At 47.2% G+C, this 72089-nt stretch overlaps 1 protein-coding gene across 1 annotated transcript; it reads right to left on the reverse strand.

The window, feature by feature from the left end:
- Nucleotides 1-12301: 12301 nt before the first annotated feature.
- On the reverse strand, nucleotides 12302-38896 carry NTPCR (nucleoside-triphosphatase, cancer-related). Its single transcript, XM_075596858.1, has 5 exons — nucleotides 38793-38896; nucleotides 22302-22464; nucleotides 17550-17646; nucleotides 16026-16235; nucleotides 12302-14826 (listed from the first exon to the last, which is right to left on the reverse strand). Exons 1-5 carry the CDS (start codon nucleotides 38824-38826, stop codon nucleotides 14758-14760), a joined length of 573 nt encoding a protein of 190 aa, XP_075452973.1. The 5' UTR covers nucleotides 38827-38896; the 3' UTR covers nucleotides 12302-14757.
- Between the last annotated feature and the right edge of the window lie 33193 nt (nucleotides 38897-72089).

The following is a 72089-nucleotide window of genomic DNA, read 5'->3' on the forward strand; positions in this document are numbered from 1 at the left end:
CGGCTGCTGCTGCTGGCGCGCAGGAAGTAAGCTCTGGGGGCGGGGCGCAAGGCTATCAGGCGGCTGCAGCCAATGGGGAGCGCAAATTCCAAGCGCCAAACCAACAGCGGCAAATTCAAAGATGCTCTGTATTGAATAGACGCGAGCCGGCTTCAAAGATTTTGACTCAAGAATTCTTCTAAGTCCCACTTCTGAAGAACGTAGCGGTCGCGGCTGGCATTGCATGCCGAAATCCGTTCCAGGACTTTTGTGAGTATCTCCCGGTCATTGGATAGGGCTCCTACAGAGGTCTTTTTTGAGAATTTCATTTAAAGGACAAGTTTATTTGTTAACCCTGTTCCCAGTATGTGTGTTAACCCTGTAAATTGTGTTACATTGTGTGTATGTCTTTTCCTGAAATAAATTACAATTTATTTTACCTCCTTGCTTTGCTCAATGAATGATCCCGGTCTAAAAAGGTGTTTATAAACCTGGTCTCCCGTGACAAGTGCTGATTACCTGTTTGGCACAGGAGAGCTGAGGTACCCGTGATGGTTTGGGGAAAGACAGGCAGACTTTTAGGGATTCCTCTGGTTCTTCTTCTTGGTGACAGCGCTTCCAGACATACTGTAGGGGGCTTCAACTTAGCTGAAAGCGGTCCTCGCTATGACAGTCCTTACTCACAATACTCCCTCCACACAGACTGCCGCAGAGACAGAAGTATACAGTAATTGAGGATGATCTTTATTACAGCAGCCACTGTGATGTTGCTACAGCGAATACTTTAGTTGGTAAGGTAGACCATGAAGGACTGAGCATGTCTTTCTCTCCGAGCCGGGAGGAGAGTTCAGGGTTCCTACCCAATGAGAGATAGTTGGAACCCCAATCACAGACTGAAGGATTCACCCCTAAGGGGCTGAACTTCAAACTATAATTTAGGCACTTCCTTCCTGTAGCTCAAAGAGGGAGGGCCCAGCACATGCACCATCACTCATGTCACTCAGGAAGTCAGCATGAGGAGGGGGAAAACCCCATAGGACAGATTGTCACAGCCTGTGTCTTACTAGAACTTACATGACAGGGTAGGTAGATAGCTGGACCAGCCACCACTATACTCTCCCCTAGGTGAAACATCCAACGACCTCTCTTGGATCCAATGTGGGTACCATCCATCCACCTGGTTTCTGCAAACAAATACAGGTTATAGCAGATGTACAAATAACCTCATACTGTACAGTTTACTAACCCTTTATCATCCACTGATGACAGCAATGATACTTAGATAACTTGTTCTCCCAACGGGAAGATACAAGAAAAACCCTCACTTATAATATTTTGGGTCCGGCTTCTTGACCACCCTCCGATCGAATAACTTGGTCAAGATATAATATACCTTAGGAGGACTAGCGCACTGTCTAAACTCTACTCTATCTTTAAAAATACATGTGACCTCTCACGGCACACCAGGTTTATTAAAAGCTCTATCCTGGATCTCATCCTACCTCTCCCATCGTACTTTTAGTGTCTCTTCTGCTAACACCTCCTCCTCCTCTATTGATCTCTCTGTGGGGGTACCCCAGGGCTCTGTCCTGGGACCTCTTCTCTTTTCTCTGTACACACTCTCTCTAGGTGACCTAATAACATCTTTTGGGTTTAATTATCACCTCTATGCCGACGACACACAAATATACTTTTCAACACCTGACCTTACACCTGCTGTACAAACCAAAGTTTCTGAATGTCTCTCTGCTATATCATCCTGGATGGCCCTCCGACGCCTTAAACTCAACATGGCTAAAACAGAGCTCCTCATACTTCCTCCCAAACCTGGCCCTACTACCTCCTTCCACATTACTGTTGGAACTACAATCATTCACCCAGTAGCCCAAGCACGCTGCCTAGGGGTCACATTCGACTCCTCTCTCACATTCGCCCCTCACATTCAAAACATTTCTAAAACTTGTCGCTTTTTCCTCCGCAATATAACTAAGATACGCCCTTTCCTCTGTTGTTCGACTGCTAAAACTCTGACTCAGGCCCTCATTCTCTCCCGTCTTGATTACTGTAACCTCCTGCTGTCCGGCCTTCCTGCCTCTCACCTGTCTCCCCTACAATCTATCCTAAATGCTGCTGCCAGAATCACTCTACTCTTTCCTAGATCTGTCTCAGCATCTCCCCTCATGAAATCCCTCTCCTGGCTTCCGATCAAATCCCGCATCTCACACTCCATTCTTCTCCTCACTTTTAATGCTTTACATTCTTCTGCCCCTCCTTACATCTCATCCCTAATTTCTCGGTATGCACCATCCAGACTCTTGCGTTCTTCTCAAGGATGTCTTCTTTCTACCCCCTTTGTATCTAAAGCCCTCTCCCGCCTTAAACCTTTTTCACTGACTGCCCCACACCTCTGGAATGCCCTTCCCCTCAGTACCCGACTAGCACCCTCTCTATCCACCTTTAAGACCCACCTTAAGACACACTTGCTTAAAGAAGCATATGAATAGCACTGTGGATATTCTAAACACGATACATAATGCTTGGCCCCCTGCAGACGCACTTACCAGAACTCCCTCCTACTGTCTCTGTACGTTCTCCCTACCTACCAATTAGACTGTAAGCTCCTCGGGGCAGGGACTCCTCTTCCGAAATGTTACTTTTATGTCTAAAGCACTTATTCCCATGATCTGTTATTTATATTATCTGTTATTTATTTGATTACCAAATGTATTACTACTGTGAAGCGCTATGTACACTAATGGCGCTATATAAATAAAGACATACAATACAATACAATACAACACCTTTTATACCAGGATCATTTGATTGAGCAAGACAAGTGGGTACAATAAATTGTAATTTATTAAACGAAAAGACATACACAATGTAACACAATTTTCACTGAACGACGAAAAAAGACGGTGTGAAACAGCGCTAAAAAATGCTAATATAAATGTGTTCTTAAGTAGAAAAATAAAAAACTGGCAGCTTGGCAAATACTGACAGTACAGTCAAACAATGAAACATAGAGAAAAAGAATTACCGGCGCCTAAAAGGTCCATTAATTAAATGTCAATCAGATAAAATCCAAACCATTCAGTGAAGAGTCCCAAGTGTCCTTAAGTGAACAGGCAGTGCAGGGGTGAACAAATGATTCTCACCATACAGCAGTGCAATATGTGAAAAAAGAAAGAAACAAATTATGGTGCAGTACGCCAAAAAATGTTGACATAAAAACATGAAGGACTAACAATACACAACAAACATGACACACAAATACAACAATACTAGCAAGGCTATAAACTTTGACACAAAGCTATTTATTGACAACAACTAATGCTGGGTTCCGGAGGGTACAGTGATTAGCACCGAAGTCCAGAGGGGTAAAAGTGAAACCCTACTTACAGGACAATAGATGTATACAGGCAGTAGGGATGGAAATAACACCGATGCTCCTTGGAGATGGTGACTGGAGCTCCTTTCCAAGCGTTCCCTCGTGTGGGGGCTGGATGGTGAGTCGCACGAAATGCGGAACTTCCGGGCGGATGTGACGTCACACATCACGGGTGTTCCAGGACCTGGTGCTCTAGCAGCACTATATCGATGATGTGGTTTTTGTTTGGTCAGGCAGTCAAACCTCACTGGATGACTTTTGCCCTTATTTAAATAGTCAATAAATAGCTTTGTGTCAAAGTTTATAGCCTTGCTAGTATTGTTGTATTTGTGTGTCATGTTTGTTGTGTATTGTTAGTCCTTCATGTTTTTATGTCAACATTTTTTGGCGTACTGCACCATAATTTGTTTCTTTCTTTTTTCACATATTGCACTGCTGTATGGTGAGAATCGTTTGTTCACCCCTGCACTGCTTGTTCACTTAAGGCCACTTGGGACTCTTCACTGAATGGTTTGGATTTTATCTGATTGACATTTAATTAATGGACCTTTTAGGCGCTGGTAATTCTTTTTCTCTATGTCACAATTTTCACTGAAAATACACTTACTGGGATCAGGGCTAACGAAATAAACTTTCTTGGACTGAAATGTTGACAACTGATGTCTGTAGGAGTCCTTTCCAATGACCGGATATAATATAACTTTGTCATAAGTGAAACATATATTTTTGATAAAGTGCCTTTCTGTTGCAGGTTTAGATGTACAGGCAGGATGCTATTTTTTCTGCCTGCCTTTGTAATGCATGACAAATGTTTTACATACATGAGCTGGGGGGTAATTTCTTCTGCACCTTCAGAGACCCCCTGTTGAGGCAAGGCCTATGGGTCTCGTGAAGTGTTGCAGATGAAGGCCCCCAGCGTCTTAAAGTGTGACTTAATCAGGATGTTTCTGAGTAGCAGATCCTGTTACTCATACTGGATTTTCCCACCTTGGGACCAAACTCCTGACGTTGCGTCCCCAGAAATGAGTGGTCCCTTTTTACTCAGCTGTGCTACCTAGCTGCTCACTGAGCATGCTCAGAGTTACCTGGGCTGGCTGTAGGATTTTCCCACGTTACATGGCAGGCTCTGATAGGAGGAAGATAATTCCTTGCCAATGGGATGAGGCTAATGAAAAACTCCAAGGGCCCCTGTCCTTATAGAAGCCTGTAAGCTTAATTCCTGTGGTTGTTACTTGATTTCTTCAAGCGGATAAGATCTAAGTACAGCGGCTGCGATTCCAGAACACAAGGGGTTAAAAACATCGCAACAAGGAAACTAGCCCTGCTTCAGGATTTTGTTAGCCCTGGGATTCCAGAACGAACCCCAAAGAACCAGAAAGAACTTTGCACTACTAACAGAAGGATTGGGCTGGCAATTTGCGCCTTTGCAAAAAGACTGCAATTTAAAGGACAATATTCTGGTGCTTTGCATTTTTCTGGACATTCTATCCCGTTTTCCTATTCAGTAAGTGTTTTTATTAAGTGTATTCTAAGGTTGTTGTGTATTTGTCTATCAAGGAAACAAATGACAATTTATTTTGCTCAACTTGTATGCTCAATCTAAACCCAAAATATAAATGTGTTGATAATAGTTGTGTCCATCGTGACAGGCCCCTGAAAAGCGGGACTTAGAAAATTTCTTGAGGTGAAAATCTCTGAAGCCAGCTATTGTCTATTTCTCACAGGGTATCTTTTTCGTATCTTGAATTTGCCGCTTTTGGTTTGGTGCTTGGAATCTGAGGTCCTGATTGGCTTATAGGTTTTGGAGTCCCATTCAGAAACTACTACAACCAATCAGCGCGTGGGAATTTCCCTGCCAGTCAATCACCGATTTGCCGGTATACTGAGGCCGGATGGGTACCGATTTTGATTCTGCTAAGGGGCATGCGTCAACCTGGCACCTCTGCCTCTTAGCATATCGAGCCCACCCGCTGTCCAGGCTAGGCAGAGTCTGGGGCTGGACAAATGATCACCGGATAGCCTTTTGTTAGACCAGGACGGGGGTTTTCTGAGATAACTACAGTACTCCTCCTGTTCTAACACCTTGGCATCCCTGAGACTTTCAACTCCGGGTCCTGAGCAGACTCAGTGGCGCCAAGCTTGGTAGCCATCTGGTCTCTCGGAACCACGGACTTGAAAATCCCACAGTCACCTATACAAGCATATACATATAAGAATATGTTCCCTACTCTTACCAGCCTTATCCCTGGCACACTGCAAAACCTTGACTTTTACAAATACACAAATAAAAATCCTTGCATGCAGCTCTATTACTTAGCTGGAGCACCCCCTGAACCCCTATACAGGTTCAGGGTGACTTGGGCTTGAACGGGGCATCCAGCCTTATGGTAGGAACCCCGGGACCGTTCTGGGGATACCTTGATCCCTGATGTCCTTTTTACCTTTCCTGTTTGTGCTGAAGCAGGGTACTCTGGCGGTGAGTCGCAAGAACGTTCCCAGGTAGGATTTGCCAGAGCACTGTGCTTCAATGTTCCCGAGAATCTTACCTGATTCCTGGGTACATCTTTGGGGTATCCATAACTTGGGAACCCCGCTACATTGCCACAATATGAAAGAAGTTTCTCTGCAAAACCCACCTTAAAACTCACAGCCTAGCAAGCTCCGCTGGCTAGCACTCCTGGAAAGGTAAAAACACAAAAATACTGTATTGTCGCATAATTTACAGTCACAGTGATGCATATGACGGTCAGGTCCAAGAGCTGACACTCTAGGACCTTCAAACACGGATCAGGGGTAACCGAGTGGGCTTAACCTTTATTATTGAGTCTGGTTATCCCCTCACCGTTACACATCCCCCGTCAAGATGAAGGCTTTGTTACAACTGCCTCGTCCGGCAGTTTATCTGGCCTGACAACTCTTGAGGCTACTGGATCACTGGGACTGTCCTGGCATGAAAGTCCATCCGCATTGCCATGCTCGCTGCCTTTATTATGTTGGATGGTGAAGTGATGAAACTCTTGCAGGGCAAGACTCCAACGAAGCAGCTTGGCATTTTCCCCGGACACCCGTTGTAGCCAACTCAGAGGATTTTGATCAGTGATCACCGTAAATGTCCGCCCATACAAATAGGGCTGAAGTTTCCCCAAATCCCACACAATAGCCAAACACTCTTTTTTTTAATGGTGGCATAAGCCACTTCCCTGGGCAGCAGTTTCCTGCTCAGGTACACCACAGGATGCTCTCCTCCCTCCTCCCCCACTTAGCTGAGTACAGCAAAGATACCAGAGTCCTAGGCATCGGTCTGTACCAAAAACTTTTTTGAATAGTCTGGAGCAGCCAGGTAGGAGCGCTGGCCAGCGCTGTCTTTAGTGCCTGAAACACTGTTTCACAGGCAGGAGGCCAGGCTACCAGATCTGGGAGTCGCTTCTGTGTCAAGTCCGACAGGGGTTTAGCCACGGCGCTGTACTGTGGAACAAATTTCCTATAATAGCCAGCGGTGCCTAAAAAAGCCATAACCTGCTTCTTGGAATTGGGAACTGGCCACTGCACTATAGCCTCAACCTTAGCTGGTTCAGGCTTAAGATGCCCTCCACCCACCCGGTGCCCTAGGTACAATATCTCCACCATACCTACTAAACACTTGGTGGGCTCCAATGTAAGCCCTGCTTCCCTAATTCTACTCAGCACCGGTGCTACATGAACTAGTTGACTGTCCCACGACCCAATAAACACCGCAATGTCATCCATGTATGCCCTTGAAAAACTTTGGATCCCTTCCAGTAATCAACCAGGCGTTGGAAGGTAGAGGTCACTTGGAGTAATGAATGCTGACTTCTCCTTAGCCTCCTGCGTCAGCGGGATCTGCCAGTACCCTTTGCACAGATCCATTGTGAAAACAGGAACAAGTCCCTAATAACAGTGCTCAAAGTCCATAAGACCTATAATATATACATAACTTGATGAGTATTCAACTTGCTTGAAGACAGACTTCATAAGCCTCTGTATGTATCCCTTACTGGGTGTGCATATGAGCTCATGTGTGAGCACATAAAACAGCAAGTACCTAAGATCTGTATATTGGACCAGAAGTCTGTAAGCAAATGACCCTCTTTACCTACTCAGGAATAGGGTCACCCTAGAGCAGCACCCAAATAAACAAACAGTCCACTAACCAATCAGATTCAATCATGCCGATTTTGCGCCAAATTCAGCGTCGCGTCACCACAGATGGGGGCGGAGCTTACACATTATTAATCACTGATTGAGGTAACGTAAACATACTCTTTGACAAAGCACTATGCGCGAAACGCGTTAGTTTTTTCTACCTGCACTCACGTTGCTCACCAGGTAATTTTATTTAACTTTTTTGGTGTTTAGCCCCAGTTTATTTTGCAGCTGTGCTCCGTGTTTTTTTCTTTTGGAATTCCTTCTACAGATCCATTGGGGTCAGATTCTTTGCTCCCGCGAGCTCATCTAGCAGCTCGTCAATGCGGGGCATGGGATAAGCATCTGAAACCATTCCCGCATTAAGCTGCTGGCAGTTCACACAGAACCGGGTGGTCCTGTCCTTTTTAGGCACTAAGACTACCAGACAAGCCCAAGGGCTCTGGGATGGTACAATTACACTTAGGGCCAGCATCTCCTCTACTTCCCTCTCTATGCTACCCTTTACCTCTGCTGATACCCGGTACGCATGCTTATGCAGAGGTCTCAGATTACCGGTAAGCACTGGGTGATCTGTGATATGTGTTCTGTCTGGCTTGTCCGTGAACAGAACCCTATGCTTCTCTAACATAGCCCTCACTTGTACTTTCTGCTGTACACTGAGCTGGGACCCTCTCTCAACCTGCTATACTGTGTCCTCCTGCCTAGACTCCCCTAGGAGGTCAGGCAGAGCACTGCTCGCCAGGTCCCCCATCGGTGGGCTACAAATAACCAGCACTGATGACTCACTGTTTAAAATATTTCTTAAGCATATTGATATGATGTCCTATTTCTACCTGTCTCTCAATCTAACTGTACAACATAGCTGCACTCGTTCATCTTCCTGAAAACCGTGTACGGTCCAGACCAGGCAGCCATTAATTTGTTCTGACGAGTGGGCTTCAGAACAAGTACTTGCTGTCCTGGGATGAATGATCTGCTATGGGCATTTTGGTCATACCAAGTCTTCTGCTTGGTCTGAGCCTCCCTGAGATTAGCCTGTGCTAACCCTATAAGCATTTTCTAGCTAGTCTCTGAGATCCACCACTTACTGAAGCACAGAGGCATCAGTATTTGTAGTCTCCCCTTCCCATCCCTCATGGAATAGGTCAAGAGGTCTGTCACTGGAGACCAGGTTTATCAACACCTTTTTATACTGGGATCATTGATTGAGCAAAGCAAGAAGGTAAAATAAATTGTAATTTATTTCAGGAAAAGACATACACACAATGTAACACAATTTACAGGGTTAACACATGTACTGGGAATGGGGCTAACAAACTTGTCCTTTAAACGATTTTCACAAAAATGACCTCTGTAGGGCCCTTTCCAATGACCGGGAGGTACTCACAAAAGTCCTGGAACTGATTTCGGCATGCAATGCCAGAAGCGACCGCTACGTTCTTCAGAAGTGGGACTTAGAAGAATTCTTGAGTCAAAATCTTTGAAGCCTGCTCGAGTCTATTCAGCACAGAGCATCTTTGAATTTGCCGCTGTTGGCTAGGCGCTTGGAATCTGCGCTTCTGATTGGTTGCAAGGCTCCTCTACAGTCTATCAGAGTGTGGGAATTTCCCTGCCAACCAATCACCGATTTGCCGGTATTGTAAAATCGGGTGGGTACCTTTTCTCATTCTGCAAAGGGGCATGCGCTAACCTGGCACTTCTGCCTCCTGGCATACTGAGCCAACTCGCTGTCCAGGCTCCACAGAGTCTGGGCTCTGGCAAATGGTGGCCGGATAGCCCTGTGTTAGCCCAGGATGTGGGTACTCAAGCAGAACTGCAGTACCCCTCCTGTTCTAACACCTTGGCATGTCTGAGGCTTTCAAGTCAGGACTCCGCACACACCCATGAGCATCAAGCTTGGTAGCCATCTGGTCTCTGAATCCATGACTTGGAAATCCAACAGTTCATTCACAGGTTATCAGTACATATGCCTATAAAATATAACTCTTTAATAAAATATAATGTGTCATGTGTGTGGTAAAAATATATAAGTCCCGGTTCTGGTGTCAGGGACGGAGTGAGAGTATATGTTGCCTACACTCACTAGCCTCATATTTGGCACACTTTAGAAATAACTTTTAAACTTGTTCACACAAGAAATCACTCAGTTTTATCACTTAGCTGGAGCCCCCCTGAACCCCTATACCAGGTTCAGGGTACCTGGGCATGTATCTGGTCACCCCTCCTTATACTAGGGACCCCTCTTTATACTAGGAACCCCATGTATGATTGCAGGTATACATTAACCCCTTCATGCTCGTTTAACTTGCCTGGAAGATGCTGCAGAATCCTGGCGGTGAGTCGTAATAATGTTTTCAGAGTCAGAGCTTGCCCGGAGCAATGTGCTTGGCTGCATCCGAGAATCTCACTCGATTCCCGGATCAAACTCCTGGGGTATCCCACAACTCCGAAACCCCAATACATGGACACATACTGTAAAGACTTTCTCTGGCAAACCCACCCTGAAACTTACAGCCTAGAAATCTCCCGGTCGCAGCACCCCAGGAAAAGCAAAATACAAATAAATCTTTAATGTCGCATCATTTGCACACAGTCAGTAATGCATTTGAGACATCTGGGTCCAAGAGCTGACCCTCTAGGACCTGAATAAACGGATCAGTGGTAACCAAGTGGGCTGAACCTTTATTAGTGAGCCTGGTTAACCCCATTCACCGTCACAGTCGGCGAGAGGGACAGAGGTGGGGGAGAGGGACACAGGTGGGCGAGAGACACAGGTGAGTGGGAGGTGAGTTAGAGAGGGAGGTTGGTGGATGCGAGAGGAAAGTGGGAGAGAGAGGGAGAGGGAGAGAGAGAGGAAAGTGGGTGAGAGAGAGAGAGGAAAGTGGGTGAGAGAGAGAGAGGAAAGTGGGTGAGAGAGAGAGAGGAAAGTGGGTGAGAGAGAGAGGAAAGTGGGTGAGAGAGAGAGGAAAGTGGGTGAGAGAGAGAGGAAAGTGGGTGAGAGAGAGAGGAAAGTGGGTGAGAGAGAGAGGAAAGTGGGTGAGAGAGGAGATGGTGGGAGAGAGAGGAGATTGTGGGAGAGAGAGGAGATGGTGGAGAGAGAGGAGATGGTGGAGAGAGAGGAGATGGTGGAGAGAGAGGAGATGGTGGAGAGAGAGGAGATGGTGGAGAGAGAGGAGATGGTGGAGAGAGAGGAGATGGTGGAGAGAGAGGAGATGGTGGAGAGAGAGGAGATGGTGGAGAGAGAGGAGATGGTGGAGAGAGAGGAGATGGTGGAGAGAGAGGAGATGGTGGAGAGAGAGGAGATGGTGGAGAGAGAGGAGATGGTGGAGAGAGAGGAGATGGTGGAGAGAGAGGAGATGGTGGAGAGAGAGGAGATGGTGGAGAGAGAGGAGATGGTGGAGAGAGGATGGTGGAGAGAGAGGATGGTGGAGAGAGAGGATGGTGGAGAGAGAGGATGGTGGAGAGAGAGGAAGGTGGGAGAGAGAGGAAGGTGGGAGAGAGAGGAAGGTGGGAGAGAGAGGAAGGTGGGAGAGAGAGGGAAGTGGGTGGGTGAGGGAGGTGGGTGGGTGAGGGAGGTGGGTGGGTGAGGGAGGTGGGTGGGTGAGGGAGGTGGGTGTAAGAGGGAAGTGGGTGGATGAGAGAGGGAGGTGAGAGGCAGCTGGACAAATGAGAGAAGGAGGTGGGTGAGAGATGGAGATGGGTGGGTGTGAGAGTGAGTGGATGAGAGAGTGAGGTGGTGAGAAAGGGGGAGCTGGGTTAGAGGGAGAGAGGGAGGTGGTGAGAGAGGAAGGTGGGTGGATGAGAGAGGAAGGTGGGTGAGCGAGAGAGGGAGGTGGGTGGATGAGAGAGGAAGGTGGGTGAGCGAGAGAGGGAGGTTGGGTGAGCGAGAGAGGGAGGTTGGGTGAGCGAGAGAGGAAAGTGGGTGGATGTGAGAGTAAAGTGGGTGGATGTGAGAGGAAAGTGGGTAGATGTGACAGGAAAGTGGGCGAGAGAGGAAAGTGGGCGAGAGAGAGGAAAGTGGGCGAGAGAGAGGAAAGTGGGCGAGAGAGAGGAAAGTGGGCGAGAGAGAGGAAAGTGGGCGAGAGAGAGGAAAGTTGGCGAGAGATAGGAAAGTTGGCGAGAGAAAGGAAAGTTGGCGAGAGAAAGGAAAGTTGGCGAGAGAGTAAAGTTGGGAGAGAGAGAAGAAGGTGGATGAGAGAGGGAAGTGGGTGGGTGAGGGAGGTGGGTGGGTGTAAGAGGGAAGTGGGTGTATCAGAGAGGGAGGTGAGAGAGGCAGCTGAATGAACGAGAGAAGGAGGTGGGTGAGAGATGGAGATGGGTGGGTGAGAGAGGGAGGTGGGTGTGAGTGAGGTGAGTGGATGAGAGAGGGAGGTGGGTGAGAGGGAGGTTGGGTGAGAGAGAGAGGGAGGTTGGGTGAGCGAGAGAGGGAGGTGGGTGGATGAGAGAGGGAGGTGGGTGGATGAGAGAGGGAGGTGGGTGGATGAGAGAGGGAGGTGGGTGGATGAGAGCGGGAGGTGGGTGGATGAGAGCGGGAGGTGGGTGGATGAGAGCGGGAGGTGGGTGGATGACAGAGGGAGGTGGGTGAGAGGTGAGTGGGTGAAAGGTGGCTGGTTGAGTGGGTGAGTGGAGGTGGGTGAGACGGATGTGGTGAGGAAGAGAGAGGGAGGTGGGTGAGAGAGGGAGTTGGGTGAGACAGTGAGGTGAGTGGATGAGAGAGGTGGGTGGGTGAGAGAGAGGGAGGTGGGTGAGAGAGAGGGAGGTGGGTGAGAGAGGGATGTGGGTGAGCAAGGGAGGTGGGTGAGCGAGGATGGTGGGTGAGCGAGGTGGGAGAGAGATAGAGGGCTGGGTGAGGGAGGTGGGTAAGAGGGAGGTTGACCAGAGAGGCAGGTGGGTGGGTGAGAGGGAGGTGGGGGGGCGAGGGAAGTGGGTGGGTGAGAGGGAGGTGGGTGATAGAGGGGTATTACAGTTAATAGTATACTACTGCAAGATTTTAGGATAGATTGTAGGGAAGACAGGTGAGAGGCAGGACGTCCGGACAGTAGAAGGTTACAATAGTAAACATGGGAGAGAATAAGCACCTGCATTAGTTTTAGCAGGCGTGGGACAGCGGAAAGGGCGTCTCTTTGCAATGTTACAGAAGTAAAAATGACAGGTTTTAGCTACATTGAGAATGTGAGGGAAGAGTAAAGTGTGACAACCTAGGCAGCGTGCTTGTGATACTGGGTGTATGATAGTATTGCCAACAGTAATGTAGAAGGGGAAGTAGGGACGGGCTTGGGAGGAAGTATGAAGAGCTTAGTCTTGGACATGTGAAGTTTGAGTCTGTTTAGGGCCATCCAGTTTGATATAGCAGAAAGACATTCAGAGATTTCTGGTCTGTACAGCAGGTGTAAGGTCAGGGGTAGAAAGGTAAATGTGTGTCATCACCATAGAGGTGATTTGTCTTTTGTGGCATCAAGGTCATTAGTTATTTTGGTGAGTGCTGTTTCAGTGAAGTGAGCAGTGCGGAAGCCAGATTGTAGAAGGTCTAGGAGAGAGTAGGTGGTAAGAAAATGGAGCAAGCAAGAGAACACAAAGCATTCAAGGAGTTTAGAGGCAAAATATGTGTAAGTGTAGGGTTTAGAGTAGGAGCAAGATATTTGAGGAGACGGGAGGGAATGGGGTCAAGAGTGCATGTGGTAAAGGGAGAAGAGGAGATCAGTAGCGACACATCATCCTTTGTGACAGAGGAAAAGGAGTTGAGAAAAGCAGGAAGAGAGTTGGAAACAGGTGTAGCACACTAGCACCGCCTCATTACTGCTGAGAATTGCGCCAATGCTGAAACTCAATTTTTTCCGATCATGGTGCACTCAAGAGTTAGTTCTAATGACCCCGCAAAACGTAAATAATTTCCAGGCATTTAGATGTAGCTTCTCACACCCGCGCCGGCAGTAAAGCTTACTACATCTGTATATCCTATGTTCTACTTCTTCCTGTCTCTGATTGTGTGTGTTGATTTAATTCAAGTTTGTCTGCATTTTATTACAGCTGTCATTGCTTAAATTAGTTGGCCAGCTATTTAGACTTCTTTGTCCTTTTTAGAGATTGTTTGTGGCCGTGTCTTTTTGTTTTGCCTTTTTAGTACTTTTTATTGGGTTACTCTTCTTCGTAAGTATCTTGTCATGGAACTAGCAATCGTTAACTTATACAAGTATTTTTTTTTTTTTACATTAGACACAGGTTTGGTTCTTGCAGTTTACAGCAAGCAGAGTAAGAGCCAGATAATGACTGCATATACAAGTGCTAGGGGGCACAGAAGTTTAGTGTCATTTTATGTGTAGCTGTCACAGTTAGTACTGAAAACATACTTGAAAAAGAGATGTAACGCTCAATGCATTTTTTCTGGTAAAATATTTTATAAATAAGTACTGTACTTATTTTTAGTGCTATGCATATGATGAATGCTAAGAGAGCTTGGTTAAAATGTTATAGGTCCACATACCAAAAGTTCCTCATTACAATTTCTAATATCCCATTGAAGTACTCCGACAAAATAATGGTAGAGCTTTACCAACAAACAGTATATGTTCTTTGCAAGCAATGTTTTATATTGTTTGTTTCTCCTGAAGTAGATTATCACTAATATACTATTTATACCTCTTTTCCCCCTCTCCATACGATGTGCCTTGACTTAATAAAATGAAATTGCCATTTTTTGTGTAAGAGATCACAATGTGCTCTCATTTATTACAATATATATTTTTTAACTTGAACATATATTTACTGTAATGCATACTCTACACACAAGATACTATTTATTGTGTTAGTAATGGCTCCAAATTATGACAGCTTTAAACCCAGTCCCTCACATACGGTACACAAATAGTAAATTAACTGCACAATGGAAGTGACTCAAATACACCTTTAATTACTGTTACCATCTTAACAGCAGTATGGGTTAATTAATTTATTGAGGGCAAAGCCTTTCCAAGCAAGTGTCTGCAGCACTGAATGGATCGAATATATATATATATATATATATATATATTTTTATATATAAAATAAAATTAAGTACTATATCAAATAAGTGAATTTGTGTCAATATTCCCTTTTATCAATAACCCATATCCTGCAGACTGACCAAATGATAAACATAACTTAGAGATAACTCTTCAAGAAACTGAATACTATTTTATATACTGTATCAATGCAATCAAATTTCTTCGGTCCTCAAATCCACTCTATTTACTGCAGTTCTGAATGGTAGTCACAATTTCTTGCAGTATGTCATCTCTATTTTCTCTTGTTACCTAAAACACACAAAATTGCACTTTAGTTTATAATTTTAATTGATATTTTCTCATGTATTGTATGGTTGCAATTATAAGCGATATAAATGCAGCAAATAGATTTAAGCTAGTTTTCAGGTATCATGTAGTAAGAGAATAACAAGGCCAATATGAAAAAAAGCAGTGATAGTATATTATTATTATTATTATTAACCAATTGAATGTCCCACACTATGGGAGATCGCGTCCAGCATGGAATGTGATTTGAATGGGAGATGAAACCTCTTCAACTAGTGTCACCAGTAATGCCATGACCATGTGATCGGTCGGAGAAATGATCACGTTTGCAGCATGCCGGAAGGGGCTGTGGTAATCTGGTACCATGGCCCCCAGCACTAAAAGGGTTAACTAATTGCGCTATCATTCTTTCATTTATTGCAGTGTCTAAACAAGTCCCTCTATTTGTGACATAGCAGAAAAACATATCCTCCACCTTAATAAAGTGCTTTCTAATTATCCATTTGAGATTAGTCAGCTGGTACACACAAAATGTTGCTCAATTTTTAGAGGAGAATGAATCACAGAAATAATTACAGTGGATTGGTAGTGGATTCTAGTGAATATACAGAAGGGTCTATCAAAATCTCTCAGTTGCAAAACCAAGCAATAGACACAGATAAATGAAGTCCAGAGTCTGAAGAAATTCAAAAGTGGACAAGACAGGAAGTATTCACAGATAATGAAATAATTCAACAATTATTTGATTTTAATAGCCTGACAATATTGTTTAAAGGGATGGTTCAATTTAGCAGCATATTTAAGAGCTGCAAAAAAGTAAAAACACCCTGGCAGGTAGCATCTACCATTTCTAGAATCAATGTTAATCATTCCAGTTTATGTCAAAAAGTGGAACACAATTATATACGACAAAATATGCAATTAAAATGGCTATCGTTCAAGACTGTAAACTGTAAACTATTGGGTAATTTCACCATAAGCTACTGTATGTGATAATGATTTTGAAAAAGGAAGAGTACATGTAATTTATAAAAGATGACTGCACATTTGTACCATTTTCTGTTGGAGGAACCACCTGTACACTAATGAATTACTCAAGAGAATGTACAGTACTACAGTTTAAATGGCACTGGGACAGTTACCCATAACAATGCATGAGTAGTGATTGATTAATTCAATTGAAACAATTTAAAATCACTTACATGAAACACTTTAACATCCCGTCTACTTCTTATTTCTTCCACAAGTGGCAGTGGCTTTCTTGTGAGCATCGGAATAGTTCCAAATATCAGAGCACCAGAGCAATCCAGAGTTTTACGCACAGCATGAATAAAGGACTGACTAAAGAGCTCCATTTTACCAATCTCATCTATCACATACACAGTTTTTTGTATGGCATTTCCATGGTCAGCCTGTTGATATAGGGCAGATTATCGTAAAGCATAAAAGGGCCATGATCAAAGACAAAAATAACTCCTTAAACCTTTCTCACTGACTGCCCCACACCTCTGGAATACCCTTCCCCTCAATATCTGAATAGCACCCTCTCTATCCATCTTTAAAACCCACCTTAAAACAAACCTGCTAAACGATGCATATGAGTAGCTCCGTGGCAGATACTTTACACCTCATACTGTACATAAACCTTTGCACCTTGCAGACACACTTACCTACTGTCTCTATACGTTCTTCTTACCTACCAATTAGATTGTAAGCTCTTCAGGGCAGGGACTCCATTTCCTAAATGTTACTTTTATGTCTGAAGCACTTTTTCCCATTATGTGTTGTGTATTATTTGTTATTTACACAATTGTCACAGGTATTACTGCTGTGAAGCGCTATGTGCATTACTGGCGTTATATAAATAAAGACATACATACATATACTCCGTATTGTCCAGTACTACCAATAGTTAAAACCAGTAACCACCGTTGATGGCGTCAGAGATACTGGATTACAAAGGATTGTGAGTAACAGTAACTACAGTACTGATTTTTTGCTGTGTATTAAGTTCTAAAACATAAAAACATTGCTTAATGCTGTTAAAGACTCACTGTCAACATACTACATCATGGCATAAATAACATAATACAGTATGCACTTTTTAAATGTAGCAACATCCAACAGGGACAGCTACAAGAATGTACACCTTACGGGTTACCACTTAAGGAGGATGGTGGGGGGGGGGGGGGGGGGAGAAGGGGGCTAGTATTCTCTGCATATTAACAAACTACATTGACTGGTCCAATAGTGGAGTTTAAATACCTGCAGCATAGAAATCTAAAAATTACCCATATTTTATACCAATCTAGATGAACACACATTTTATCAGTTCTGTACTGTTTTTAGTAGTACAATCAAATACTGTAGTGAGAGGTTACCGGATAGCCCGCCTTTAGTTTAGCTGATCCACCTTAAACACAAAGCACATTGTAAATGCTGCAATGTAACATCTTGCCGATACTAGATGTATTACTTATCTGTTTGGCAAGACCATACACGAGGGAGTCACACTCTAATATATAAAAGTGTTAAGGAATATAAATCAAAAAAAGTCTGAGATTTCTGTATTTCTATACAAACTGCGCTAGTGTAACCTACATGTAAAAACAACCAAAATCAATATTACCAAGCTCAAGTACCAGCAGTGAAATCATGTGTGCTAAATAATCATAAGTCATATGTTGTACACATGCTTACGGTTTAAACATTGTTTGATTACTTACAATGTTAAGTACAGGAAGAGCCAGTTGTTCAAATGAAACGAGGTCTACAACATACTGTCCAACTCTGTATTCGCACCTCTCTGTGGGTAAATCAGAACTGTAATACAAAAATATTTTTACTGGTGTTTAAATAAACAATAAAACATTAAAAAAAAAGTTGCTTAACTGGAAAGTAAAACTCATATATTACTAATAACCAAAGACAGTATTAGATAAGACAGCATGGAAAAGGAACCATACCATGATGTGATGGGAGGGATATGTAGTTACAGTAGTTGTGATGTTCAGATGAATTAGCTCTCTTTTCTTTTTGTTCCATATACATTCACTTTGTAATTTGAAGGCAGCAATGCATTTACTTTGTGTCTTGACTTGAGTAGTGAAAACCATTATCACCTGATATTTGAGCAAAGAAGGGTGGGTAGCATATTGACAAATTGGCTTGGGTAAAGGTGACTTGCCTGTCCACATTTCTCATGTAACAGTTGAACTTGAAGCAAATCCATGCTTACACCTCATCTCCTGCAGTGTCATTGTATGTGTATGTGTGTATGTATGTATGTATGTATGTATGTGTGACGGTGAGGGGGTCACTAATAAAGGTCAAGCCCACTTGGTTACCCCCGATCCGTGCGTAAAGGTCCTACAGTGTCAGCTCTTGAACCAAGCTGTCATGTATGTATCACTGACACTGTGTAGTAATTATTCTACAATTCAATATTTTCTGTGCTTTGCCTTTCCAGGGGTGCTGGGCAGCGGAGCTCGTGAGGCTGTGAGTTTATGGGTGGGTTTTGCGGAGAATCTTTAATCAGATTGTTGATATGTAGCGGGGTTCCAGAGTTATGGGACACCCCAGAGATGTACCCGGGAATCAGGTAAGATTCTGGAGCATATTGAAGCACAGTGCTCGACAAAATCCTAGCCTGGAAACGTTCTTGCGACTCACCGCCAGGGTTCCCTGCTTCAGCACAAACAGGAAAGGTAAAAAGGGCATTGGGGATAAAGGTATCCCCAGAACAGTCCCGGGATCCCTAGAATAAGGTGGGATGCCCAAGTCACCCTGAACCTGGTATAGGGGTATATATTAATTTATTAAGGGCAAAGCCTTTCCAAGCAACTGCCTGCAGCACTGAATGGATCGATTATATACAGCACTCAAGGTAAATGAAAAAAAGACCTGTAATCAGATGTAATACAGCACAAACATGACCAACATTTCAGTCCTCGTGGGACCTTCCTCAGGGTGGTGCTAGAGACCACCTCCAGCTATGTCATAAAGCTGCAAGGTTTTTATTGTGTGAATAAAGTTAAAGTCAGAGTTTTGCAGTGTGCCAGGGATAAGGCTGGTAAGAGTAGGGAATATATATTCTTATTCTATCCCTGACACCAGACCAGAAGACTTAGACCCATTAAAACACAAGACACATAAGCAAAGAGTGTATTTAACAAATGTTATGCTTGTACCAATGTATAGGTGACTGTGGGATTTCCAAGTCCGTGGTTCCGAAAGACCAGATGGCTACCAAGCTTGGCGCCACTGAGTCTGCTCGGGACCCGGAGTTGAAAGCCTCAGGGATGCCAAGGTAGTTATACTTGAGTACCTCCGACCTCCGTCCTGGGCTAAAGGGCTATCCGGTAACCATTTGCAATTCCCCAGACTCTGCGGAGCCTGGAAAGCGGGTGGGCTCGATATGCTAAGAGCCAGAGGTGCCAGGTTGGCGCATGCCCCTTAGCCGAATCCAAATTGGTACCCACCCGGCTTCAGTATACCGGCAAATCAGTGAATGGCTGGCAGGAGAATTCCCACGCGCTGAATGGTTGTAGTAGTTTCTGAATGGGACTATAAAACCTAAGCAAAGTCTTTAGGTTGACTGGGACTGCCGAAATGTCCTGGAACTCAAATTGGCATGAAGTTCCTGACGCCACCGCTCTCTTTCATCTGGAGATGCTGAAATCCCTTGACCGGGAGACAGTACCAACTGTCCTGGTACTCTTTTTAGCTTGCAATCCCAGCTGCGACCGCTACGTTCTAGTCTCAGAACTTGGCCCCGAAAAGTGGGACTTCGAAAATATTCCGCCTTTAAATTTCTGGAGCCGGCTCGCTGCTTTTTCTCCAAGGGCATCTTTTGGTCGTTTCAAATTTACTGTTCCTCGCGCCCGAGGACTTCCATTCATCCCAGGACGTGAGTACTTGAGCCTAACTCCGGTACCCAAATGGCTTTCACACCTTGGCAACCTCTGAGGGTTTCATGTTCGGGACCCAAGCCTACTTGATGGCACCAAGCTTGCTAGCCACATGTTCTCTCTGAACTGTGGAACTGGAAGTCCCCAGCTCATATACTGTGTACGAGGATTATACACTTTAAACATACCTGTTTAATAAAATATGCTTTACACTATTAAACGTTCTAAGTCTTTTGGTTAGGAGGGATAGAATGAGAATATTTACTTTTATTCACTCTAGCCATATCCCCCACACACTGCAAACCTGACTTTGACTTATAAAATCCTCCCAGCCTTATGTATAGCTGGAGCACCCCCAGAACCCTTATACCAGGTTCTGGGTGACCAGGGCATTAACTGGGCACCCCCCCTGATACTAGGGACCCCTTTACCGTTCTGGGGATACCTTGTACCCCTATGTCCCATTTACCTTTCTGGTCTGTGCTGAAGCAGGGAGTCCTAGCGGTGAGTTGCGCAAGCGTTTTCAGAGCAGGATTTTGACCGGCGCATTGTGCATATCCGGGATTTCGACCTGATTCCCGGGAACATTTTTGGGGTATCCAGAAACTCTGGACCCCGACTACCTAGGCACAATCTGATAAGACTTTCTCCGCAAAACCCATAGCCTAGCAATCTCTGCTTGCTGGCACACCTGGAAAGGTAAAACACAGAAAATTCTTTGTCGAATAATTTTATATAATGCATTTACAAACACTGGGCTCAAGAGCCGACACTCCCGAACCCCAATACATGGATCAGGGGTAACCAAGTGGGCTTAACCTTTATTATGAGCCTACTTACCGCTTCACCATCACAGAGTGTGGGGAATAAGGCAGGGGGGCACAGCACCCCCCTACCTTCCCTTCCGGCGTGCGGGGGTCATGCCAATTTGGGAACCAGGAGATTCCGGGCTAAGTCTCGGTCAGAGGAAATCTCTTATTTAGAATTCCCTGCACCTAGAACAGTCTAGTTTGTGACCCCCAGAGCCCCAGTAAGTATGCTTTTCATCTGTATTTTGCGTTTCACTATGTGTATGCGAATTTATGCGAATAAATTCAATTTAAATGTATCTCATTATCTTGTTTTGCTCAATGAATGATCCTGGTATAAACTGACTGGTTGTGTGTGTGTGTGTGTGTGTGTGTGTGTGTGTGTGTGTGTGTGTGTGTGTGTGTGTGTGTGTGTGTGTGTATGTATATATATATATATATATATATATATATACACACACACACACACACACACACACATATATATACACACACACACACACACACACACACACACACACACACACACACACACACACATATATATATACACACACACACACACACACACGTACACAGTTTAAGTTATGGTGGGTGAAAATGGCGACAAGAAACCTCCACTGTATAGCATATAGCAAAAAAAAAAAAAGATCCGGCCGCCAGGCACCCCGCAGTCATAGGGCCAATACATTTTTATATGTATTGGGGGGGGGGGGGGGTGTATTTTTTATATGTATTTGGGGATGGAGATTTTTTTTAATATGTATTTCGGTGGTGGGGGGTATTTAGTATGTATTTCGTGGTGGAGGTATTTTTGGGGTATGTACTGTATTTGGGGGGTAGGGTTCTTTGTATGTATTTGTGGTGTGGGGGGTTTGTATGCATTTGGCTGGGGTTGGAAGGTTTTTTGTATGGGGGTGGGTTTTTATGGTATGTTTTTTGCGTGGGTATTGTGTGAGGGGAGGGGGGATTGAGTGAGAGTGGGGTAATTGACGGGCGAGTGAGTTGAGTTGAGAGGGGGGGTCTAGGGAGTGAGGAAGAAAGGGAGTAAGAGTGAAACGCAGGGGAGAGAAATACATGCGAGGCGGGGGAGATTGAGTGAGAGTTGGGTAATTGGAGGGGAGGAGAGGAGAGTGAGAGGGGGTGAGTGAGGAAGAGAGGGAGTGAGACGGAGGGGGGTTAAATACATGGGAATAGGGGGGGGGGAAATAGAGGGGTCTCGTGAGGTGTGAAATGGAGGGGGGCTCGCAAGACCACCGACACGGGGGGAGGAGGGGGTCCCGGACATAACTCTAGTCCTGGGCCCCGGGATATCTGTTTGCAGCCCTGCTCTCTGGTGTTGTAAAGGAAACAATAGTGATACTCAAACCCCCCCTAGTACCATTACACTTCAAGAACTGCTTACTTGACACTCATGATTCTTACAAGCCTCCTTTTACATGTATTGAGAGATTCCTACTGTGGTAAAGAGTCTGCTGCAGATTGTTTTGGATTTGATCAACACAATGGGGATAAACACCAAATAAAAGCACCATGAGAAATCTGGTGACACTATCTGGTGGATAGATATCAAGATAAAGCATAAAGGCATATAGTCAGCATATTAGTGAAAATCCTCTAGTATCTTAATTAAATACGTATGACCTTTACTGCCAACTTTAATATTGCCTCCTCCCATCTCTAGGGGGCAGGTAATGCACAGAATTTTACTGAATGGATAAGGAACTCACAGTTTACTATAAAATAAACATCGTCATACCAAACTCTGGATAAAGTTCCACGTTTTCCTGACAAGGTTACAATGTCAAACCCTACTCTTCTGCCTCCTTGTCTCACTTCCTCTGTGTAAAATCCATCAATGGAAGCACCGGATGATTTCAAAACTTCTGAAGCTTTCTGAATTATAGTCGTTTTTCCTATACCTAAGAAGAAACAAAACTCAAAATTATTTAAGTACACATTTTTAAAACAAATCCTGTGCATGACCCCTGGTTACATCAGAGTATATTCATTGCATTTCTTATTTTTTTATAACGGAATTGACCTTACAAATAGCAGTCTATAGGTCCTTATTCAATATGGTCAGTGCAATTTGTGGCATTAAGACTATACGGAACAAGGGTCTATATAAAAAGGAGGCATTTAGAGGATGCTCACACTTTGGTGTGTTCATAAATAGTTTTATATAACTCTATAGGTAAATATAAAGAGAAATATTGGACATCTGGCTGATATTGACAAACAAAAAATGTTATGACCTGCAAGAGAGAACAGTTTAAATGAATTTTGAAGGATTCTTGCAACCACCACCAGGAAATCAAGGCTCACAAGTGGTCCAAGACCATATCCTGTAGTAGTTTAGAGTCCTCATCTTAAATAATGCCACATCACTGAAAAATGCAACATAAGGTCCTACATGATCGGGACTTCAGTGTTTTCACTTTTCAAAATTTTTCCCTATTTTCATCATTATTAATATTTTTATGCAATGTTAAAACTAAGTTCAGGAATGCCATCCAAACGGCAAATATTAAACAGGGAAAAAAAGAGGTCAAGATGAGAATGGGTAATAAGGATATAAAATGAAACAATTCGCTCTATTCAATATAGTGAGAAATGTTGTAATGCACATGCAAATTCTATTCACTTGAATGGACGTTGATAAAATTGTTAACTATATGTTACCCCACTTCTCACTATATCAAATAGGAATATTGTGAGGGTGTGCTCTCTTAGTTACATATATACTTAAAGAGGCACTCCTGGTGACACTTTTTTTGTGTTTTCTTTTTTTTAAATAGGTTTGAAGCAGGGAGTCTCCGGACCTAAACACGTTCATTTCAGCTCTAAGTACAGAGATACTGTCACGGCCCCTTTTATTCTCCAACATCTCCGATTTTGTTTGGGTATTTTTTTCGAATGCCACGCACTTCACCGCGTTCATGCTGCATTCATGCTGAGACAGCGCTAATACAATGCACGCGGCCGCGGCTTTAAATACCGGAACATGCCGCATCAAACACTGCATCTGCCCGCGGTTTTCAGAGTTGCGCTGAAACGGCCGCACAAGGCTAAAGGCGGCCGCCACTGTACTTCAGAAGGGGGTGCCGGTAGCAGCCCAGACCGGGCTAGTCGGGGCTATTCAAATGCCCGGTTTTAAAGGTCTTGCGTCCTGCGGGCCAACAGGAAGCGGTGACGCCTTCCTTTGCTGCTTCATATTGGCCCGCGGGACATTTAAACTCTGCAGAGATAGCAGCACCCCCTTCCGAGGCAAGTATCTCAGGAAGCAGGGAGTCCCCGAAATTGAAATCAATGCTCCATAGACCCCCTGCTTCAAACCTATTAAACAATTTTTAAAAAACAATGTGTCCCCAGGAGTGCTCCTTTAACTAAGAGGTGCTAACTTGTAAGACAGTTAAGGCTCATTCACTTGAATGGACGATAATTTGTCTAATTGCGTAACACAGCTTAGTAAATATGGCCCATAATTCCATGTTCCCCTGACATTCAGGGACAAAAAAAACCTATAAATATGGCCTATAGGTAACCAATTGAAAGTTGCAATGTCACTCCTGATGATGTTGCAATTATGTTGTGCTTTCTACTGGCCTCTCTGAATTGAGCATTACACGTAAAATATGTTCTGTCGTGCAGGAAATATTTCTCTCCCCCTCCCCAAAAGGAGTGATATCTCACTAATCCAGGGGATCCCTGGTGGTAAGGGGAGCATGAATTAAGTCCTCATTCTGCCATTCCTCCCCCTTCTCTCCCCAAAGAAACTAAAAACATGCAGAGTAGACTAATGCTTTAGTCCAGGATTTTAGGAATGTGCACGTCACTATTTAAATAAATATATACATACATAAATACATACATACAATCAGTAGTCAAAGTACTTTAACTATTGAAATGCCAGAGGGGCTGTGGCACTCCGGCAAATCGTGTGACCGCTCCTCTTCGTGACATGATCGCGGCGTCACTGATGAGGTGAACGGAAGAAGAGTCACCTATGTACAGATGAAGTTCAGCGCTCTATAGAAGAGCAGAACACAATGGGGCTCATTCAGGTAGCTTTGATAACTAACTCATTGAGCAGTTTGAGCACTTCTTGAACGAGTTAGCATGTGTAGTAGCTATTCTGAAAGCTTCGATAAAACGCCAAACTTACTAGAGAAGTGCTTCTTCCCGATCGGTAGTGTCACGGGAGACCAGGTTAATTGTACACCTTTTACCAGGAACATATATTGAGCAAGATCAGATAATGAAATAAATTGAGATTTATTCACAGAAATAGACATACTGTACACACAATGATACACAAAATACAGATGAAAAGACACACTTACTTGGGGACTGGGGTCAAAAACTTGAGTTTCCCAGCTGCTGTGCACTCTAAATCAGAGTTTTTCCCTGTCCTGGAACTAAAATCAGCTTGCAATCCCAACCGCGACTACTACGTTCCTTTCTGAGAACTTGGGTCGCAAAAAGCTGGACTTAGAATATTTTACGGGCAGACTTTTCTGAAGCCGGTGCTCTGCTATTCGCGCAAGAGCACTTCTGAAAAGCCCGCCCGTGTTTCTGGCGCCAAGAATCTCTTGTTTGATAGACTTAGGGGTTTCTTATAGTATTTTGGAGTTCATTCACAAAAAACTACAGCCAATCAGAGCGTGGGGACTTTCTCAAAAGCCAATCAGATCGGAGCCGGTCTGGAAAGCCGGGTAAGCAGGGAATCTGAATCTGCCAAGGGACATGCACAAGTTTTCCACCTTAGTCCCTTGCTATTCAGATGCCACCCGCTGGGTCAGGCTCCTCCAGGTCTGGTAGAACAAATGGCAGCTCGGGCGACTATCAGAGCGTGGGAATTCTTCTGCCAGTCAATCACCAATTTGCCAGTATTGTAAAGCCGGGAGGGCACCTTTTTTCATTCTGCAAAGAGGAATGCGCCAACCTGGCACCTCTGCCTCTTTGCATACTGAGCCCACCCTGTGTCCAGGCTCCACAGAGTATGGGCTCTGGCAAATGGTGGCCAGATAGTCGTGTTAGCCCAGGATGTGGGTACTCAAGCAGAACTGCAGTTCCCCTCCTGGTCTGACACCTTGGCATCCCTTAGGCTTTCAAGTCCGGACTCCGAACAGACACATAGGCACCAAGCTTGGTAGCCATCTGGTCTCTCGGAATCCATGACTTTGAAATCCCACAGTTCATTTACAGGTTATCAATATATATACCTATTAAATATAACTCTTTAATAAAATATACTGTGTCCTGTATTTTGTGTGATAAAGATGTGTAAGTCCCTTTTCTCGTGTCAGGGATGGAGTAAGGGTATATATTGCCTACATTCACTAGCCTCATACTTGGCACAATCTAGAAACAACCAGGTTCAAGGTACCTGGGCACCCCTCCTTATACTAGGGATCCCCCGTATGGTGTAGGTATGCATTAACCCCTTCATACCCGTTCACCTTGTCTGGATTATGCAGCAGCAGGAATCCTGGCGGTGAGTCGCAAGAACGTTTTCAGGGTCAGAGTTTGCCCAGTGTAATGGACTTGGCTGTATCCGAGAATCTCACTCGATTCCCGGATCCAACTTTTGTGAAATCCTAGTTTGTGAAAACTCTACCCCCATAAACATTAAAACACAATACTAGCCAATACAACCATTGATTGCAAGTGTGGCTACCTATGCAATCAATGGGAGCAAAGATAACCCCAATGGCAATGAATGAGTACCCTTCTATTCACCCCCTCCACACCAACATGCCCCCTTGCCATTCGTACACATGCAGTACAGTAATGGGTAAAATCCCTTTTATCAGAGAGGTTTCTTCAATCAACATATGAATGTGGACTTCTTCGTCGGCTGTTTGAGGAGCATTGCAAAGTGGGTCAAGAGATGGTGTCCCAGTAGGATTCAGAGGGTGAATACAGCAAAGATTAGAAACACATTGAGTGTATTTTATTTAAAAGTGTATTTTTTTTAGGATGCCCATTGACTGCCAATGTGCTTATCTATGCCCTTTTCTGGGTATAGATAATCACAGTGACAAACAATGCATTTTTTTGGCAAATTCTTGTTTTAATTTCATTGTAATGTATTGTATTTTGTACTGTGTTCTTTTTAAGTTGCCCATTCATTGTCAGTGTAGCAAACCATGCCCATATTGTGGGCATAGTTTACCACAATCACTTGCTTTATTGTGAAATGCTTGTTTTCATTTAAATGCCATATGTTTTATGTTGTGGCGGTTTCTTTTTAGCTTGCCCATTCATTGCCATTGTGGCAATCCCTGCCCATATTGGGGGAATGGTTTACTGCTATGACAATCAATGTGTAGAGGGGGTGGGGGTAGTGGCCCTGGGAATGGTGGTTAGGCCTCCCAGTATATAGCAGGGGGGGGGGGGGGGTAAACACCTTAATTACTATAGTGGTTACTAACTGCTAAGGTGATAAAGGGGTTAGTGGTCAGTAGTTTTTTTTTTAATTGTAATGTTGCTGCCCACGGGAGGATGAGGAGGAAGACGAGGATGGCCTTTTGTCACAGAAGACCAGGTATGTACACCTTTATACCGGGGATCATATCACTGAGCAAAACCAAGAAGTAAAACAAATTACGATTTATTCCTTAGAAACTGACATACACACAATGGATTACAATATACAGGAGAAAACACACTTATTCGGGGTCTGGGCTACAAAACTAAACTTTCCCAGTTGAAATAGTCCATAAAACCAAGTCTTTAGGTTGACCGGGACTCAGCCCGAAAAGTCCTGGAACTCAAATCGGCATGAGTTTCCAGACACCACTGCGGTATCTCTTCCGGAGATGCCAAAATCCCTTGACCGGGAGATAGTACCAAACGTCCTGGTACTCTTTTCGGCGTGTAGTTCCAGCCGCGACCGCTACGTTCTCTTCTCAGAACTTGGCCCCGAAAAGTGGGACTTAAAAAGTTTCTGGACTTGAAATTTCTGAAGCCGGCTCGCTATTTCACCAAGAGCATCTTTTAGTGAGTTCAAATTTGCAGCTGCTGTCTTGGCAACCACAAATGGTATCCAGATAGCACACTGCGTGTAATAGGCAAAAAAGGTAGGAAAGGGAAAACAAGAAGGGGATAAAAACAGGGGAATAAGGGGGGCCCCCTTACTCGTTTTTATCCCCCTGTCCCTCTCCTCCTTGTTTTCCCTTACCTTCCTTCCTATTTTGCCTATTGCATGCAGTGTGCTATATGGATACCATTTATGGTAAGACCATATAGACAGACTAGAATAGCATCATTGTCCATTGCATATTGTTTGCCAGATCTGTATTTATTTCTTGATAGTAACATTTATTTTTTTGCATTTCATTCAGTGTCGTTTTCATGCATATTTTCTATTGAGTGCTGGGAACACTTTCTGGGTTTCTTATAGTATTTCAGAGGGGTATAATGGGACTATATACTTTTATTCCAACTAGCCATACCCCCCACACACTGTAAACCTGATTTAGACTGTCAAAAAAGTATTTTATGAAACATTAAAAATATTTCCCATTTTTCAACTAAAGTCCCACAGTGAAATGAAAAGATGCTTAGCTTCAATTTCAGAGCTGTAGCTCCTTCCTTTAAGAAAACCTAATTTTCTTTAGAACCAAAAAACGCTTAGGCACACTCTCAGGGCTGTATCTCATTCCTTTACTGAAACTAGGACTCGCAACTTAATATACAGTTGGAGAAACCCCCCAAAACCTCTATACTGATTTTGGGGGACCTGAGCATATACTGGGGCCCTCACTAACTTAGGGAACCTTGATTGTACCTGGGATACATAAATCCCTATGCCCTCATTTACCTTTCCGGTCTGTGCTGAAGCAGGGAACCCTGGCGGCGAAGCGTAACTGTTTAAAGGGAGGATTTTGACCAGAGTGATGTATCTGACCTGATTCCCAGATACATTTTTGGGGTAACCAGCAACTCTCGATCCCGGTTACCTAGACACAAAATCTGACAACACTTTTACCACCAAACCCCCCTTGGAACTCAGCCTGAGAATCTCCACTGATTAGCACTCCTGGAAAGGTAAAACACATAACATCTTTATTGTCAAACAATTACATTAATTGCAGGCAGAATACACCGGTTGAAGAGCCGACACTCTAAAACCTGAAATAGGGCTGAGAGGTAACCAGCCGGGCATAATACCTTTATTGATGGCCTGGTTACCCTTCACACCTTTATCCTGGCAGGGGTAATTCCAACTTTAGAAGAAAAAATGCACAAAAGCGCACAAGGGAAGGAATTAGTATTAATTTATTAAAACAAACACATAAACAGCTGAGGGGATCCAACCCCTCCTCAGCTCAATGAATTAGCTGCCCAGAAATGTAAACCATATATATGGTCTCTAAACATAGAAAACTCTAACACAGTAAAACATACACAACATAAGAAAAAAACACAATCAATGTAAAAATAATAAACAGAGAGAGTACTAACAGCCCAAGGGAGTTAAGGTAAAAACCGCCATAGAGAGCTATAATACTGCTGACAGGGGGAAACGAACACTCACACTGAGGCAAAGAAGGGGGACCTCTGATGACCGTAAGGATCCGGATCACGGCATCAAGGAAGATGGAAACAACCGCCACTGGAGCCTCAGGCAAGCTCCGTTTCAGCCTCTCAGCAAACACGCGCAGGATGACCTGTCGTGACCTCTACGCGTTTCGCACCACGTGCTGACGAAGCACGTGGTTCGAAACGCGTAGAGGTCACAACAGGTCATCCTGCGCGTGTTTGCTGAGAGGCTGAAACGGAGCTTGCCTGAGGCTCCAGTGGCGGTTGTTTCCATCTTCCTTGATGCCGTGATCCGGATCCTTACGGTCATCAGAGGTCCCCCTTCTTTGCCTCAGTGTGAGTGTTCGTTTCCCCCTGTCAGCAGTATTATAGCTCTCTATGGCGGTTTTTACCTTAACTCCCTTGGGCTGTTAGTACTCTCTCTGTTTATTATTTTTACATTGATTGTGTTTTTTTTTCTTATGTTGTGTATGTTTTACTGTGTTAGAGTTTTCTATGTTTAGAGACCATATATATGGTTTACATTTCTGGGCAGCTAATTCATTGAGCTGAGGAGGGGTTGGATCCCCTCAGCTGTTTATGTGTTTGTTTTAATAAATTAATACTAATTCCTTCCCTTGTGCGCTTTTGTGCATTTTTTCTTCTCTGTTTCTCAGGGTGTCCTCCCCCCCTTCGAGGGGGGATCACCTCTGAAGTGGGAGCTTCTGGGGAGACGCTCCATGCACGTGCAGCACAGGGATTATTCCTATCAAAACATCTGCAGCACGAGCGCTGAAAATCCTGCTTTTTGCTTTCAAAGTAATTCCAACTTTAATTTACTTTATGCTGGCTGGAACTGTTTTATTTTTCATGGGGAAATGCGTTACTATCCAGATCTAGATGATAGTAATTATTGTACTGTATGTGTTAGGGGAGGGGCAGTAGGGTTGTTGTATTTTAATGTTTCTTGGGGGTAGAGGGGTGGGTGAAGGGGGTAGGTGCCCATGGGTGGGTGGATAGGCCTCTCTGGTGAATAGCGGGAGGTGTTAACCTTTTCATTACCCTAGTGGTTACCACCCCTATGGTATTGAAGGGGTTAACTCCTCCCGCATCATTCCCAGGAGGCCTAACCACCCACCCTGGGGCAACTACCCCCGTCCCCCACCCTCTCTAAACCCTGGTTTAACCCCTTAATTGCCTTAGCGGCTAGCTGCTAAGGTAATGAAGCTGTTTCTATTTTATTGTAATAACACTGTATTGTAGCAGGGGGTCTCTGTAGCCAAACCACATTACTTTCAGGTTCGTGTGCCCCCTGCTTCCCGAGCTACAGGTCCTGGCATGGGGTGTCGGTATCTCCGTGCATTGTTTAAATCTCCTGTGTCACGTGACCGAGACATTTAAACGCACAGGACAAACCGGCACGCCATACCTGGGCCTGTAACTTGGGAAGCAGGGTCTCCCCGGACCTGAAATTAATGCAGTTCGACTCCGGAGACCCCCTGCTATAATACTGTGTTATTAAAATAAAATAAAAACAGTGCTATTGCCTGTAAGAGCTGTGCATGGAGAGGCAGCTCTCTCTGTGCAGCTCTGAGGCTATGTCTCCAGTGACTGCTGCGACACACGCGCCGCACACAAGGCACAGCCCTCTATGGGGAAGGCCCCAGTCGACGTGTGTACGTTTGCCCAAAAGCCGCGATGCGGGAACGCCTTGACCAAAAGACAAATTTTTTGTCTTTTGGCACGCCGGCCGAGCATTGGCCACGTCGCGGCAGCGGTAAAGCAAATGAGGGAGAAGCAGCCGCGTGATGTTATGTCTGCGCCCCCGCTCACTGATCTGAAGTCCATCAGATTGCTTGGCTGCAAAAGGAGAGCACCGGGAGGCGCACCATTGCGTGCACCGGGGCAGTAGCCTTACAGACTGCGGGTAGATCGCAACGGTAGAACTTAGAAAAAGGCATAGATACAGTAAGGTCACAGCTATCCCGAGTGGTATTTGAATTTCCTACCTCACGGTTTGTGACTTGTGGTAATTCTTTTTGATTCTTTGCCGTGCCAAATCGTTTGATTAGGCAGTGATTTTATCAAGGCCACTAGAACGAGCCCCTATATCCCTTACAAAACAAGCTAAAAGCCCATAATGCAGCTACTATGTCATGGGGTCCAATGGAATGGCGGCACGCAATGGGTTAAAAAAAGGTAGTCATACCGCAAGAATTCACTTCTCCTTTGCTCTTCTGTTGTGACAGGAGTAGTGGTGTACCGAGTACCCGGAATTACCCGGCACACTTCCAGCTACCCGGAAATTACCCGGACCCGGCAACTGAGAAGTAGGCTCGGCGGCGGGTAATACCCGGCGTCGGGTAATGTCAGGGCAGCTGGAAATAATCTTATTACTTACCTTTCCGAAGACATCTAGGACCAGCAGCAGCGGTCCTGTGGCGGTGGCAGAATCGGAGGTGTCTTCAGCCAGGGGGGGAGCTGCAGGAATCCCTTCCACAGCACCGGAGCAGGTAAACAGTGTGTGTGAGCCGCCGGGGAACCACGTGACCGGAGCAGGGGACGGAGCATTCCTATTGGACAGCCGTCTGTCCAATAGGAACGCTCCGTCTCCTGCTCCGGTCACGTGGTTCCCCGGCACCACACACACACACACTGTTTACCTGCTCCAGAAGTGATTCCTGCAGCTCCCCCGCGGCTGAAGACACCTCCGATGCTGCCACCGCCACAGGACTGCTGCTGCTGGTCCTAGATGTCGCCGCCACCCTGCAGGTAAGTGCCAAACCGGGTACTTGACCCGGTAGAACCTTTAATTTTGGCCGGGTACCTGTTACCTGTTTTTTTTTTTTATAAAGGAGGACCGGGTCCAACACCAGACAGGAGTAAACAATCGTCTTCCTTGTTATACGCCAACAAAATAAATACATTGGAGCTAAAGTGCCAGAGGTAAAGTTGTGCTCTGGCAACATGCAGAACAATATGGTATCCCATTTTCCAACTGTAATGTTGTCATGTGCACTCTCCTATTTAGCACTTGTTTTTGGAAATGTATTGATTGACTACAATTGTCCAAGATATTTTACACTTGGCTACCAGAAGTGCCTGCAATACACACATTGCACATTAAGAACAATCCAGTGTCCGTATTTTGAACAATTTTTTAATAATCATTTTATAAAAAAATTCCATGCATTTAAAAGATTTTTACACTAATCTATTTCATCTGCTGATCCTATGATCTAAAAGTCATTTGTCTATTGTGTTATCATTAGCGAACTAGTTAAGAGAAGCACAATGCAATATGTATTAAAATTGCTAATTGTCTCTATAAAATACTGAGACACTGCACCATGCTTAAAATATGTTAATATTTTTTCTTATATATGACACAGCTCACAAAATTCTAAATTGGTAGATTTCATTGATGTTAAACTTTTAATTTATCAAATATACTATGGAGTTTATTCTTCTAATAATCACTTCCCAAATAGCTGACTGGTGCAAGTAGAGCTAAATTACCCGAAAACACTTTTTTATGTTGATAAAAAAAAATGACAAATTCTCTAAACAGCTTGCATTGCTCCACTTGTAATGGTCAATACATATGGACGAGTATTTGATAAGAAAAACATAGGTGCAGGGATACACCAATATAGGTGCTCAGAAATGTGTAAAAGTTGCTGGAGAAATAATTTCTTCCAAATATGAGTTGTAGGCATAGGGCAAAGCTGACAGGGCGCCAGGGTCTCTAGTAATGATGTGGCTCCCCAAGAGCACTATAATAACATGTTATGAGACTCACCCTTGACCAGCTGTAGATGCCGTGCCCGTGATGGATGTCCTGGTGTGTAGCACCGCCAACCCTCGAACGACTCGTCCGTCGTGAGGGCGGTCAATGACCGGCGGTGTGTTGAGTGGTCTCTGCTCCAGCAACCCGGTGTGCGACCGCGAATGGCAGGTAAAAGAAGACGCCTCACAAGGAGGAAACACGCGATGCACCGCCGTCAGAACAAATGGAAGGCTGGTCAGCTGACTGTGAAAAAACTTTATTGCTCCCAATGTAGAGCTAGCACACTTTGACGCGTTTCAGCCAATGGGCCTTTGTCAAAAAGTGAATAGCAGCTCGCAGACCGCACATGATATAGCGTGTTCAATCATCTACACCTGTCACTCCCTCGTCACCAAGGTGAAGAGCCGGTGTGTGATGAACACAGAAATATCCACTGACACATTGAGTGAGTTAAAAACATATATACAGCGATTCACCTGCCCTCCACTAGCAACATAAACAATCCGAAATCGTATAGAGGAGATGATCAAGAACAGGGCAGGCTTTATCACGTTAATGAATGGTTAAAAACAAATTAGTTACATTGGTAAGCATGAATCCTTGTATAGAATAAACATATTATTCATATTAAATGGCAAAACTGGATGATACTATTCTATAATATATAGAGGTTCATGGTTAACATGGTGGAACAATAGGTTATATCTAGAAGTACATATATTGTAGTAATTAAAGAGAGCATACAGTGCACTTAATTCATGGGTATAATTGTAATGCCAACATTATGAGATGATGGAACAAGGAAGGGGGAGGGGGGGAGAAGAAGAAGAAGGGGGGGGGGGGGGGGGGGGGGGAGGGCGAATAAAAGGGGGGGGGGGGGGGGGGGGTGGGGGAAGGGGGGGGGGGGGGGAAGGGGGGGGGGGGGGGGGGAATGGAAAGGGGACAACGTGAATCCTAATGGAAATTAATCATTAAGAAAATGCTGCAACTCCCAGTCTGTATTCAGACCATGGGGTTGTAGAGTATCCAGACAGAAGATCCATTTCATTTCTGTCTTATTCAGACGGTTAAGCCTGTTACCCCCTCTCGTGTCTATGGGGATGTGTTCTAAACCATAAAATCTGAAGTTTTTCAATCCACCCTGAGGGCATGTCGAAAAATGGTTAGATACTGGATGGGTAATATCTTTTTTCCGAATTAATCTGATATGTTCTGCGATTCTCACATGTAAGGGCCTAATGGTCCTCCCAACATATTTCAAATGACACCCGCAGGTGATGACATAGACCACATGGGTGGTATGGCAGTTAATATAGCTTTTAATCCTATATCTTGTTTTGGGGTATGTAGTAGTTATCCTCTTGATGGATGATGCAAATTGACATGGTCTACAAAACCCGCATTTAAAGAAGCCCTTAGGTATGTTTGAAATGGAGGGTTTTTGTGATTGAAATGTACTCCTAGATATATGAGTAGCTAGGGTATTGGCTTTCTTAAAGGCAAATTTAGGACCTTTTATAGTAATGTCATCTAGGTCTGAGTCAAGTTTTAGAATGTTCCAATGTTTGGACACAATATCTCTTATCTGTGAAGTGTGTCTGCTGTGTTTAGTAATGAATAAAGGACATTCCCCAAACCTCTTTGTTGTTTGTTTGGTCTGTTTGCTATGTTTCACCAACGAGGCCCGGTCTATAGCATCTGCATGTAAATAGGCCTGATGTATGTCGGTGTCAGAATAGCCTCTGTCCATAAATTTTTTGGTAAGTATTTCAGAGTGTATTTGAAATGTCTTGTCTTCAGAACATAATCGTTTATGCCTCAGAAACTGCCCTTTTGGAATCCCCCGTATTAGTGACTTTGGGTGGCAGCTTTTGGCATGGAGGTAGGAATTTTTGGAGTGTGGTTTAGAGAAAATATCTGTACTGATACCAGTATTAGAGTCACCATGGAGTGTCACGTCCAAATAGTTGATTGACTTAGAATCTATGTGGTATGTGAATTTTATATTAAGATCATTAGTGTTTAAATTGTGAATGAAAGAGTGTAATGTATCTAAATCACCATCCCAAATGAAAATCAAGTCATCTATAAATCTTCTGTAGAAAATTATATTTGAACGAAAAGTGTTTGTGCTACCAAAAATGTGAATAGATTCCCATAGACCCATGAAGAGATTGGCGTATGAGGGTGCAAAGGAAGTCCCCATCGCCGTGCCCTGTTTTTGAAGAAAAAACTGTGAATCAAAAGAAAATAATTGTGTGTTAATAGAAATAGAATGGAATCATTGATAAACGTGGTTTGTGCTGTTGAAAGTGAGGATAAATCAAGATAGTGGTAGATGGCACGTAGGCCGTGTTGGTGCTCAATTATAGTATAAAGTGACGTGACATCCATGGTGACCCATCTAAAACTGTCTTTCCAAGTGAGATTTTGTACGGCTAGTAGTAATGCTGTAGTGTCTTGTATATACGATGGAAGGGAATGTACGATAGGTTGAAGAAATTTGTCCACATACCGGGACAGACCATCTCCCAAAGATCCAATGCTGGACACAATGGGTCGCCCAGGTGGGTTCTCCAGAGACTTATGGATCTTTGGGAGATGGTGGAACACCGGTATGATGGGAGTGTCGCAAGTGATGAACTTTTTCTCAGTAGCACTGAGAACATAAAGTACTTCACCCAATTCAATGAGATTGTGTAATTCTTTCATGTATCTATTAGTGGGATCAGATTTTAATTTATGGTAAAAATCTGAGTCCCCAAGTAGTCTAAGGGCTTCTGTTCTATATTGTGTGGCCGATTGTACCACTATGGCACCCCCCTTATCGGCGTTCTTGATGATAATCCTATTATCCTGTTTCAAAAGCTCCAAGTCTAATCTCTCCTGAGTGGTGAGGTTATCAGGAGTGTGGTGTTTTTTTGAGAAGGAATAACCCTTAGCCAATAATCTAAGGTCCCTGTCTATCAGTTTCTCAAAGGTCGATACACAGGGACCCTTGGAGCCATATGGCATGAATGTGGAGCGTTTCCTCAGACCTGAATCTGTGTGTCCAAAGAAAGGGGGGGCCGGTGTGGGGTCAATACTACCCTCCTCATAAAGTTCCTGTAAGTCAGACAAAAGGGCATTTTCATTAAATGAACAAACATGTGTATCAAAAGCATTATTATTCAGTTGACTAAGATTATAAGAGTCAGTATCACAGTCCCTTGTAGTTGGTTCTTTGGGTTTTTGATGATTAAAAAGTTTTTTCAGAGCTAGTTTCCGTGTGTATTTCTGTAAATCGATGATTGTGGCAAAGAGATCAAAGTCCTCCTGAGGGGCAAAGTTCAATCCTTTGTTTAGGAGAATGATTTGTGAGGGTGTGAGTTCTACATTGGAAATGTTAATAACATTACTCTTGTTAGGGTCTAGGAGTATTTTTTCCTCTTGTTGTCGGACTGAGTGTGTTTTACGCTTCTTCTTCCCCCTTCTGCATCTCTTCCGTTTTTTGATTGAGTATATTCTATATTCGGTGGGGCAGCTCTGGTCCGATCATCCCTAGAGCTCATGTATGTTCTATTGAAGTATCCACTCTCAGACTCCTTGTTTTCAGACTGAATATTTTTTGAAAAAGACACTGATTGTCTCTCTGTGTTGTCAGAGGAATCAGTGTCAAAACTTGACCTACGATCTGAGTTTGGGGACTTCAGGATAGATTTGGTATTGGATTTCTTTGTATCTTTATCATCGTTTGATGACCCTTTATGTGGTGTGGATTGAAATGGACCTCTTGGTCTATTACCGTCACGAATTGGGACAGGCCGTTCCCAATAATACACCTGGTTCTTTTCGTAATCTAGTTTGTCTCTGGAAAATTTCTCTTGTTTTTTACTAACTACAATTTTTTCCATTTTTTCTATGTTTTGTAGCAAAATTCTATCATTGTGGGAGAATTGTTCCATATGGTTAAACTTATATAATTCCTTTTTGAAGGTATCTATCTCTTTTGTTAACACTTCTTTATCTTTGATTTTGGATCTGATAATCAATTCCATTAATTGTGTTGAACATTCGTCTAGAATTTTCCTCCAATGGAGTTCAAATTCTCTATTTGGAAATCCAAAGGATGGCATTTTTTTGAAGCGTAATCCTCTCGGGATACGCTTGACTCTGAGGTAGTTTTCTAATGTAATTATATCCCAAAATATACGAATGTCTTGTGTTAACATTCTCTCAAATTTAACAAAGTGATCAATCAGATCCAAAGGAGTGTCACAAGTGATGTTATCTGATGCATCATCAAAAATATGTAATGCTCTCTTTTGTCTTTCTGTGTTATTGCCACATTTCTGTACATATGTAGTGAAATGTTCCACCAGTGCATCCTGTACCTCTTCCATGGTGTAAAATACTAATGATGTATAATGAAAGTGAAAAAAATGTATATATTTGTTTTGTTGTATATTCTGGAGTATAATTAATGTATAATGATTACAATGTTGCAAGAAAAAACAGTTTTGCGACAAAATCAATGCTAAAAGTCACTGCCAGCCTTCCTAATGAAAAACAGGATTGTATGGGTTAAAATGTCCATAATGCAGTTCATCATGTGTATATATTTGTATTCATTTGGTCCTGAATCTCATGTGTTTCGAGCAACCTATTAATCAGCATAAGAAAAACATAGGTGCAGGGATGCACCAATATAGGTGCTCAGAAATGTGTAAAAGTTGCTGGAGAAATAATTTCTTCCAAATATGAGTTGTAGGCATAGGGCAAAGCTGACAGGGCGCCAGGGTCTCTAGTAATGATGTGGCTCCCCAAGAGCACTATAATAACATGTTATGAGACTCACCCTTGACCAGCTGTAGATGCCGTGCCCGTGATGGATGTCCTGGTGTGTAGCACCGCCAACCCTCGAACGACTCGTCCGTCGTGAGGGCGGTCAATGACCGGCGGTGTGTTGAGTGGTCTCTGCTCCAGCAACCCGGTGTGCGACCGCGAATGGCAGGTAAAAGAAGACGCCTCACAAGGAGGAAACACGCGATGCACCGCCGTCAGAACAAATGGAAGGCTGGTCAGCTGACTGTGAAAAAACTTTATTGCTCCCAATGTAGAGCTAGCACACTTTGACGCGTTTCAGCCAATGGGCCTTTGTCAAAAAGTGAATAGCAGCTCGCAGACCGCACATGATATAGCGTGTTCAATCATCTACACCTGTCACTCCCTCGTCACCAAGGATGAAGAGCCGGTGTGTGATGAACACAGAAATATCCACTGACACACTGACTGGTGCAAGTAGAGCTAAATTACCCGAAAACACTTTTTTATGTTGATAAAAAAAAATGACAAATTCTCTAAACAGCTTGCATTGCTCCACTTGTAATGGTCAATACATATGGACGAGTATTTGATAAGCAAGTATTTCACAGAGCTCTGAAATGATAACAAAAAAAAAAAGTAGTAATTTTCCACTCCACAAATAATTCGAATATTTTCTTTACATTGTTTTGCCCTTTAAGGTAAAATAGCATCTTTAAAAAAAAAACAATAAATCCGTGTGTTGTATGGAACAATTACATTTACTATTACCCCCACCACCAATATAATCTCCTCTAGCAGTAACAATGTTAAACCAGGTTTTCAAACATTAGCACTATCCAAAAAAAGACACTGGCCGAAGCCACAGATTTAGAAATAATCTCCAATGTGTGCCTGCAGTCTCGTATCAGGAAACAGCTACAGATTTCTAAAAGAAATACAGAACAATGTTCCAGCAATTCATTTGAACATAAAATAGGCTATCCTCGCCTACACAGACATGCAACTAAAAAAACAACTCCATACAGTACTTATTTCATCATTATTTAAAAAAAGACTGATCAGTATTGAACCACTAAAACGTACATTCCCTTTTGCAAATGTATGGGAGAGATTGTACAGTACCTGGGACTCCTGTTAGGAAAATGTGCTTATACATAGCTTTGTCAAATGTATCAGTTTCCTCTTCAGTGCTCTTGCTGGATTTTCCTGCACCAGCTAACTCCTCCCCTGCTAAGGCAGGAAATGATGCAGAAATAGGAGGAAACAAGAAGTTCCCCTGCTAGCTGCACTACTGTATATGCAAGTATTGAACTCTCTGACAAAACATTTGAATGTGCAGATACTGTACAGGTTGTCGAAGCAGCAATTACAGACTAAAAACACACAGACAAAAAGTATTGTTCCAGTCTTTGCAAGAGCTTGGTTGGGGCACTCACTGTGACGGTGTGACGGTATGACGGTAGGGGGTAACCAGGCTCTAATAAAGGTGTAAGGCCGTTTGGTTACCCTTGATCTGTAATAAGGGTTCAAGAAGAGGCAGCTCTTGAGCCCAGTACTGTTTAATACATAAAATGTATTGTTCGACAATAAATTTTTGCCTTTCCAGGGAAGCAGGGATTGCTAGGGTATGAGTTTCAAAGGAGGGGGGGGGGGAGGGTTGCGGAGAAAGTGTTGTCAGAATGTATATAAGTAGTCGGGGTCCAGAGTTGCTGCATACCCCAAAAATGTACCCGGGGATCATGCTTGATTCCCGGATACATATAGGCACATTTTACCGCCAATATTTCCCCTTGAAAACACCGGCACAACTCACCGCTAGGGATCCCTGCTTCAGCACAGCCCAGAAAGCTAAATGGTGCAAAGGGTCCATGTAACTATAAGGGGTCCCTAGGTTATGGGGGATACCCTGTTACTGCCCAGGTTATCCAGAACCTGTATAGGGGTTCATGAGTTCTCCAACCATAGATAAGGCTGTGAGGGGATTTGTAAAGTTCAGTCTGTGACGGTGAGGGGGTAACCAGGCTCACTAATAAAGGTTAAGCCCGTTTGGTTACCTCTGATCCATGTTTTGGTGTTCAAGAGTATCAGCTCTGGAGCCTAACTGTTGTAAATGTGTGACGGTGAAGGGGTTAACCAGGCTCACTAATAAAGGTTCAGCCCACTTGGTTACCTATGATCTGTGTGTTGGGGTCCTAGAGTGTCAGCTTTTGGACCCAGGTGGCCTAAATGCATTACTGTGACTGTGCAAATTATGAGACATTGAAGATTTATGTGTGTTTCGCCTTGCCTGGGATGCTGGGACCAGGAGATTCCTAGGCTGTAAGTTTCAGGGTGGGTTTGCCAGAGAAGGTTCCAGAGTTATCGGATACCCCAGGAGTTGGATCCGGGGATCGAGTGAGATTCTCGGATGCAACCAAGCATGGGGGTGGGGGGTTCAAATGATTCTGATGAACAACTGATTGTGACCGGACTTGCAAAACTACAGTAGTAGCACATCTCTCCCCTCCCCCCCTCACAAAGCCTAGCAAACAAAAGCAAATTCAACTGCTTATTGACACCACCCCCAGAGCCATTCATTATGTTTAAGGCTTTGATGAACTATGTAGAGTCTGGAGGCCGGTTTCACACACGCATGCCCACGTGTGATAAGTCCTTCTTGGGGATTTGGCTAGAATGACTTCACATTCAATGAGACAACCCTTTTTTTTCTCGACATGGGCTTATTGAAGGACTGATTTAAAAAAAACGTTATGTGAAGCATGTTTTTGATACTTTATCAATTTTTGCCATTCTTACATTCACTTGCTTTTTAATTCTACTGTACTGTATGCGGTGGCATACTGTAATTTTTATTTGGGGGTGGGGGGGTTCAAATGATTCTGATTAACAACTGATTCTGATGTACAGTTCAAAAGATTTCTTTGAACTAATAATCCTGCACACGCACCCGGACTGGCAAAGCTACAGTAGTAGCACCTCCCCCCCCCTCCCCTCACAAAGCCTAAGGCCCAGGACATAGTGAACTCAGCGTGGCTGAGCCGCGCTGAACAGATGCACAAAGCCCCTGCATCTGTTATCAGCGCGGCTATAGTTTCTCCCTCCGCATGCGTGCTGATGCATGCGGAGGCTGAGAAACTTCCCCGAGACAGGCAAGTTTGAAATTTGCCGCTCGGGGAAGCGGAGGAGCGGTCACGTGACCGCTCCCATCCAATGGGGCTGCAGCCAGTCCGGCATTCAGAGCCACCAGACCAGCAGAGGTGTGTGTGTGTGTGTGATGTACTGTATGTGTGTGAATATATTTATCAAAGTTGCACAATGTGAATAAATAATTTATTCTCACAACATGTCTTTTTTTTTTCATTTTTAAGATATTATATAATACACACGCACACACACTTACACACACACACACACACACACACACACACACACACACACACACACACACACACACACACACACACACACACACACACACACACACACACACACACACACACGTTCCCCAGTGACACACAAACACACAGACTACTTCAAAGTTTGACACACACACACACACACTGACAGCTACCAAGTGACACACACACACAGTGATACCCGCCTCCCAAGCGCGCTTGCTGTCTCCTCTGCCAGGACAGCAAAAAGCTCCTGGTAGAGCGAGCGGCAGCAAGCATCAGCGAGCAGCAGCACCAAAGTGTTTACTATGTCCCAGGCCTTACAAACAAAAGCAAATTCAACTGCTTATCGACACCTCCCCCAGAGCCATTCATTATGTTTAAGGCTTTGATGAGCTGTGTAGAGTCTGGAGGCCGGTTTCACACACGCATGCCCACTACTGTGTGTGTGTGTGTGAGGATTCGCCATTCGGGCGATTCTGTCTCCTTAACCCTCGCTTGTATGTCCAGGGCAAAAGACACTCAAAGAGGGCACCCGGACAGGGGTTCCCATGCGCAGACATGCGCGGGTGGCGCACGGTCGGTTTCCCGGGTTGTGGTACCTGGTCTGCGTTCCTGTTCAGCAGTGGGAGTTGCGCGGCGCACGGCCCCCGCGGTCCCCTACTGGTCTCACCTCTTGTTCCGTCTCTGGACTCCGCCCCCACTCTAGGATCCGCAATGCGCGGGATTCCTGCCTCTCGGGTGCTGCCTCCGGTCTCCGCCCCCGCACTGACGCGGGTGCTGTGGCGCGCGCGACCGGGTCGCCCTTCAGTTGCGCGAGTGACGCGTGGTGCGCGTGCAGTAGTTAGTAGCCCCACCTCCACTTACAAGTGGGCAGCTCAATAGGACACACCTGTGTATCCAGCAGCCTACCAGGGAAGGGCTACCTACTTCCTGTTCACCTCCCATTGGTGGGAGGTCCTATTTATATCCTGTTTGTGCAGTCAGTCATTGCCGAGCATAACTTAGGTTTGTGACGCTGTACCTCGCTGCATTCCTGCACTCTGCCTTGCTGTTTGAATCCCTGCTGCCTGACCTTGCTTTGGACTTAGACCTTGTGATACTCTCCTGTACTGACTCCTGGCTTTGGATAACGACTACTCTGCTCTCTCTTGCGCTGACCCTGGCTTTGTCTAACGACGATCCTTCCTTCTCCAATCCTAACTCCGGCTACGTACCCCAATGATCCGCTACTCTCTACTCCGGAACCTGGCAAGTACTCTGACTACGCTTTCTTCTATAATCCTGACCCTGCTAGTACAACCATCCTACACTCTAGATGCGCCCTCGCGGTTGTGCTCGGAATTCTGTATCAATCCCTACCTCAGCCCCGCAGTCGTGCCTCGTTTGTGGTGAGCTACGCGTCACAGTGTGCTATGTTGCTCGCACAATATTCCCTCACCCCAGAAGCTTACCAGGGCATGTTCCGGACGGGTGAGAAGTACCACCGGGAGTCCTATGTCCACTACCTGGCCCGCATGGCATTGCATGGGACCCAGTGGGTGGAGGGTTGTGGTGTCACCAAGCTCCACACACTATTGGACTTGATCTTCCAGGAGCAACTTTTGCAGTAGTGTCCCTCGGACGTGAGGGCATGGGTTTTTGACGGTAAACGTAAAACCCATGTTAAAGCTGCTAAGATGGCTGATGAATTTGTGACCAGTCGAACTTTGATGAACAAAAAGGGGGCTACCAAAAACATGGCCACTACGGCCAGGGGAGCGAAAACCACCCCTCAATGAACGAACAAGCCTGCAGCAGAGGGCAGCACACCCAAAGCTGCAGAGTTCAAGCATGAGAGGAGGTGTTTCCTGTGTAACAAAGTGGGTCACATCAGATAAGACTGTCCGGGCCATGCAAAGTCTGGTGGACCCTATCAGGGGCAACGCTCTCCAGCTGCGAGGCCGGTCACCCATATGCGACTGGCACACACAGAGGAGAGAAGTACAGCTGTCGGACCAGCCTAGAGAGGGACTTCCACAGAGAGATCTGCACTTGCCACACAGGAACCAGCAGCGGAGACAGAGGGACATCAGATTGCACCAGTCGAGATTCAGTCCAACGATGTCCAGCAGAAGCATCTGCGCACAGACCATCGGAGATCACTAAGCAGCCGGCATACTCGACTCCGGTGCCACTGTGACCCTTGTCCAAACTGATATAGTCTGGCCAGAGGATTTGCTCCCGGGCACTGGGATGCAAGTGACCATGCCAGATGGTGGACCGTGGTCCATCCACGTTGAGGGAGGTGGGGATATTGCCCGGGTTAGATGCTGAGGTCCTCCTTGGCAATGACTTGGGGCATGTAACATGCGCTTTTACGGCAGAGCTGCTCCTGTTGCAGCAATTACAGTCAGTCAGCAGGAGTTGCACCTGAAGGATCCGCCGTCCCTATGCAGTTGGGACCAACAGTTCCCGGGGTCTCTGAGACCAGGCAGGTAAGACAGACTGAGTCGCGACAGTGTGCTGACTTACCTTCTCCTTTACCTATTTCCCTGTCTCCTGACTTAGAGACTAAGGATGGGTGGCCAAAATTAGGGACACAGTTTAGGGATGTGGTGAGGTCTGATCCCAGCTTGGAGCGCATGAGGCTCCGAACGTCCGAGCCTAACTCAGGCAGTGGGTCAGAATGGTTCTCATTGTACCGCGGGCTCTTATATGGAGAGCAGACGGCTATGGTTTTAGATAGGGTCTCGACCGGTAGGCAGCAGTTAGTGGTACCGAGGGAGTATAGGCAACAATTGTTACAGGTAGCCCACTCCATTCCACTAGTGGGTCATCAGGGGCTGTGGCAGATTTCTGACTCTCCTGTGATGCCTGCCAGCAAGTGGGTAAGGCGGGTGATCATGCGAGTGCACCCCTGAACCCACTACCGGTAATTGGGGAACCTTTCCAAAGGGTAGCTATGGACATAGTGGGACTCCTCATGATCCCCAGTTGGTCTGGCAAGCATTACATACTCATAGTGGTAGACTTTGCCACCCGGTACCCTGAGGATGTAGCACTTGCCACCATCGATGCTAGGGCAGTAGAAAAAGCATTGTTGGTCATATTCACTAGAGTAGGTTTCCCTAGTGAGATTCTAACCGATCAAGGGTTGCAATTCATGGGTGAGTTACTACAATGTCTCTGGGACGCGTGCAGGGTGAAGCACCAGCGCACTACCCCTTACCACCCCCAGACAAACGGTTTATGTGAGAGGTTCAATGGTACCCCGATGCAAATGCTGCAAGCTTTTATAGAGGCTGAAGGGAAGGACTTGGAGATTCACCTACAGCACTTGCTGTTTGCATACCGAGAGGTACCGCAAGAATTTCCGGGTTATCTCCCTTTGAGTTGCTATATGTTCGCAGGGTACGGGGACCTTTGGACTTATTCCATGAGGGATGGGAAGGGGAGACTACTAATACTGATACTTCTTTGCTTCAGTATGTAGTTGATCTCAGAGACCGGCTAGAAATGCTTATGGGTTGGCACAGGCTTACCTTAGAGAGGCTCAGACCAAGCAGAAAGCTTGGTATGAATGCCCGTAGCAGATCATTCATCCCAGGACAGAAAGTACTTGTTCTAAAGCCCACTCGGCAGAAAAAATTGTTGGCTGGCTGGTCTGGACCGTACACAGTTCTCAGAAAGATGAATGAGTGCAACTATGTTGTACAGTTAGATGGAGAGACAGGAAGAAATAGGTCCTATCACATCAACATGCTTAAGGAGTACTTTGCACTGAGTGTGGCATCCGTGCTGGCTATTTGTAGCTCACCGATGGGGGACCCGGCGAGCAGTGCTCTGCCTGACCTCCTAGGGGAATCTAGGAAGGGGGGCACGGTAGAGCAGATTGAGATAGGATCCCAGCTCAGTGCACAGCAGAAGGTACAGGTGTCTGAGGATTCGCCATTCTGGCGGTTTTGTCCCCTCAACCCTCACCTACCCATCAGGATCCAGTGGCACTCAAGGAGGGCATCTCGCTGGTGGTGCTTATGCGCGATGCGCGGCGCGCGGGCAGTGCGTGGGCTCCGTCGGTCTCCGTGGTTCCCGTGTCCAGGGTGCACACTCCTACCTGCAGCATTGCCGCGCGACGCATGCGCGGTGCGCGCTCTCCCCGGCGGTCTGCGACCTCCGTCTCTCGGTCCTGCCCCTGCTCTGACAGAGCTACGCAGCTCAGCAGTTCCACACGCTCCTCTCTCCGCGGGTCCTGCCCCCTTACTGATGCGCGGGTTGCGCGAGGCACGCGCTCTCTCGAGTCCCCACCTCTACCTCAATCGGCTGTGTTATAAGGACACACCTGCACGATCCAGCAGCCTATCAGAGGGGGTACTTCTGCTTCCTGGACGTCTCACATTGGTGGGAGGTCCTTTAAATACCTTGTCTGAACTCTCCTTCATTGCCGAGCATAATTTCTGTTTGTGACGCTGAACCTCACTGCATCCTGCCTGTCTGCTTCTTACCTTGCTGCCTGACCCTGCTTGTACCTTGGCCTTTGTGATACTCTCCTGCACTGACCCTGGCTTTGGCTTTACGACAACTCTGCTCTCCCCAATCCTGACTCCGGCTACGTACCCCAACGATCCGCTACTCTACACTCCTATACTTGGCAAGTACCACGTTTACGCTGTCCTCTATAACCCTGACCCGGCTTGCAAGACTATCCTACACTCTAGACGCGCCCTTGCGGTTGTGGTCGGCGTTCTATATCAATCCCTACCTCAGCCCCGCGGTCGCGCCTCGTTTGTGGTAAGCTACGTGTTACAAGGTGAGAGCTATGCTAAATCAATATAGGGTTCTGTTCATGGACAAGCCGGGCAGACCACATATCACAGATCATCCAGTGCTCACGGTGATCTGAGACCCCATGCATAAGCATGCCTATTGGGAATCAGCAGAAGTGAAGGGCAGTATATTGAGGAAAGTAGAGGAGATGCTGGCCCTAAGGGTAATTGTACCGTCCCAGAGCCCTTGGACAGCAGCTCAATGCGGGAACTGTGTCAGATGCTTATCCCATGCCCCGCATGGAAGAGCTATTAGATAAGCTCACGGGGCAAAGTATCTGAACACCATGGATCTGAGCAAAGGGTATTGGCAGATCCCGCTGACCCAGGAGGCTAGGGAGAAGTCAGAATTCATTACTCCAAGTGGCCTCTATGAATTCTTAGTGATGCCATTTGGGATGAAGAATGCCCCGGCTACCTTCCAACGCCTGGTCAATAGGTTACTGGAAGGGATGCATGGTTTTGCAAGGGCATACCTTTACGGCATTGCAGTGTTTAGCGGGACGTGGGACAGTCACCTGGTTCATGTGTTAGCGGTGCTGAACAGAATTAGGGAAGCAGGGCTCACACTGAACCCACCAAGTATTAAGTAGGTATGGCAGAGGTTTTGTACCTAAGGCACAGGGTGGGCGTAGGGCACCTCAAGCCTGAACCAGCTAAGGTTGAGGCTACAGTGCAGTGGTCGGTCCCCAAGACTAAGAAGCAGGTTATGGCTTTTTTAGGCACCGCTGGGTACTATAGGAAGTTTGTCCCACAGTACAGCGCCGTGGCTAAACCCTTAACAGAGCTGACACAGAAGCGACTCCCAGTTCTGGTAGCCTGGTCTCCTGCCTGTGAAACCGCGTTTCAGGCACTCAAGACAGCGCTGGCCAGTGCACCCATCCTTGTTGCCCCTGACTTTGCAAAGACATTTTTGGTGCAGACCGATGCCTCCGATTATGGTATTTGTGCTGTACTCAGTCAAGTGGGGGAGGAGGGGGGAGAGCATCCTGTGCTGTACCTGAGCAGAAAGTTACTGCCCAGGGAAGTGGCTTATGTCACAATTGAAAAAGAATGGTTGGCCATTGTGTGGGCTTTACGCAAGCTGCAGCCATCTTTGTATGACTGGACCTTCACCGTGATCACAACCCATTGAGTTGGCTACAAAGGGTGTCTGGGGAAAATGGCAAGCTCCTTCGTTGGAATCTTGCCCTGCAAGAATTTGACTTTTCCATTCAGTATAAGAAAGGCAGTGTAACAACCAGGGAGTCACGCCGTTCCCGGCGTGCTCCCCAGTCACGGTACCGCTGCCGGCTCTCCCCGCACTGCGCAAGCAGTCCTCCTCCAGACCGCCGATCGCTGCCACTCCAAGGCGCGCGCGCGCACACCATCGCTCCTCTTATGACGCCAGGTCGGGGGGCGCACGCAGTCACACGCTCGCAGGCGCGGCCACACAGAGGCGCGGCCACAAGGAGGCGCTCCAACCTCTTAAAAGCACCCTACCCAAACTTAGTGCTGCAATCAAATGCAGTCTTATTACAGAACCCTCCTTGTAACGTACGTGCTTTCCACAAACTGGTACCGGACCACGGGGCTGAGGTGGGGATATATAAACACCGACCTTAGGCCACGGAGTCAGGTCCGGAGTGCGGATTCCATAATCAGACATAGCCAGGTCAGGACTGGAGAAGGTAGGGTTAATGTTATCCAGGCAGGGGTCAAGGCAGGCGGCACAGGAGCGATGGTCGAGGAAACAAGCCGAGGTCATCAACAGGAAATCTTGGGTGAAGGTACTTCAGGGATAAGAACAGGAACTGGAAATCCAGTGCTTCAGCACAGAACGGCACCCCCTAGCCGGGTACAGCCGAGAGTGGTGGAGACCACTGGGAACAGGAACTGCAGAATCCAGTGCTGCAGCACAGAACGGCACCCCTTAGCCGGGTACAGTCGAGAGTGGTGGAGACCACTGGGAACAGGAACTGCAGAATCCAGTGCTTCAGCACAAAACGGCACCCCCTAGCCGGGTACAGCCGAGAGTGGTGGAGACCACTGGGAAACAGGAACTGCCAACAGGAAGGCCACAGGAAACAAGGGTACAGACACGCCACAGGAAACACTGGGGACACCAGCGAAGCCGCTTCAGCGCGGCGGCGAAGTCTGCCAGGAACAAGGGAAGCAGCGCCGGGGCTGCTAAGCAAGAAGGCCTTGTGAAGCAGGGGACTGGAAGCAGGATACCAGGCACAAGGAGGCCTAGCAGGCCAAACAGGGAGTCTGTGACAAGCACAGTCACTTGCAACTTGGATTGCAAAGTCTATTGTCAGCCACTTCCTGAGGGCGGGGCAGGCACTAAATAGCACAGGGGGCCAATCAGGCTAGAGCTGCACAGGATGCAGCAGGAGGCAGGTGATTGCAGAAGCAGGGAATAGATTGTCTGGAACCTGCAAAGCTCCGGATGGAAGGGCTCCAGCCAAAGCCAGGAGTGGATTCCTGACATTATCCCCCCCTTCACGCGAGGCCTCCGGACGAGCAGAGATTGGATCCCACAGAGGTCTGGGCGACATGGAATTATTTCTGAACCCTCTGGGTATAGTTGTAGAACTGCGCCGAGGGCGTTTGTCAATGAGCGCTTTTTTCAAACGGAAAAGCAGTGGCACTGCAATCAATAGGAGGTCAGCACCCCTAGGTAGGTGAGGTTTAAAGAACATCAGGACCGATCCCTGGGCATCTACATAGAATGCAGTAGGCATGAAGGAAAAAACAGAGAGAAGCATGCCCGTGTCCAGAATGAGAGCACAAGAAGCAGGGACGGGCACCTCAGTCAAGGCAAGGAAGTCAAATAGGAGCATTGCAGTCTTTGATGATGACAATGTGAAATCCAGAGAGAACACATGAGGTAGTACAGAAAGTTCCATGAGGGATAATCCTAAATTTGCAGTAGCAGTCATGCAGTCAGAAACAGGTACCTCAAATACTGTGGAGGAGTAACTGGGAAACAGTATTGCCTGAGAAGTGGGAATCCCAGATGCAGAGGTAACATGAGGTACTGTTGGGGGGATAGGGAGGGAAGGATGATGCTTTACTGTGAGAATCTTAGGATCATCCATGGTTATAACAGGACGTGCAGAAGAGTCATTAGATGCAATAACAGGAATTTGGCACTTTGCAGGGAAAGGAGAAAAAGGAAACTTTGACTTGGAAACCTGAACTGTCAATGCAGGAAGGGAAGGCTCTAAGGAAAGAGATTTAGAGACACAGGTAGGGATTTCAACTCTCTGAGAAACTGGAGGGGTAACACTAGATGCTACAAGAGAGTCAGAAAAAGGGGGTTCAGTAGGGGGATTTTCAGCGCTGATAGACTGTGACAGAGGAGCGTAGCAGGCCCGAGGGCGATCCATCTGTCCCACGCTCTGGCGTGAGAGTGTAAACCATCTTCCAGACTGGGTCGTTTTTTCCCACAGGGTCAGGTTTTCAGGCCGGGACAGGTTTTTAGACAGGGACCAGTTCTCAGAAAGGGGAAGTTTTTCAGACTGGGACAGGTTTTCAGACTGGGACAGGTTTTCAGACTGGGGCAGGTTTTCAGACTGGGACAGGTTTTCAGACAGGGAGGTTAAATCAGGGCTAGGGACCGTGGCAGCTTCTCCCTTAGGCTTAAGAGGAACAAAATCAGCTTGGTAATTTCCATGAGAAGGAGGAAACCCCAAGGTTTTAGCAACAGGACTGGTAGCGCAGGGAAGCAGTCCCATAACAGCGTTGCAGGCAAGGATAGGATCCTGCTCTCTTATGTGCTGGTCCAAAGATAGGGATAATTCATGAAACATATTTTGAGTCTGCGCCAGTTTCACAGGATTCACGTGTTCCCAGGTCACAGGGGAGCCAGGGGCAGGAACATAGGAAATCATAGTCTGTTTTAGCTCTCTAAGGCGCTGGGCCTTAATCAGGAGTTCTTTACGGAGCTGTTTCTAAGACGGGGTTAGGCCAAAAAACAGGGACTGGGTTTCAGGCGGAGGCAGTCTCTCAAATAAAAACTGATCTTTAGAAAGGGGCTGTTTTACAGACTGGGACTGGTTTTCAGAGGGGAACCGGCCTAATCCCACCTCAGCGGGGTCCGAGTTTGTGGGGCTGGACATACTGTAACGTACGGGCTTGCCACAAACTGGTACCGGACCGCGGGGCTGAGGTAGGGATATATAAACACCGACCTTAGGCCACGGAGTCAGGTCCGGAGTGCGGATTCCATAATCAGACATAGCCAGGTCAGGACTGGAGAAGGTAGGGTTAACGTTATCCAGGCAGGGGTCAAGGCAGGCGGCACAGGAGCTGTGGTCGAGGAAACAAGCCGAGGTCATCAACAGGAAATCTTGGGTGAAGGTACTTCAGGGATAAGAACAGGAACTGGAAATCCAGTGCTTCAGCACAGAACGGCACCCCCTAGCCGGGTACAGCCGAGAGTGGTGGAGACCACTGGGAACAGGAACTGCAGAATCCAGTGCTTCAGCACAAAACGGCACCCCCTAGCCGAGTACAGCCGAGAGTGGTGGAGACCACTGGGAAACAGGAACTGCCAACAGGAAGGCCGCTGGAACCAGGGGTACAGACACGCCACAGGAAACACTGGGGACACCAGCGTAGCCGCTTCAGCGTGGCGGCGAAGACTGCCAGGAACAAGGGAAGCAGCGCCGGGGCTGCTAAGCAAGAAGGCCTTGTGAAGCAGGGGACTGGAAGCAGGATACCAGGCACAAGGAGGCCTAGCAGGCCAAACAGGGAGTCTGTGACAAGCACAGTCACTTGCAACTTGGATTGCAAAGTCTATGTCCAGCCACTTCCTGAGGGCGGAGCAGGCACTAAATAGCACAGGAGGCCAATCAGGCCAGAGCTGCACAGGAGGCAGGTGATTGCAGAAGCAGGGAATAGATTGTCTGCTCCAGCCAAAGCCAGGAGTGGATTCCTGACACTCCTCCCCAGGGAGCCCTTCTGGACCTATCCCTGCCACAGCCTGGCCCATCTACACCCCCCCACCTTGCTACCCTGCCATTGGATCCTCTCTCCTACATATAACCTGCGGTTTCACTAACTCGTCGGCTGAGCATAGAACCAGTTGTTCTCATTACTCTCTGCCTCCCTAGTCCTGTCTTGTCTTGTTTTGCAGTCTTCCTCGTGTACCGAACCGGCTTCCTCTTCGACTCTCCGTACCTCTGGCATCCCAAACTTGACATACGGCAATACGACTCTCCGCACCTCTGGCACCCCAAACTTGGCATACGTCAATACGACTCTCTGCACCTCTGGCACCCCGAACTCGGCAAACGGTAAAACGATTACGTCTCTCTCTCTAACCCCGGACTTGGCTATCAGCACCCACTACCATCCGTACCTCTCCTGCCCCGACTCGGACACCCAGACCATTCTACTCTCAACACGTGCCCTCGTGGCTGTGGGTGGCGTTATATCCTTTCTCACTTCAGCACCGCGGTCCCGCCTCGTTTGTGGTGAGCTCGACCTGACAGGCAGTGAACATGGAAATGCCGATGGACTTTCACGCCAGGACAGTCCCAGTGAGCCAGCAACCTCAAGACGTGTCAGGCCAGTTAAAACACCGGGCGAGGTGGTCGTAACAGAGCCTGCATCTTAAGGGGGGGTGTGATGGTGAAGGGGTACCCAGGCTCACTAATAAAGGTTCAGCCCACTTGGGTACCCCTGATCCATGTGTTAAGGTGCTAAAGTGTCAGCTCTTGGACCCAGTTGTAAGAAATACCTTACTGTGACTGTGTGCAAATTTTGCGACATTAAATATTTTTCTGTGTTTCGCCTTTCTCGGGGTGCTGGGACCAGGAGATTTATAGGCTGTAAGTTTCAGGGTGGGTTTGCCAGAGAAAGTCTTCACAGAATGTGTCTATGTATCAGGGTTATGGAATACCGCAAAAGTTGGATCCGGGAATCGAGTGAGATTTTTGGATAGAGCTAAGCACATTGCTCCGGGCAAATTCTGACCACATTCTTGCGACTCACCGCCAGGATTCCTGCTGCAGCATAATCCAGACAAGGTAAACAGGGCATGAAGGGGTTAATGCATACCTACAACATACAGGGGGATCTCTAGTATAAGGTGGGGTGCCCAGATACATGCCCACGTACCCTGAACCTGGTATAGAGGTCCAGGGGATGCTCCAGGTATATGATAAATCTGAGAATGATTTTGTGTGTAAAAAGTTTAAAAGTTATTTCTAGAGTGTGCCAAGAATGAGGATAGTGAGTGTAGGAAATATATACCCTCACTCCATCCCTGACACCAGAACAGGGACTTACACATTTTTATCACAGAAAATACAGGACACAGTATTTTTTATTAAAGGGTTATGTTTAAAAGGTATATGTACTGATAACCTGTGAATGAACTGTGGGATTTCCAAGTCATGGATTCCGAGGGACCAGATGGCTACCAAGCTTGTTGCCTATGGGTCTGTGCGGAGTCTGGACTTGAAAGCCTCAGGGATGCCAAGGTGCTAGAACTGCAGTCATGCTTGAGGACCCGCATCCTGGGCTAACACAGGGCTATCCGGCCACCATTTGCCAGAAACCAGTCTGTGGAGCCTGGAGCCACGGGGGGGCCGGTATGCAAAGAGGCAGAGGTGCCAGGTTGGTGCATGCCCCTTTGCAGAATGAAAAAAGGTGCCCACCCGGCTTTACAATACCGGCAAATCGGTGATTGTCTGGCAGGGAAATTCCCAGGCTTTGATAGGCTGTAGAGGTTTGTGAATAGGACACTGAAACCCATAAGGAGCCTTGCAGCCAATCAGGAGCGCACATTCCAAGCGGCAAAACAACAGTGGTAAATTCAAAGATGCTCGGTGCTGAATAGACGCGAGCCGGCTTCAAAGATTTTGAGTGAGAACATTTTCTAAATCCAGCTTTTTGAGAACATAGCTGTCTTACCTGGCATTGCATGCCGAAATCAGTTCCAGGATTTTGGGGCAAAGGAAAGGGCAAGGAAGAGGGGGGCAAAGGAAAGGGCAGGGAGGGCAAAGGAAAGGGCAGGGGGGGGGGGGCAAAGGAAAGGGCAGGGGGCAAAGGGAAGGGGGTGCAAAGGGAAGGGGGGGCAAAGGGAAGGGAAGGCAAAGGGAAGGCAAAGGGCAGGGCAGGGGGGGCAAAGGGCAGGGAGGGGTGGGGGGGCGCAGGGCGGGGTGGGGGGGCAAAGGGCAGGGAGGTGCGGCAAAGGGCAGGGAGGGGAGGGGGGTGGCAAAGGGCAGGGAGGGGCAGGTGGCAAAGGGCAGGGAGGGGCGCGGGGCAAAGGGCAGGGAGAGGCAGGGGGTCAAAGGGCAGGGAGGGCTGGGAGGGCAAAGGGCAGGGGGGGCAAAGGGCAAGGGGGGCAAAGGGCAGGGGTGGCAAGAAGGAAGGGGGGGCAAGAGGGCAGGGGGGCAAAGGGCAGGGAGGGCAAGAGGGCAGGGACGGAGGGGGGCAAAGGGCAGGGAGGGTGGAGGGGCAAGAGGGCAGGGAGGGAGGGGGGCAAAGGGCAGGGAGGGTGCAGGGCAAAGGGCAGAGGGCAGGGAGGGAGGGGGGCAAAGGGCAGGGAGGGTGGGGGGCAAAGGACAGGGGGCAAAGGGCAGGGAGGGAGGGGGGCAAAGGGCAGGGAGGGTGGGGGGCAAAGGACAGGGGGCAAAGGGCAGGGGGAGGGAGGGAGGGCAGGGAGAGGGAAGGCAGGGGGCAAATGGCAGGGGGAGTGAGGGCAGGGGCATAGGGCAGGGGGATGGAAGGCAGAGGGCAAAGGGCAGGAGGGCAGGGGGCAAGGGGGAGGGAGGGCAGGGGGCAAGGGGGAGGGAGGGCAGGGAGCAAGGGGGAGGGAGGGCAGGGGGCAAGGGGGAGGGAGGGCAGGGGGGGGAGTTAGGGACGCGTTACTCACCTTGCACACGGCCGTGCTCCTCTTCTTCCGGGTACCGGCCGCCCTCCTCCTACACCTCGGGCTCCTTAGCGGAGAGGCTGAGACGCTCCGGTGAGGAGGTGCTTTGCCTTTCACGGGAGAGGTGGAGAGAGCCGGAGGAGCGCTCTCGGGGATGGGGAGCTGGGGGAGCGGCCTATGTGAGGGGAGAGCCGCAGAGGGAGTGCTCTGTGGGGGGGGGGGGAGCGCCGGGGAAGGGTGAGAGCGCCGGATGAGGGAGAGCGCCGGGGAAGGGTGAGCGCGCCGGGGAAGGGTGAGAGCGCCGGGTGAGGGAAAGCACCGGGGAAAGGTGAGCGCGCCGGGGAAGGGGGAGAGCACCGGGGAAGGGTGAGAGCGCCGGGGAAGGGTGAGAGCGCCGGGGAAGGGTGAGAGCGCCGGGGAAGGGGGAGAGCGCCGGGGAAGGGGGAGAGCGCCGGGGAAGGGGGAGAGCGCCGGGGAAGGGGGAGAGCGCCGGGGAAGGGTGCGGTGTGTGTGAGGGAGAGCGCCGGGTGAGGGAGAGCGCCGGTTGAGAGCCGAGGGGAGGGAGTGGCCTATGGGAGGTGAGAGCCGGGGAAGGGTGAGAGGTGTGGGGAGGGTGAGAGGCGTGGGGAGGTGAGAGCCGTGGGGAGGGTGAGAGCCGTGGGGAGGGAGTGGCCTATGGGAGGTGAGAGGCATGGGGAGGGTGAGAGCCGTGGGGAGGGTGAGAGCCGTGGGGAGGGAGTGGCCTATGGGAGATGAGAGCCGGGGAAGGGTGAGAGCCGTGGGGAGGCTGAGAGTCGGGGGTGGGGGGTGTGTGAGAGTCGGGGAAGGGAGCGGCCTGTGGGAGGAGAGAGCGTGTTCTGGGGGCCAATGAGAGCCGTGGGGGGGCGGGACACAGGGGGGGGCAGACACACCGGCCAATGAGAGCCATGGGAGGGCGGGTGGGCGGACCGACGGACCAAGCAAATGGTCTCCAGACACTCACACACAAGATTTTCGATTATATAGATATAGATATATATATAAAAAGGAAACTGCTGCGTTAACTAGGAAAACTGGATGAATAGGTAGATACACAAAAACAAATGATAATAAACCAAGTAGAACAGTGGATTCAATGTGGGATATCAATATGCCACAATGAGACAAACAAGACAACAAAAAACACAACAGGGGAGAAGGGGAAGGGGGAAAGGGAAAAGAGGGAAAAAAAGCCCCAAAAAGAAAAAATAATAAAAAATGTCTGTAGTCAGCTGCTGGGTGTCGCTGCCAGTCTTCAGGATCAACCACTTTCCTCTTAATCTACAAAACAAAAAGAAGACAGCGCGGCTCCCATAGTATAATACTGTATGAAATGTTTTAATAATAGTGATTGCTGCTGGATTACGGACACATACAATAGATAAAATAATAATAGCAGTGGTTAAATGAGATCTTGACACATCACCCGTAGGACCATCCGTTTGCCGATCCACGTGCAGTATGTCTGCTCTGTCTCCTAGTTCAGCTCACATGTGAGCTAAGGAGTCTCACTTCCTGTCTCAGAGGCAGGCTTTTTCTAACACCTCTAATCAACCAGGTGCTGGTCAATTAACAAGCACACTGCTGGATTAGAGGCAAGTTTTCTGAACAGGGTAAGTCCCCTGTTACATACCTCCCCTGTTTGTTGGAAGCTCGGGCTTGCCACGGTCAAAGCCCATCCTTCCACTCTCATTCGAGATATATCTCTGTGACTTGAATGAGAGTGGATGGAGGAGAACCCTCAGTCCTGCTGGGATTGGAGCCCTTCCTCCAGTTTAGTAGTGTCTCCTCCCGAAGGTGCTTGAGATCAGCAGTCCTCAGTCGCTCGAGGAGAACTTTTTCCAAGTACAGTCTTTCTTCTACTGACCACATGGTCTTGAGCTTTCCCCTGTATCGGGCACACCTCTTTTTGTAGGCAGACTGTATGGCAACCGTCGCAGAGCGCCTATGCAAATCGCTCTCTCTCTCCATCCTTCCCATGTGCTCCACTTTAGCACCAAATGTCCATTTCCTGGTATCACAAGAGCGCCCAAGAACAGCCACTTGAGCCCTCAGTTCTTGAAGCTGTTTTCCTGCACTTTTCCCATTCAATGTAGTCGCCAGTTCAGCTTCTTTGGGATTGAGTTGCGACCCCAGCTCCATTTCCAGAGAATGTCCTATCTTTTCAGCTTCCTCAGCTAAGGATTCTTCTGGCTTTGATTCTGCACTCCTATCTCTGTTTGTTGCCTGTCGGGCGGCTGCAGGTTTGGCTAGTGCTTTCTTAGGTGGCTCAAACTTCGTAATCTTGCTTTGAAGGTGAGTGGTATCCCCAGCTCTCACTGTACCCTTGTCCTCACAGGCCCTAGTTACTGTGGGATACCAATGCTTGGGCAGAGTCAATACCTTTTCCCGTATTGGAGGCATCTGTAAGTTACTGGGCTGCAGAGTCTCCTTTCAGGGTCTTTATTTCTTCCCTGTGCTTTCTCTGAGCTTGCTTCCACCTATCATTCTTTATTTTGTGGAGCACTGTGAACTTCTTCGCTTGGGCCGCAGATACTCGTCTCAGTTTCTGGACCTTTTTGCGCTCCCTCTTGTACCGAGTCACCTGGCCTCTAAGTTTAGCCTCTAGCGATGCTTTGGTGATGGTCAGGGTAGCCTTCAGTTTATCCTGCCGCTTTGCGAGGACGCATTGGGTAATCAGACGTTCCTGCAGCAGTTGTATTTCCTTAGCAGCCTGCAGATTTTCTTCCTGCAGTTCGATGCTTCTCCTCGACATTCTGGAGGTGTGTACGCAGACATTGCAGTTGGTTCTGCAGTCGGTGCTCTGCTTCAATTTTTTCATCTTCCAACCGGTCCTTTATTTTTTCAAGCTTGTGCAGCTTTTCATTTTTCCCATTGACGTGGTTTGTCAACTCCGAATTTTCTTTTTTCAATCTTAAATTTTCTCCTTTTTCAGTCTCTGTATTATGCAGGGCCTCCTTGCAGTCCACCTTCCATTTTTGCACATCTGCTTGGAGGCGGGCTGTCTCCTGGCGTGAGACTTCCATCTCCAGGTTTAGGTTCTGAAGGTCCTTCTGAGAGACTTTGAGATCTAAGTTAAGATGGAGGATAGTTTTCTTTGAAATGTCCAGCTCCTCAGTGAGACTGTGAAGTTCCTTTCTGGAGACTTCCAGTTCTGTGCGGCAGCTGTTGATCTCATGATGTGAGGCATCCAGTGCTCTGCGGAGTGTATGAACCTCTTTCTGAGATACGTCCACCTCTGTCTGGACACTGTTGACCTCCTGTTGTGAGGCATTCAGCTCTACGCGAAGAGTGTGAACCTCTTGCTGAAAGACTGTCATCTGCTTCAGTGCCTCCTCATACTTCCGCTTCAGCTTAGCCATCATTTTATCAGATTGGCTCTGCTTTTCATCCATGGCGGAAATAGTAGCGTTTGCAGTATCTAGCTCAGTCTTGAGATCGTCCAATTCTGTCCTGGCCAAAGAGTAAATTGTGAGCACATCTTTCTGTAGCTTCACGTTATTTTTCTGTAGCTCTGTGTAACCATCTTTCTTTTGTTTCAATTGTTCACGGAGCATATCAGTCATGTCTGGCATTTTTCAGGGCATCTTCAGGGCTGGTCAAGGGATCGACACTCACTGGTTCCGGCTCCGCTTCCCTGGGATGGTTGGTTGAGGGTTCCTCACTGTTGGCACCGGACAGACACTTCTTTGGGGTACATGACTTCTGCCTTGGGCCCTCTGGATATTCGTTTAACCGCGGGACGAATTCTCCATTTTCTCTAGGCTGCAGGGCAACTTGGTCCCCCTTTTCCTCCACAGGATCTGCGGACGTGTCTGTTCCTTCCACGGTAAGTGAAGAACCGCTTTTCTTTTTCCGCCTTTTTGTTTTGGATGACTCCGTCCCATCAGGAATACTGGGGTCTCCTTTATTTGATACTTCAGCAGCTTCATTATATACGCCAGGCTTTTCTTGCAGTTGCTTTAGATGACAGAAATATTGGGTGATCTGCTGCTCCCGCTCTTTCTCTTGTCGACCATATTCGTCATCATAGAGAGTGGTCTTTTCTGTCCGTGCTGAGTTCAGGCACCCCCACCATTCTTGGGGTGTTTTGTGGGTGTGACTCGGTTCGGGTTCCCCGTAAGAGATGTCTTCCTCTTTATTGGACTGTAAGGGCCACTTTTCCCTGGGGTAGGGTTCATTACAGGAATGCTGCATCTTGTCCTCCATTTTGGGGCTATCAGGTGTAGTTTTCTTCCTGACCTCAGAGGCGCTATTGTAGCTGTTGCCACTATACACTGGCGACACACTTTATTCGAGCTCGGCTAGTCCCACGAATTCGGGTATACCCGGGTGTATTGAGGTTTGTGACTGTTTTCTGCCCGAGTGCATTGAGGTATTTTCCAAGCAGGGATTGAAGCATTTTATTCCCGCTGGCTGCAATACTGCACAGTATATATATATATACTGCATTACAATTCATGAATTTATGCCATCTGGTAGACACGCGAAGCATTGCAGCCTATTAAATCCTAATCATTATCATTTAACAGATCAGCCACCCGTCAGCCAGGCATGAACCCAGGCTGGGAAGGCAAATGCAACGGGGCTTGTCTGAGGTGAGGAGCGGCGCATTCCAGGTATCTGCCAGGTACATACTGGGTATTTGCTCGAATAAAGTGTGTCGGTGCAGTATTTGCTAGAACCCCCAATTGTGGTAGTCCTACAGGTGGGCATATTTTGATTGTAGAGGTCGTTGCTCTCACAGGCATCTCTGTAGACTTTTCTTTTTCTTGGGTAAGTTTTACAATATCAGCAGTGCTGTGCACGCATTCTCTCTCTTTAGGTATACTGGATGTGCAGTTGCTAGGTAAAAACGTCTATTTGCTTTACACCATTTACTTGCTAGGTATAATCTCTCATTAGGTATACTGAATGTGCAGTTGCTAGGTAAAAACTTCTGTTTGCTTTACACCATTTACTTGCTAGGTGCAATACCCTCCGCTTCAGCCCAATAATGTGGTTTTCTGCTTGAGTTCAGTAATGTTCAGTCTCAACTTTGGGTATTATGGCATTCACTCTTCACACTTTGGGATACCTTTTACACAGCTCAGCAATTCCTTTTTCCCCAGTAGGGTAATTTTACACTCAGCACTTGTTTACTGAAAATTCCCCTGCTTCAGCACAGTCTTGCATCAATTTTCACACTTTTCTGCATATACTCCATTCACAGCTGGTAGTCCTATGTGGCAGCCTTTACTTGCAGAATCAGTACCGCTCGTGGGTCACCATCTGTATTCACTGCTTCAGCGAAACATTTGAAAACAACAAACGCCTATCCCTTTTAAGGGCTAACTTACTTCTTGAACCCCGACTACAGCTGGAAGGAAAAACCCCTATTTCAATGACCATATTACACTTTATTTGTGATAGGTAAATAAGGTTTACCTGCTTCAGCACAGTCTCTCTCTCTCCTCTTGGAATCGGGGAAAAGAGTCCATCTGTGGTTTTGTAAGTTTCAGTGCAGTGTAGATTTCCTGCCTGGGTGTGTCCTTTTGACTCTGGTCTCTGCTGCATGAGATCTTTGTTTTTATGTTGCTCAGGCTGTTTGTAGGCAAAAAGCACAAAAAAAATTTCACAGGCAAACTCTGGGCCACTTTTAACTTCAAGGACCACCTCTCATCCCACTTCTGACGACCATATGTAGGAGGACATGTGCAGAGGTATGCAAGGGAGACTGTTTTAAGGTGAAATTAAAATAAGGTTTTATTGTGCCTGTCGCTTTAAACACAGCAAAAAAAAACAACATATGAGAAATAGTGAGCCAAACAAAACCTGCTCCACTTTGGCATATATGTATCCTTATATTCCAGCCCTTTTTAACTGGGTGGCTACCCAAGCTGTTCATCAGCCCAAGTTATATATATATATATATATATATATATATATAACTTGGGCTGATGAACAGCTTGGGTAGCCACCCAGTTAAAAAGGGCTGGAATATAAGGATACATATATGCCAAAGTGGAGCAGGTTTTGTTTGGCTCACTATTTCTCATATGTTGTTTTTTTTTGCTGTGTTTAAAGCGACAGGCACAATAAAACCTTATTTTAATTTCATATATATATATATATATATATATAGACAACAGTCATTGGAAAATAAAGTCCTATCTGTTTGTTGGGTTGCTGCCTTTTCTCCGGATAATCAGCATCCAAGTTTAGAAGTCTTATTTGTCAGCTCCAGAGATCTGTGTTCTCTTGGTCAGTCTCACCTGGGAGACTCAGGAACCTCTGCTCTGTCTCCTAGTTCAGCTCACATGTGAGCTAAGGAGTCTCACTTCCTGTCTCAGAGGCAGGCTTTTTCTAACACCTCTAATCAACCAGGTGCTGGTCAATTAACCAGCACACTGCTGGATTAGAGGCAAGTTTTCTGAACAGGGTAAGTCCCCTGTTACATGGCCAAATACACTTTTTTTATTTTTGGAGTTGCCCTCTTCTTTGTGTAACAGTGTACCCCCCCCCCCCCGCAATCGCAGATAGGGGCCATTACAGTGTGTGTGGTGCATACCTGCTGATAACAAGAGGGCTGAGTCATCTGTGATGACTTTGGGACACAGGAACAGGCTTCTGGGGTCCATACCCCAGATAATACTTAGCAGTGCAGCGCCTCCATCTGCCGTAGTCTCCAGGGATGTATGGAGATGATCTCCCACGGTAGAACTTGTACTCTCCCCCCAGTTAGATCACACACCAGGCCGGAGATATATTGCAAACAAGAACGGTTTATTACTACACACTTTGCAGCAACCAACAGTTACGCAGCAGTCTTCTGCCGGATATAGTCTCCTTAGATCAGCTCTCACTGGAGATGGTCCCTGGACAGTCACTACAGGCCAAGGGCACCAGCAGCCGTCCTAATTCTTCCCCACCTCCCTAGCGGAAGCAGAGATATAATCACACTCACTCCTCCCCGCAGGGAAGAGCACATGGGTAGGTCCCAATCTCAGGATCCCAGTAGTGTGACCTGCCTTCCTCAGAGGGAAGGAACAACAACTAACTTTAGGGCAGTCCTGCCCTTAAGTACAGCCAGAAAGCGGTCACCCTGTTGTCAAAGCTACAACAGGATGTACCACCCCCTGCTGTCACTCAAGTGCAGCACCAAAGGTGAAGGGGAAAGCCCCATGGTGACTACTGGCAATGCATACTTATACCAGGACTTACTGCCAGGAGGGAAGCAAGCTAATAGCCAAAGATTGCATGGCTACATTTGTTATTTGCTGTGGTGGTGCATCACAGTGGTTTCCTTTTTGTACTGAAGCAGCAATATTGCAGACCGGAGGAGCCTATTCCTGTCAGGACTGATTTGGAGGACAAGAATTCATTCTTTACATAGCAATCGTGAGTCTCTGGTTCAGTCAATTTTGGGGAATTTCAAGTTGGAATAAGAATGCTGAGCATCATTTATTTCATATTCCTGGATGCTGCTAGCTCTGAGTCAGAGTAAGGCCAGGTAGACGCCATCTTATCAAATACCAATTGTTATTGGATCACCTCAGACTGATAAACCTCTTATATTTGTGATATATCATACCTTATTGGACAGAAGGTTTTTTCTTAGATATACATATACTTATATAATACCACACAGCAATATCCTCTGTACTAAAATGCACTCCTACAAATCAGCCTCACACATTCTCTTTCTATCCATGCTTCTCTTCTGGGGATATCTCTCCCAAACAGTTATGTATACACAACTTGTGGTCTACCGCTCACCCAGATAATATATGAAAATGCATAAAGTATGATAGTACTTTTATACCAGCCGGTGCAAAGAGGATGGGGTTAACAGACACAAACACATAGAGGAGGCATAGAATCCTCCCCAAAAGATCCTCAATAGCTGCACACAGGGCTAAGGTAAATACGTGGGTTTTAAATACCAAATATATACAAGTGGTTCAGTCAACCATACAGTACAGGTAAGTAATCGCTCTCATCACTGTGAGAGGACAATTACCACTAAAACGCCAATTGGCAAAATAACAAATACTTTATTAATGATAGGAGACTAACAACATAAAGGGCTCGCTCTAAACTAAATAAAACCAATTAAAATGTGAACGTAACGGGTGCAGTCACAATGCTGGCAGTCAAGGTAGGTTACCAGTAGGGCTGGATGTGAGTAATACAGCACACAAATGGTTAATGCATAGATGGGTACTGTGGATCAATCTCCACTCACATAGGTAACTCTAGTGTGCATATGTTAGTTTTGGGTATGTGCATGTGTATAGAACACATATATGCCAGATGGTATACAGGCAGTCAGATGTCCCTCTGGTACAATCACCGAGTTTACACAGTGTCTATGACATAAGACTGTCAGCACAATACCATGTGAGGCTAAATGCTGCACACTATTAGTAGCTAGAATCGTGGGGTAAACACTGCATGTGGCGGTAGGTATACAATATACAATCAATGCATCTGACTGCCTGTATACCATCTGGCATATATGTGTTCTATACACATGCACATACCCAAAACTAACATTCACATTTTAATTGGTTTTATTTAGTTTAGAGCGAGCGCTTTATGTTGTTAGTCTCCTATCATTAATAAAGTATTTGTTATTTTGCCAATTGGCGTTTTAGTGGTAATTGTCCTCTCACAGTGATGAGAGCGATTACTTACCTGTACTGTATGGTTGACTGAACCACTTGTATATATTTGGTATTTAAAACCCACGTATTTACCTTAGCCCTGTGTGCAGCTATTGAGGATCTTTTGGGGAGGATTCTATGCCTCCTCTATGTGTTGATATCTCTCCCAATCCTGGTCCCTGCCTTATTTCTGTATGCTCCCGTCCTCGCCTTCCACATACAACTTCTACTCCTTCGGGTGTTAACCCCTCTAACCTCATACCCATCCCCTGCCACCCTCCTTCCTCTCTCCATTTCTCCTGTGCCCTTTGGAATGCACGTTCCTTTTCCAACAAGTTGCTTTCTGTGCATGACTTCTTTTTCTCTCACTCTCTGCTTCTCTTTGCTTTAACTGAGACCTGGCTCACTCAGTCTGACTCTGCACTGGTAGCTGCCCTCTCTTATGGTGGCCTTTCCTTCTCCCACACTCCGCACCCTGATGGCAGGGGTGGAGGCGTGGGGCTCCTGCTCTCCTCTATCTGACGCTACCGTACCCTCCCTATTCCACCCTCTCTTGTTTTTCCCTCCTCTGAGGCTCACACTGTCCAGATCTTCTCTCCTCTCCCTGTCCAAGTGGTGGTCAACTGTCGCCCACCTACTGTACCTCTACTCATCCCCCTTCTGCCTTTCTCTCTCACTTTGAATCCTGGCTCTCTTTCTTTCTCTCCAAAGACTCCCCTGTTCTTCTCCTTGGGGACTTCAACATTCACATTGATTACTCCTCTCTTCCTTGGGCTTCCCACTTTCTCTCTCTAACCTCTTCTTTTGGCCTTCAACAGTGGACTGCAGACAGCATCAACAAGGATTTCCACTACCTAGACCTGGTTGTCACTAAAAACTTCTCTCTCTCCGATTTCTCCATTTCCCCTTTTCTTCTCTCTGACCATCACCTCATCTCTTTCTCTCTTCTCCCCTTCTCCACCTCCATCTACACCTCGCTTCTGCAGAGACCAAAAACAGCAAGCTTGACCCTACCTGTCTTTCTAACTATCGATCTGTCTCTCTCCTACCTTTTGCCTCTAAACACCTTGAACGCCTTGTATTCTCTCGCTTGCTCCATTTTCTCAACATCTATTCTCTCCTGGACTCTCTACAATCTGACTTCCGCACTGCTCACTCTGATGAGACAGCCCTCAGTAAAATAACTAATGACCTCCATGCTGCCAAAGACAGAGGTCATTACACTCTTCTCTTATTGCTCGACCTCTCTGCAGCATTTGATACTGTGGACCACCCTCTTCTCCTTCACATTTTCCATACTCTTGGCATTTGTAACAAAGCTCTTTCCTGGATCTCCTCTTACCTCTCCCATCGTACATTCAGTGTCTCTTTTGCAAACACTTCCTCCTCCTCCTCCTCTATCGATCTCTCTGTGGGGGTACCACAGGGCACTGTCCTGTGACCTCTTCTCTTTTCTCTTTACACACTCTCTCTAGGTGACCTAATCACTTCTCTTGGGTTCAAATATCACATCTATGCTGACGACACACAAATTTACATTTCTACCCTTTTCCTTACACCTGCGGTACAGACTAAAGTTTCTGAATGTTTGTCGGCTATATCATCCAGGATGGCCCTCTGCCGACTTAAACTAAACATGGCAAAAACAGAGCTCCTCATACTTCCTCCCAAACCTGGCCCTATTCCCTTGTTCTACATTACTGTTGGAATGTCACGGGAATATAAGAGTGCTCACCACAAACCGGACTGGACCGCGAGGCCGAGGTGGGGATACAGGAAAACCACCGCCCTACAGCCGCGTGAGCGGGTCCGGTAAGCAGAGTCGTGTAGATCGCCTTGTTCGGGAGAGGAGAGAGTAGAGTGGTAGAGGTACTTGCCAGATCCGGGGTAGGAGAGATCAGGAGTAGTCGGTGTCCAAAGCCAGGGTCAAGGAGAGGAGAAGGTAGAAGTCCGTTGAGCGAGCCGGGGTTCGAGGGTGCCAGAGATCGGGAGTCCAGGTTCAGGCTAGGGTCTGTGACGGAAGACAAAAGCAGACTGCGAAGTAGCTTGTAGCAAGCACAACTAGAGACTGACTATGCTCAGCAATCAGCTCAGGGCTGGAGGCACTAAATACTGACAGGAACCAATGAGAACCTCCAGCGGTGATGTCAGACGTAGGTAGAGCACTGATAGGCTGAGGCAGGATGCAGAACAGGTGGGAACGGAACAATAACATTGGCGGCAGTAGAGATGGACATAGTAGCGCGCGCGCGCAACGTGCGCGACGGAAGGGGCGGGTTGAGTTCGCCGGACTGAAAGGCAGGAGCCGTAGGCGCGCGCGCGGCCTTTCCACGGCGGCGCGCATGGGCAGCAGGGGCTGCCGGGAGTTCAGGAAGAAGAGGAGGTCCACGTGACCGGGTGCCGCGCGCCCCGACAGCCGAGGTAGGAACCGCAGCGGGCAGCGACCTTACAGTACCCCCCCCTTCAGGGTCGGACTCCGGACGATCCTTACCAGGTTTAAGCGGAAACTTAGAATGAAATGCCCGTACCAGCCTGGGGGCGTGTACCTGGATTTGAGGAATCCATGCCCTTTCTTCTGGTCCAAAACCCCTCCAATGCACCAAATACTGGAGGCCTCCTCTAGAGATGCGAGAATCTAGAATGGATTGTACCTCAAACTTTTCTTGTCCATTGACAAGTCTGGGGGAAGGTGTGATGTGTTGGATCAGAGGATTGGGTACAAACGGTTTGAGTAGAGAACAATGAAAGGCGGAGGGAATCTTCATGGTAGCAGGTAGTTTGAGTCGGTAGGTAACCGGATTGATCCTCTTCAATATAGGGAATGGACCGATAAATCGGGGTGCCAGCTTTGGGGATGTGACCTTCAAGCGTATGTTCTTAGTAGATAGCCATACTTTCTGACCTGGAAAGAAATCGGGTGGTCTCTGACGATGCCGATCCGCCTGCTTTTTCTGCATGGCTGTGGCCCGCTTGAGATTATCCCGAATCCTGGACCAGGAAGCTTGAAGATCCCGAAACCTCTCTTCTGCGGCTGGAACTCCTGTATTCGGTCCAGACTGAGGAAGGGTGGAGGGATGAAAGCCAAAATTAGAGAAGAATGGAGACTGTAATGTGGACTCATTCCTGAGATTATTGTGAGCGAATTCTGCCCAAGGAAGTAGGTCGAGCCAATTGTCCTGAGAGTCCGATATGAAACAACGGAGGAACTGCTCCAGTGACTGATTGGTTCGTTCAGTTTGACCATTGGTCTGTGGGTGGTATCCCGAGGAGAAGTGAAGTGCCACATTAAGTTTTTTACAGAAGGCCCTCCAGAATTTTGAAACAAATTGCGACCCCCGATCAGAAACTATGGTCTGAGGTGACCCATGGAGCCTGAAGACCTCCTTGACAAATACTTCGGCAAGTTTAGGGGCACTGGGTAGACCTTTAAGTGGGATAAAGTGCGCTTGTTTAGAAAAGCGATCAACCACTACTAATATAGTGTCCATACCCTTGGATTTGGGTAGGTCGACAATAAAGTCCATCGAGAGATGTTCCCAAGGACGATCGGGAATAGGGAGGGTTTGCAGGAGTCCTGGAGGTTTATTCCGTGGAGTCTTGTTCTGTGCGCAGGTGGAACATGCTGAGACGAAATGTTGAATGTCCTTACGCATGCTAGGCCACCAAAACGTTCGTTGCAGGAGGTCAATAGTCCTTTTGATCCCTGGATGACCTGCCGTTTTAGCAGCGTGCCCCCATTGCATTACCTTCTGACGGAAGGTAGGGGGTGTGAAAAGTCGTCCAACTGGCACCCTGAGACCCTGCGGGATTGGATCTTGAACCTTGGTGATCTCTGATAGTGCGTCAAAGGTACTGGCAGACAGGACACATTTCGGAGGAAGGATAGTCTCTTGGGGATCTTCGGTTTTGTCCTCTACAGAGAATTGACGAGACAGTGCATCGGCTTTAGTGTTTTTGGAACCCAGGAGATATGAAATCAGGAAGTTGAACCGGGTGAAGAAAAGGGACCAACGTTCCTGCCGAGTGCTCAGACGGCGGGCAGTCTCAATATATAAGAGGTTCTTATGGTCCGTAAGGATGGTGACGGGGTATTCAGTGCCTTCCAATAGATGTCGCCACTCTTCCAAAGCCATCTTGATCGCGAGGAGCTCACGGTTACCCACATCATAGTTCCGTTCGGCTGCAGAATTTTTTTTAGAAAAGAATGCGCAGGGATGCAGTCTGGCCTGTGGGTTCTTCCTTTGAGATAAGATCGCCCCTGCCCCTATGTCCGACGCATCCACCTCGAGAGTGAAGGGCTGTGCTGGATCAGGATGCACCAAGATAGGTGCTGTGACAAAGGCTTCCTTGAGAACCTGAAAAGCCATGATGGCATCGGGGGACCATAGTGCGGGATTGGCGTTCTTCTGAGTGAGAGCCGTGATGGGTGCGACCAGCGAGGAAATTTTTTTTATGAACCTGCGGTAATAGTTGGCAAAACCTAAAAACCTCTGTACCGCTTTCAAAGAGAGGGGGCGAGGCCAGTTCAAGACGGCTTCCACCTTGGTAGGATCCATCGCGAGTCCTGTGTCGGAGATTATGTACCCCAAAAATGACGTCGATGACTGATGGAACTGGCATTTTTCAAGCTTTGCGAACAGTCGGTTCTCCCGTAACCTCTGAAGTACTTGTTTGACATGCCGAGTATGTTCCAGGGGATTCTGCGAGAATATCAGGATGTCATCTAGGTAGACCACCACGTGTTGATCCAGCAGATCTCTGAAGACGTCATTAACAAAATCCTGGAAGACAGCTGGCGCGTTACAGAGACCAAAGGGCATCACGAGGTACTCATAGTGCCCATCACGCGTGTTGAAGGCCGTCTTCCACTCATCTCCCTTACGAATCCGGACCAGATTGTAGGCTCCACGGAGATCTAGTTTGGAAAAGATAGTGGCGCCTTGTAACCTGTCGAAAAGTTCGGCAATCAAGGGAAGGGGATACCGATTCTTGACAGTCACCTTGTTGAGACCACGGTAATCGATGCAAGGACGAAGTGTGCCGTCCTTTTTCTTTACAAAAAAAAAACCTGCTCCTGCTGGAGAAGAGGACTTACGTATGAAGCCTCTCTGGAGGTTCTCCTATATATAAAGTTTCATCGCCTTGGTCTCGGGGGGGGAAAGTGGGTAGGTAAAACCTCTGGGGGGAATCGCGCCAGGAAGAAGGTCGATCGGGCAATCGTAGGCGCGATGGGGTGGTAATTCCTCCGCCTGAATCTTGTCGAAGACATCTCTGAACTCCCAGTAGGCGTCCGGAAGAAGGGGATTCTTGGGTTCCGGATGTGTGGCAGCTACTAGGGCATTAGATGAAACCAGACAAGTGTCTTGACACCGATGTCTCCAGGAGAGGGGTTGTGACTGAAGCCAGTCGATCTGGGGATTATGGTGCTGGAGCCATGGAAGACCCAATATCACATCTACTGCCGGCGTGTGGATGGCATCCAACTGAATTTGCTCGGAATGGTGTCCTGACATCTTAAGACGGAGGGGAATGGTCTGATGAGAGATAAATGCGGGTTGCAAAGGCCTACCGTCAATGGCTTCAAGGCCTACGGGCCAATCCTTGGCTACCAGAGGGATCTGGTGTCTCTCCGCAAATGATTGATCAATGAAATTCCCACCAGAACCGGAGTCTAGGAAGGCCCTCGTAGAGATGTCTCCAAAGTCCCCTGATAGAGTTATAGGAAGAAGTATCTTAGATGGTAGTTTGGGAGAGAAAGGAGAGGTTACCATGCCCAGTGTAGTTCTCCCAGTACTCACTGGGGGCTGGCGTTTCCCGACTTGGAGGGACAGGTACTCACCAGGTGTCCACCATTACCGCAGTAGAGGCAGAGACCCGCCCGACGGCGACGTAGTCTTTCCGTTAACGAAAGGCGAGCTCCACCCAACTGCATGGGTTCTTCGGAGGATACGGCAACGGGCTCCCCTGGAGCTGTATGTGAAGAGAAAGTGGATTGGGTACCTTTTAGACGCTTTCCTTTCTCTACTCTTTGCTCCTGAAGCCGCTGGTCCATACGGATACTGAGTGCGATGAGTGCATCCAATGATGTAGGGCGCTCCAGTGCGGCCAGCTCGTCTTTGAGGGTGTCATTCAAACCTTGCCAAAACACTGCGGCGAGTGCTTCATCATTCCACTTTGTTTCAGCGGAAATTATGCGAAACTCCAGTGCGTAGCGTGCCACCGAGCGATTACCCTGTAAAACATTGAGAAGAGAAGAAGCGGCCGTTACCCTCCTTCCTGGTGTACCGAACACCTTCCGGAATTCAGTACAAAACCGGTCCAGGCTTGAGGTCAGCTCCGGGCGATGCTCCCATATGGGTGTAGCCCAGGCCAGGGCGTCATCGGTCAGCAGAGAGTAGATGTACGCAACCTTGGAACGAGGAGTCGGAAAGTGAGAGGGTAACATTTCAAATTGGACGGAACACTGCGCCAGAAAGCCACGGCATGCTGAAGGCTCTCCCGAATAGCGATTGGGGGAAGGTAGACGAGGTTCCGGGGAATGAGTCAAAGGTACCGGCGGAGAGAAAATAGGAGCAGGAGGAGCGGCAGCAGCCTCGGGAGAGGACAGAAGGGATTTGTGTTGCTCCGAAATGGTACCCAGGGAATTTTGGAGCATTTCCATACGCTGGTTATTTTGGGAGAGACAGTTCTCTACTTCCTTGAACAGGCCATCGTGTTCGCTCAGGCGTCGACCCACCTCGGCGGAGTCCAGGTCTGTTGGGCTGAGCATAATGTCACGGGAATATAAGAGTGCTCACCACAAACCGGACTGGACCGCGAGGCCGAGGTGGGGATACAGGAAAACCACCGCCCTACAGCCGCGTGAGCGGGTCCGGTAAGCAGAGTCGTGTAGATCACCTTGTTCGGGAGAGGAGAGAGTAGAGTGGTAGAGGTACTTGCCAGATCCGGGGTAGGAGAGATCAGGAGTAGTCGGTGTCCAAAGCCAGGGTCGAGGAGAGGAGAAGGTAGAAGTCCGTTGAGCGAGCCGGGGTTCGAGGGTGCCAGAGATCGGGAGTCCAGGTTCAGGCTAGGGTCTGTGACGGAAGACAAAAGCAGACTGCGAAGTAGCTTGTAGCAAGCACAACTAGAGACTGACTATGCTCAGCAATCAGCTCAGGGCTGGAGGCACTAAATACTGACAGGAACCAATGAGAACCTCCAGCGGTGATGTCAGACGTAGGTAGAGCGCTGATAGGCTGAGGCAGGATGCAGAACAGGTGGGAACGGAACAATAACATTGGCGGCAGTAGAGATGGACATAGTAGCGCGCGTGCGCGACGCGCGCGACGGAAGGGGCGGGTTGAGTTTGCCGGACTGAAAGGCAGGAGCCGTAGGCGCGCGCGCGGCCTTTCCACGGCGGCGCGCATGGGCAGCAGGGGCTGCCGGGAGTTCAGGAAGAAGAGGAGGTCCACGTGACCGGGTGCCGCGCGCCCCGACAGCCGAGGTAGGAACCGCAGCGGGCAGCGACCTTACATGGAAGTACCATAATTCACTCAGTAGCCCAAGCACGCTGCCTAGGGGTCACACTCGACTCCTCTCTCACATTATTTTCTCACATTGAAAAAGTTTCTAAAACCTATCGCTTTTTCCTCCCCAATACTGCTAAAACTTTGACCCAGGCCCTCATTCTCTCACGTCTTGATTACTGTAACCTCCTGCTATCCAGCCTTCCTGCCTCCCACCTGTCTCCCCTACAATCTATCCTTAACGTTGCTGCCAGAATCACTCTGCTCTTTCCTAAATCTGTCTCAGCGTCTCCCCTGCTGAAATTCCTCTCCTGGCTTCCTATCAAATTGTAACGCTTGCGCGAGCCCACAAACAAGACCTGACCCCGGCACTGAGGTGGGAAGGACTGTGCCACACACCCACAGTAGCGGAGGCGAGCCCAGAAGGTGGTTTGTAGCGTTGCTGGGTCTGGGTATGTAGAAAGGGTTACTGTAATCCAATACTTGCCGGGGTCCGTGGGTTGGAGAGATACACGTAGTTGGAGTCCGTAAGCCTGTGGTCTGGGGTTGGAGAGGTACTCGTCATCGTTATCCGTAAGCCAGGGGTAAGGAGCCAGAGAGAATCCAAATGCAAAGCCAGGTCGGTACACGAGAGGTTAACTGCAGAGAACAAGACAAGACTGGGCTGGACAAGACAGGCACATGCAAAGGCTACACAAGGTTATGTTCAGCAAGGTATGACAGGAAGAGGAAGCTTCTTATAGGAGACAGGAACCAGTAGGAGAGGAGGCGGAGGGGAGGCGGAGCCTCTGCAGATGCAAAGGATAGGCTGCAGGAGACAAGGGCTCACAGCAATCTTGACTCGCAGCTGGGGTTCGTTGCGCGACGTCACGTGTGCACGCCGCGCGCAGCGGAGGTGCGGCGTGACTGAGGGGGCGGAGCTAAGGTCTGTGACCTGGTAGAAGAGGCGCGGGTGTGCACGCGCTCTGTAAACAGAGCGGGGGTGCGCGCACCAGCGGGGGGCAGATCGGAGGCAGCAGCCGCTGCAGTACTATTATGTAAAGAGGAGGAACCGCGCCGCAAGGGACGCAGTCCCCGAATCCTCACACAAATCCCGTATCACACACTCAATTCTCCTCCTCACTCTTCTGCTCCTCCTTACATCTCAGCCCTAATTTTTCGCTATACACGCTATACACGCTATACACGCTATATGCGTTCTGCTCAAGGATGTCTTCTCTACCCACCTTGTATCTAAAGCCCACTCCCGCCGTAAACCCTTCTCACTGACTGCCCCACACCTCTGGAATGCCCTTCCCATCAATATCCAACTAGCACCCTCTCTATCCACCTTTAAAACACAACTGCTTAAGGAAGCATATGAGTAGCTCGATGGCTGATGATTAAAACCTCTTACATTAACCTTGGCCCCTTGCAGACACACTTACCAGAATGCCCTCCTACTGTCTCTGTATATTCTTTCTACCAACCAATTACAGCCATTTTATTCTCCAACATCTCCGAATTTTTTCGGGGATTTTTTCTGAATGCCACGCACTTCACTGCGTTCATGCCGCATTCATGTCGGCGTCACCCGCGGTTGATGTGTTTATTGATAATGGTTCGGATTTAATTGGTTGCAATTCTTCGCGTATCCGCCAGGTGGCAGATATTCATGAATTGTAATGCGCATGCGCTTCAGTAATGTGTCTACTTGCAGGTGTTTAAAAAAATACCACACTAATCTATTGTAAATTGACCTTGGTACTGAAGAAGTTACAATAATGTATCAATTTAGGCTTTTCATATTAAAAACTAAATGCGCAGTGTCTGGTGTTCTATTGTCCTGAGAGTCCCGAGATGAGTGCACCGCTGCAGTTCGTGTACCTGTAACAGGGGACTTACCCTGTTCAGAAAACTTGCTTCTAATCCAGCAGTGTGCTGGTTAATTGACCAGCACCTGGCTGATTAGAGGTGTTAGAAAAAGCCAGCCTCTGAGACAGGAAGTGAGACTCCTTTGCACACCTGTGAGCTGAACAAGGAGACAGACGTCTTGAGCCTGCCAGAAGAGACTGCACGCTGCCAGCAAGACATAGGGGAAAGTACTTCTAAACCTGGAGAACAAAGAAGCCTTCCCATACAAGAAACAGATAATACTTTCCTTTCTAAGACTTTTTGTATACAGTACCGGCAGCTTTT

Source organism: Ascaphus truei, chromosome 4 (assembly GCF_040206685.1).
Source record: "Ascaphus truei isolate aAscTru1 chromosome 4, aAscTru1.hap1, whole genome shotgun sequence".
NCBI lineage: Eukaryota > Metazoa > Chordata > Amphibia > Anura > Ascaphidae > Ascaphus > Ascaphus truei.

Coding starts and splice junctions, on each gene's coding strand:
- NTPCR (XM_075596858.1), bottom strand. CDS start 38,826: ATGTATAAGCACATTTTCCTAACAGGAGTCCCAG. Junction 17,647..22,301: donor GGAACTTTATCCAGAGTTTG/GTATGACGATGT, acceptor TTTGTATTACAG/TTCTGATTTACCCACAGAGA. Junction 16,236..17,549: donor CTCTTCCTGTACTTAACATT/GTAAGTAATCAA, acceptor CTATATCAACAG/GCTGACCATGGAAATGCCAT.